The 71239-nt window shown below is 39.1% G+C and overlaps 1 pseudogene; it reads left to right on the top strand.

The window, feature by feature from the left end:
- Positions 1 to 11089: 11089 nt before the first annotated feature.
- On the top strand, positions 11090 to 57284 carry LOC142760360 (angiopoietin-related protein 7-like; annotated as a pseudogene).
- The last annotated feature ends 13955 nt before the right edge of the window (positions 57285 to 71239 follow it).

Here is a 71239-nt window from a genome sequence, read left to right as displayed (position 1 = left end):
GGTAGGTGGGTGGGTGGGTGAAAACCCGTTCCCATCAGGACGCAGACGGGTCAAAGAATGCTGCAGAAGGAGTGTGCATTAAGTAGTGATAGCCCCTCCCACTAGTCTTGAGGGGAGTGGCGGACTAAGTGCTCAAAGGTGTGCGATAAATGAGTGTCAGTGTAGTGCTAGGGTGTGAATGGATGGTAAAAAATAAATATGTATGTATGAAAGTGTGTAATAACTGTAATAAAAATAAATAAATAAATAAATAAATAAATGTGATGAATAGGGGTCAGTGCTGTGAATAGTACATGGGGTGTCAGTACTATGTGTAATACGTGGAGGGATAATGTGCTGGTCGTCAGGCATGGCGTATCTTGCCGAATAACAGCCTATTTGTAACGCCGCTAGTGTTAGCTAAAGCGGGCTGCTCTGCATTCCAAACCAAACGCCAGCACATCATGCCCTCCCAGCATATAAGACCCGGCTGCGTCCTGAAAAAAAGTGTAGTATACGTAGTAAGAAATATCCATGAAACATGTTTTTGATGATATCTATGTCCCATTTTTTCTGTTTGTGTTTTTAAATTAGGAACGAAAAGTTCTGGTTAGGGACTCGCAAGGCACTGGGGACCCTTGACGTTGGGTTGCGAGCTTTGCGTATTTTGGCCAAAATAACAACTAATACCCCATGTTTCATGGATATTTCTTACTACGTATACTACACATTTTTTCAGGACGCAGCCGGGTCTTATATGCTGGGAGGGCATGATGTGCTGGCGTTTGGTTTGGAATGCAGAGCAGCCCGCTTTAGCTAACACTAGCGGCGTTACAAATAGGCTGTTATTCGGCAAGTTACGCCATGCCTGACGACCAGCACATTATCCCTCCACGTATTACACATAGTACTGACACCCCATGTACTATTCACAGCACTGACCCCTATTCATCACTATTTATTTATTTATTTTTATTACATTATTACACAGTTCTGACACTTTCATACATACATATTTATTTTTTACCATCCATTCACACCCTAGCACTACACTGACACTCATTTATCGCCACACCTTTGAGCACTTAGTCCGCCACTCCCCTCAAGACTAGTGGGAGGGGCTATCACTACTTAATGCACACTCCTTCTGCAGCATTCTTTGACCCGTCTGCGTCCTGATGGGAACGGGTTTTCACCCACCCACCTACCTAGTAAGTATGGCCTTTTTTGTGTTTTTGTGTTTTTGACCATATTCTAAGAGCCACAACTTTTTTATTTTTCCATCAAGAAAGCCGTGTGAGGGCTTTTTTTTTTTTGCAGAAAAAACTGTATTTTTATTTGTACCATATTTGGGTGAATGCGACTTTTTACACCTTATTTGAGTAAAAATAGCAATTCTGGACGGCGTTCACCTTTCGGGATAAATAACATAATATTTTTATCGTTTAGGCCGTTACGGACGCGGCGATACCGATTATGCATAGTTTATTTTATTTTTTCCTAATAATAAAAGGACCCTATCGGGGGAAAAAGGGTGATTTAAAATTTTATTACTTGGAACTTTTACTTTTTTAAATGTTATAAATTTTTATTTTTGCTTTTTTTTTTTTTAGGCCCACTAGGGACTTGAAGATCCAACTGTTGGATCGTTGTTATAATACCCTGCAATACTTATGTATTCTCTGACAGGCAGCGTTTTTGGTCCTGCCTCTCGCTTTCCGTAGATGGCAGACCCGGAGGCCTTTGTTAGGCCTCCGGTTGCCATAGCAACCAGCGGAACCCAGCAATCGCGTAGCAGGGTGCCGATGTTGTTGTAACAACTTAAATGCGGTGGTCGCTATTGACCGCCGAATTTAAGCGGTTAATTGGCGGGGATCACGGCTGTGATCCCACCCGATGTCTTCCCTCAGTACTGAGAGATACCGAGCTGCGAGGAATGCCTGTGCGCTCTGTTAGGAGCACACGTAGATTAACGGGCTGCAGGCAAAAGGACCATCGCTGCAGCCTGTTAATCTACGTGGGGTGGTTGGGAAGGGGTTAAACGGTTATGTGGGGACTGAAAATTATTATCAGTGTAGTCCCTGCTGTATGTGAGTACCCTCGCTGATATACATTCCAGTCCCCCGCCGTGCGGATTCTGAGATTTTCATAGATTTACACATAGAGCGCTGCCGGGGGATGGGAAGTCTAGTTGCACAGCCTTCTTTGGGAATGATACGACTCTTCGTCATGTGACCGATCCCGCTGTATTCTATGTACAAGCAGGAGCAGTAATACAGCGATTAACATAGAATACAGCGGGATCGGTCACATGACGAAGAGACGTATCATCATCAAACAAGACTGCGCAACTAGACTTCTGGTCCCCCGCCAGCGCTATAAAAATCGATGAAAATTTTAGAATCAGTGCGACGGGGGACCGGAATGTATGTTAGCGAGTGTATCACTTACTGCAGGGACTACACTGATAATAATTTTCGGTCCCCACACAACCCCTTTAACACATCACTAAAATTGATTTATTCAATTTTAGCTCAATTTTCAAGAATTTGTTGAAAAATTAGAACGGTCCATAATTACCAGGGTAAGTATATTACAATATTATTTAAGTTTAAGCCATGTTATAATATACTCAAATATTATGGAAACACCCCTTAACCCCTTAATGACCAGCCTATTGTAGACCTTAATGACCAAGCTATTTTTTTACATTCTTCCATCATCTCATTCAAAGAGCTATAACGTTTTTATTTTTGCGTTGACATAGCGGTAAAAGATCTTGTTTTTTTGTGGGAGAAGTTGCATTTTTTAATAGCATCATTTTGGGGTACATAGAATTTATTGATTAACTTTAACCCCTTACTGACCGCCGATAAGCCTTTTCACGGCGGTCATTAATGGGCTTTATTCTACAGCGCCGCCATCCCACGGCGCTGTATTAGAATTAAGTAAACAGAGCAGGGAGCCGTCAAATCTCCCCGCTCTCGGCTGCCAGAGGTAGCTGAGGGCTGGGGGCGTCCCTGCTCTGCTGGGTGAGATCGATATTAGTATCGATCTCACCCGTTTAACCCCTCAGATGCGGCGCTCAATAGCGAGCACCGCATCTGAGTGGTTTTGGAGAGAGGGAGATCCCTCTCATCCCACCGGCACCCGGCGATAAGATCGCCGAGTGTCTGTGTCTCTGATGGCAGCCGGGGGCCTAATAAAGGCCCCTAGGTCTGTCCGTAGTAAATGCCTGCTAGCAGATGCCTGTCCGTTTTAAACGGACAGGCATAATACATTGCAATACAAAAGTATTGCAGTGTATTATAATAGCGATCGGAGGATCACATAGTGAAGTCCCCTAGTGGGACTAGTATAAAAGTTAAAAAACGTTTAATAAAGTTAATAAAAAAAAGTGAAAAAAAAAAAAAGGAAAAACCCACTTTTTCCCCTTACAAAATGCTTTACTATTAAAAAACCCCACAATAAAGCAAAAAAGTGACACATATTTGGTATTGCCGCGTCCATAACGATCCCGACTATAAAGCTATTACATTACTTAACCCGCACGGTGAAATAATGTAATAACTTTATAGTTGGGGTTGTTATGGACGCGGCGATACCAAATACGTGTAACTTTTTTCATAATAAAGCATTTTGTAAGGGGAAAAAGTGGGTTTTTATTTTTTTTTAACTTGGGATTTTTATTTATTATAAACTCACTTCAACTTTTTCAAACTTTTTTTAATCCCACTAGGGGGCTTTACTGTGCGATTATTTGATCGCTTTTATAATACACTGCAATACTTTTATATTGCAGTGGATTACTGCCTGTCCGGCACCATGGCCTAGCAGGCATTAACTAGAGGCAGACCTGGGGGCCTTTATTAGGCCCCCTGCTGCCATAGAAACCACCGGCATCCAGCGATCAGATCACAGGTGTGCCGGTGGGGTGAGAGCCCCCTCCCTTTAAAACCACTCAAATGCGGCGCTCGCTATTGAGCGCCGTATCTGAGGGGTTAAACGGGCAGGATCGATACTGATATCGATCTCGCCGATTCGAGCAGAAATTTAACTGCTCCTGGCGGTGTTTATTTATTCCGATGCAGCGCCGTAAAAAGGCTACTGCATCAGAATTATGTCCATTAGTGGCCGCCGTAAAACCACATATGGGCGGTCCCTAACGGGTTAAATACTCAAATGAGGAAATATTTTGAGAGTGGGGGATATAAGCGGCCGCCTGATACCACTGGCACTGCTTATCATTAGGTTTTCTGTGGATCCTGGGAAAACCAAATCTAATGGCGATGGTCATCTGGGTGGATTAGCTGCGGATTTTCCGCAACTAAATCAGGTAAGAAAACGTTTATAAATTGATCTGCAGTGCTTTTTTTTTTTTATCTGCAGCAATTTATGCTGTACTTTTGTACTTTTGTTGTAGTTTTCCCCATTGAGTTCGATGGGGAAATTAAAGCTGAAGCAAATAGAAAATTCTTTGATTTTTGGGCGGTAAAACTGCGATTCTGCCGCAAAAATCACAAATCTGAAAAAACCCAAAAGTTTTTCTTGTTTTAATTAAATGAAAAAGTCCAAACGTACCCCCTGGTGTTGTCACAGCGACGGCTCCTTGTTGCCCCGGCTGTCCTCCGTGCAGCCCGGCCTCCGGGGATAACATTGCATCCCATGTGACTGCTGCAGCCAATGACAGGCTGTGGCAGTCACATGGGCTGCAGCATTATCACAGAAGGCCGAGCTGCATGAAGAACAGCCGGGGCAACAAGGAGCCGTCGCTGTGACAACACCAGGGGGTATGTTTTGGCTTTTTTTTCTTGCTCTTCTCTCCACAGTGGTGATTACGGACGAAAATCCGCATTACAATTTGGCGTGGTCTTTCAGACAGAATTTCCAGTGGGTTCTAGATTGGATACACTGTGTACTTTTATGTAGCGTATCCGACCTCTGTGAATATATTTTAAAGAGGTTCTTTGGACAATTCTTGTTAGAAGGTTCTCTTGACAATAAGCTAATGACAAAGTGTCCTCCTGCTGGGATCCCCAGCGATCATCTCTAATTGGCAGTAAGTGTTCAGTTTCTCTGCAGCGCCGCCACAGGGGAAATGAAGTATTACACTGTGTCTATTCATATCAATGTGGTGTCTGTGTATTACAGGACAGGACACGTCCTCCAGAGAGAGACGTTCTATGTAACCGTTCTCCACTCTGACCACCAAGAGATGAGGATCCTGAACAGAGGACCCCAACTATTAACTCAGAATCCCTAATAGGGTGTATGGAAATAGATTTATTTTTTTTAACCCCTTAATGACCGCCGATACGTCTTTTTACGGCGGTCATTAGTGGGCTTTATTCTAGAGCGCCGCTATTCTACGTCGCTGCTGTAGAATAAAGTAAACAGAGCAGGGAGCCGTGAAATCTCCCTGCTCTCAGCTGCCAGAGGCAGCTGAGGGCTGGGGGCGTCCCTGCTCTGCCGGGTGAGATCGATATTAGTATCGATCTCACCCGTTTAACCCTTCAGATGCGGTGCGCAATAGCGAGCACCGCATCTGAATGGTTTTGGAGAGAGGGAGGGAGCTCCCTCTCATCTCACTGACACCCGGCGATAAAATCGCCGAGTGTCTGTGTCTTCTATGGCAGCCGGGGGTCTAATAAAGACCCCCAGGTCTGCCTGGAGCGAATGCCTGCTAGATCATGCCGCAGGCATGACCTAGCAGATGCCTGTCCGTTTTAAACGGACAGGCAGTAATACACTGCAATACAAAAGTATTGCAGTGTATTATAATAGCGATCGGAGGATAGTGAAGTCCCCTAGTGGGACTAGTAAAAAAGTTAAAAAGTTTAATAAAGTTAATAAAAAAAAAAAAAGTAAAAAAAAAAAATGAAAAACTCAGCTTTTCCCCTTACAAAATGCTTTACTATTAAAAAAAACTACAATAAAGCAAAAAAGTTACACATATTTGGTATCGCCGCGTCCGTAACGACCCCGACTATAAAGCTGTTATATTATATAACCCGCACTGTGAACGCCGTAAAAAATAAAATAAAAAACAATGGAAAAATTGCTGTTTTCTGTTAATCCTGACTTAAAAAAAATGTGATAAAAAGTGATCAAAAAGTTGCATCTACTCTCAAATGGTACCAATAAAAACTGCAAGTTGTCCCGCAAAAAACAAGACCTTATACAGCTATGCCGACGCAAAAATAAAAAAGTTACAGCTCTTCGAATGTGACAATGGAAAAATGTAAAAAATGGCTTGGACATTAGGGCCCAGAATGCAAGCAGGGGGAAGGGGTTAAACTAGGCAACCCCTTTGAGTATTAGTAAACATGTAATATGTCTCATATAATCATTATGTAAAGGATCTGCCAGGCACAGCTTCTGTGTCTACGCCCATAGGTAATCAGTCTGCACCTGCTTCTATGTCTGTGAGACTGACTCCATCTTCCACCACTCAGGATGGCAGGCTTAGGAGTGGGAGAGCCTATCACAGCCTGGCCAGACGGAGCTAGCTCCCGCCCTCTGTCTATTTATACCTGCCTTTCCTGTTCCTCCTTGCTTGTGATTCTTCTCTGCTGGTTTCCTGGCCCTGCTGCAGCTTCTGAACTATTTGACCCTGCTTCATACTGACCCTGGCTTACTGACTACTCTCCTGCTCAGCGTTTGGTACCTCGTACACTCCTGGTTTGACTCGGCTCGTTCACCACTCTTGTTGCTCACGGTGTTGCCGTGGGCAACTGCCCCATTTCCCTTAGCTTGTGTACCCTTGTCTGTTTGTCTGTCGTGCACTTACTGAGCGTAGGGACCGTCGATCAGTTGTACCCCGTCGCCTAGGGCGGGTCGTTGCAAGTAGGCAGGGACTGAGTGGCGGGTAGATTAGGGCTCACTTGTCTGTTTCCCTACCCCCACCATTACACATTACATAAAAAAGTGATCCCCTGACTTTCAAGCTTATCAGTGGCGTTTATGTGTTATTTAGGGAGGCAGAAAAGGAAAACCTTGACCTTGATGGTTAATCTTAACAACTAATCTGTTCCTACACTTTAATCTTGGTAGTATGTTCAGAATAGAGTCTAGACACAATGAAATCTGGACCTACACAATGAAAAAGATTTAAATATATGAAATCAATGCAGCCAGACTTGTGAATAGCATCGTACGAGTTGTCATCAAATTGTCTATTCGGCCATAAGTCCTGAAATTTAGGTGATCTTCTATAGGCAATGTTTCCGTGCATGGAGGACACCCCACCTTTGCCTTAGCTTGTCCCACGCATGATTAACAATGCGGCTTATTTTGCCATTTAGGATGCATTTTTTTTTTTGTATGACCTTATTCCGAGAGCCATAACTTTTGTATTTTTCATCTACATAACTTTATGTGGGCTTGTTTTTTGCCGTATGTGTGGTATTTTCCAATGGCACCATTTTTAAGTCTATTAAAAATGGCAGGCCTTTGTTAGGCTCTTGGTGCAATGGCAGCCCATTGGCGCCTCAGATCACGTTATGGGGCACCGATTGACAGAAGAAGGGGTCTCCCTCTGTCAGCCCAACACCTTAGATGTTGAGATTGCAATAGTCCACGACATCTAAAATGTTAAACGGCCATGTTCTGAGGCCGTTCAAGCAGAAGCCTGGCTGTCATTCATTGCCGGGCTCCCATGGTGAGCACATGGGCACGTCATGTGTGCCTGTACGACCACCCTGACGTACATGTATTTATTTTTGTGGGAAGAGGTGAAAAGGGATTTGCTAACATGGACATGTAGACCATATCTGTAGTATATACTATAATTGTCTGACAGGTGGAAGTCCATCATCCCCTGACCACCTTCTACCCGTTGAGGTGGGGCCGGCATCTAGACAGAAATTGGAGAGATGGCATTGAGCATTGTGTTGCACTCTCCGTTCAGGTCTATAGGGTTTATAGAGTCAGCTGAGCAAGCTTCTATGGATTATTCTATGGATTTGCCATAAATGTCTAAGGTAGAAAACCCCTTTAAGACTGTTCCCCTACACAATCTTAATATATATCAACGTACCTCATTGTACCGCCACAGTCGTCATGTAGCCCAGACGGTGGACCTTCTCAAGTCTCTAGTTGTATTAGGTATTGACGATCAAGAAGGACAATGTCTACGTACAGACCTGAAATCAATTGAGGATATTTACAGAAAACGTCTACAAGTTTGATATTACCTTCTTCCCATTTCTCATGTTTATTTTCCGGTATTGTAGAGTCGAAAATTGACTTAATTCTAGGACTTTTATTGACCCTTTGTATGGCTAAAGTGGCCTTCTCGAGTGGATGACCAGGCAGATCTATCTGGCCGAACAAATATGGGTTCTTGTCAATTGTGCTCTCCCATTGTTACGTTTATGAAGATCAGCCTTGGATAAAGAGCACTTAAAGATAATTGATTTGAGAAAAAAGCCCCTTTGGGAAGGGCAAAAGTTTATTCCTTTTGAAATTCAATGAGTTTTCCTTTTGAAAGCCAATTGACATTAATGTGTATCAGGCCTTTGTGCTGTAGATTGACCCGATTGACGGCCTCTGGTGAATATTTCTATTGTAAAAATGAACTAAAAAGCCCTTTCTAAAGTCACCTAGGTTACGAGAGTCCTCCATCCTCCTTAACGTGCCCTAATTTAGTGGAAAATCAAGAATTGCCGGCTTCAATGGTGTCACATCAGGGACTTCAATGCGATTCATTACCATTCTCAATACTGGTTTAATTTGGACCCTTTTTAGAGACCCGTTATTTTATATTCTCATTTAGCTCTTGTAATTGTTGGAGATTCTGAGAATATAATTTTTCTCTACAATCGTCCTGGAACATTTTCAAAAATACATCCACTACATACCTGGCCTGAAGATGTAGGAACATCTTGTGTTGGAGGTAATCTCAATATCATACCATGCTTTGTCAAGTCATCTGGAAATTTAGCAAAAGGGGCACAAATTTTAGCGTAACTCTAATCAAAAACTAAAAATTCAGCTTTTGGTCAGAATCATGGAGGTCTACCTGTCCCGAAACTTTCATTTACCTGAATGGTGCCGTAAGGATAAATTTACATGCAACAGAAAGTTGAAATTTTTGTGATTGTCCCACAGAAAACCATTGGTTGATACAGAAACAATCTCATTCACAGAAATATCTGCAAGAAAATCTGCCGAGTGTGAACATACCCTTAGGCCAGGAACACACACGCAGTGTTGGTGCAGTTTTTGGCTCCGTTTTGTTAGCCAAACAATGGACACAAACGAAAAAGTATTTTCTTCCTTTTGGATCCACTTCTGGCTTTGGCTCAAGAAACATTGTCAAAAACTGCATCAAAACTGTGCGTGTGTGATCCTAGCCTTACAGAGACCCCCTACTAGGCCGCAGCTGAAGCATAACCATAGAGTAACCCTATGTTACAAATATACCCAAACAGTATCATGTGATGATGGGGCTTGGATAAATATAAGCTGTATAGATTCCTCACTTTTCTGTCAGTCGGGCTTCACAATGAATCGTCTCTAACCACCAATTTGACATGTTCCTCCTGGGAGGGGCTTAGTTGTGTGGCCCCGCCCAATCATATCTCTGTAAGGAGAGGTAATTTACATGTGGCTGACTCAATTATTGGTAACTAGGATTTAAAGGGCACTATAGCAAAGACAGAGATGGGCCCCCACCACCTAGCACATCACTTTCGGTAGATCTAATCTCCTGCATGTCTTTTTTTATCTAAAGAAGGATCGGATCTCGGAACTAGGGAGTGAGGCACATTCCCTAAGAAAAAATTATGGAAAGTTCTAAGATCCAATCATCCTTTTGACCAAAAATGGTGGAAGAACAGATCTCTTAATTGTGATCTGTAAGGGTCCTCCAGCAAAATCTAATATCTATGGGCCGGCTGTACCCGGCTCATTGTGCCCATGATCTGAACAGCATTATAAAATCTTCCACTATGGGGATGTTGGTGTTTTAAGGGCCATACCCTACAATTCATTTTCCTTATTTGTACGGAATTTGGATTATGGGCTCCCCACTGATAAAATGTTCCATTCATAGGGTTTACTTAATGGTTGGATTGAAATATTTACAAAAATAAATACACTGATTATAGTTTTTAGATGAGGGAATGGTCTCTGGTTCTCTAGGGGAGATTTCCAGGCCCCATACAGGCATTTTGTGAGGACCCACACATCTACTGTATGTCTCAATGGAACAACCCATACCCCCATCTATGACATTGGGGCTGACAATAAAAAGTTATAAGATGTAGCAGAGCAGAATTTGTCATTCAAAGGTAAATTGTTCAGGTCCGGAAAGAGATCTGTGCAGGGGAGCGGGGAGGGGGGGGGGGGGTTTAACTGACAGAGAATTGCCTAAAGTGTCCCCTTCATGTTTGAAGATCCCCTGATAATAAATTGAGTACAGATTTTCCAGCTGCTGGAACACCCAGGGATCAACTGTGATCCGTCGAGAAACCTGGAAGCAAGTGTTCAGTCTCCCTGCAGTGCCACCACAGGAGAAATGAAGTATTACACAGTTGCTTAATAAAATCAAAGGGTGTCTATGTATTGTACAGATGTGTCTGGGCCTCCAGAGCGAGAGATGCTCTTTGTAGCCACTTTACTCTCTATTATATAATGTTATTGAACGTAAGACCCCCCACTGAATTTCCAAATAGGGGGTTTGAAAGTGGGTTGCCTACACTTTAAAGGGGGTTTAAAATAATGATATATATATATTTTTAATTATTATTTTTTTTAATTATTATTTTTTTGGCCCCAAAGTAAAAAACTTTTTGTATACTTACCTTAATAATACCTCTCTGGTCCCGGATACCCCTTGTGGCCCCCAGGGATTGCTGAAGTTTCTTCTATATGTCTGCCCATAACATTTTATTTTGTCCATATTTTATTCTTCCAACGCTGTAAACATGAGGTGACTCTTCGGGATTTCATATTTATGCTGTGGAGAAGAGTGGACGGGCGATATCAGAGCTGTATATCTGAATCAAAGCGAAAAGTTCTAATTTTTTTCCCTTATCTGGAATATTGCTCCTTCCTAATCCTAAAACGTTCTCCATGACGTTGATAACTCGCGTCTTTTTCTAAAATGGCCATTCATCTGCTCATGTCCGGCTTTATATGGCCACTAATACAAAGCGTGGTAGCTTTATATGAAAATCACTCCCATCAGGCACCCCAATATTCAGGTCATGGTGACGAGAAAGGTTGTGGGGACTACATGAATCAGGTTCTGGCAAATGGAAAGTGTAAGATTACCGCTACGCTACCGCAACAGGATGGACACCGCTGTCCGGACATTTTTCGTTGTACTGATGAGGTGTCCTACTGGCTCCATGAGAATGAGGAGAGAAAACAGGACATTCTGGAGATGAGGGCGCTCATAGCAGAACTTCAGGAAGAGATCAGGAATCATGGACATCGTCTCAGAATTCTAGAACATCAGGTAAAGATTTCCATTAGCTGCATACTCACTATTTTGTGTATAAACAGTGACACCTGCAGGCCATAGCTAAGCATTACATGACTGTATAGAAAAATGTTTGTAGTATTATTCATAATTACTGGGAATATGGAAGCACTGATATCTCCAAACAGCACTATACTTAGGGTTGCTACCTTTTCCACCAAAAATTACAGGAGTGCCCCCGATAGGGCCAGCTGGGTAGTGTTATTATCTGTGGTGTTCTATGGTACTAAGGGGTACAAGTGTCCTCAACGTTTAAATTACTTAAATAGCTCCAAACTTCGCATGATCATTAATCCCATAATATATCATTATAGGGGTCAGAGCTCTGGTTTACTGATACACAGTTCCAAATGCTTTCCTCCACACAGCCAAAGTTACATGGTCAGGACTGGCCTTAAGGATGTGCGACCTGTGTGGTCATAGGGAGCATGAGCCATCTGTCACGGCTGTAGAGACCGCTCCGCCGTAGTGGAGTAGCAGCTGGTTAAACAATAGTCAATAACAGTCACTCAGACAAGAGTACCTGGGAGGATGTTCAGGCAGATGCTCGGAGTAGCAGACACGTGGCACAGGTGATGCTTGGCGAGTCAGATGACACAGGACGTGGCACATGATAACAGATGTGGCAGATGATACCAGATGTGGCTGATCAGATGAGATGTGGCAGATGAGGCACACACGACTCCAACAATAGGCTTAGGAACAGGAACAAAATACAGCAATGGGATACGGGAAGCAGGAAACGGGAACACTGGGAGCAGGATACGATTAAGGGACCATTTGCATAGACGAACACAGGAAGACTGACAACGCTCAGGCAAGGAGAGGAAGTTCAGAGCCCTTTTTAAAGTCCAGGTTGTCACTGGGTTGGATGGGAAACTTTAGACAGGTGCGTGCGCTGGTCCTTTAAGGTCAGGAGTGAGCGCGCGCACCCTATGGTACACAGGCGAGTGCTGAAGCTGGGTGTTTCTGCATCTCTGAGGGGTGAGACGCTGACATGAAGATACAGTCCGGCGGTCGCGGCTACCGGCAAGAGGGACGTGCTGGTGGTCAGCGACCGCGGGCATAACACCATCTCTTTGCTGAAGAGGGCGCCGCACAGAGCCTGATATATATGGTTTGTGAACACCACCAATCTTAATATGAACTATGTAGCAGTATAATTTAGACATTGTATAGCCTTGTTATTACTGTATATTACTTTATATATGGAGCTGTTAATATACTACTTTATATATAGAGCTGTTATATTACTTTATATATAGAGCTGTTATTATATTACTTTATATATAGAGCTGTTATTATATTACTTTATATATAGAGCTGTTATTATATTACTTTATATATAGAGCTGTTATTATATTACTTTATATATAGAGCTGTTATTATATTACTTTATATATAGAGCTGTTATTATATAACTTTATATATAGAGCTGTTATTATATAACTTTATATATAGAGCTGTTATTATATTACTTTATATATAGAGCTGTTATTATACTACTTTATATATAGAGCTGTTATTATATCACTTTATATATAGAGCTGTTATTATATTACTTTATATATAGAGCTGTTATTATATTACTTTATATATATAGAGCTATTATTATATTACTTTATATATAGAGCTGTTATTATATTACTTTATATATAGAGCTGTTATTATATTACTTTATATATGGAGCTGTTATTATATTACTTTATATATAGAGCTGTTATTATATAACTTTATATATAGAGCTGTTATTATATAACTTTATATATAGAGCTGTTATTATATTACTTTATATATAGAGCTGTTATTATATTACTTTATATATAGAGCTGTTATTATATTACTTTATATATAGAGCTGTTATTATATTACTTTATATATAGAGCTGTTATTATATTACTTTATATATAGAGCTGTTATTATATTACTTTATATATGGAGCTGTTATTATATTACTTTATATATAGAGCTGTTATTATATTACTTTATATATATAGAGCTGTTATTATATTACTTTATATATATGGAGCTGTTATTATATTACTTTATATATGGAGCTGTTATTATATTACTTTATGTATAGAGCTGTTATTATATTACTTTATATATAGAGCTGTTATTATATTACTTTATATATGGAGCTGTTATTATATTACTTTATATATAGAGCTGTTATTATATAACTTTATATATAGAGCTGTTATTATATCACTTTATATATAGAGCTGTTATTATATTACTTTATATATAGAGCTGTTATTATATTACTTTATATATAGAGCTGTTATTATATCACTTTATATATGGAGCTGTTATTATATTACTTTATATATAGAGCTGTTATTATATTACTTTATATATAGAGCTGTTATTATATTACTTTATATATAGAGCTGTTATTATATCACTTTATATATAGAGCTGTTATTATATTACTTTATATATAGAGCTATTATTATATTACTTTATATAGAGAGCTGTTATTATATTACTTTATATATAGAGCTGTTATTATATTACTTTATATATAGAGCTGTTATTATATCACTTTATATATAGAGCTGTTATTATATCACTTTATATATAGAGCTGTTAATATACTACTTTATATATGGAGCTGTTATTATATTACTTTATATAGAGAGCTGTTATTATATTACTTTATATATAGAGCTGTTATTATATTACTTTATATATGGAGCTGTTATTATATTACTTTATATATAGAGCTGTTATTATATTACTTTATATATGGAGCTGTTATTATATTACTTTATATATAGAGCTGTTATTATATTACTTTATATACAGAGCTGTTATTATATTACTTTATATATGGAGCTGTTATTATATCACTTTATATATGGAGCTGTTATTATATGACTTTATATATAGAGCTGTTATTATATTAATTTATATATAGAGCTGTTATTATATTACTTTATATATAGAGCTGTTATTATATTACTTTATATATAGAGCTGTTATTATATTACTTTATATATAGAGCTGTTATTATATTACTTTATATATAGAGCTGTTATTATATTACTTTATATATAGAGCTGTTATTATATTACTTTATATAGAGAGCTGTTATTATATTACTTTATATACAGAGCTGTTATTATATTACTTTATATATAGAGCTGTTATTATATTACTTTATATATGGAGCTGTTATTATATTACTTTATATATAGAGCTGTTATTATCTCACTTTATATATAGAGCTGTTATTATACTACTTTATATATAGAGCTGTTATTATATTACTTTATATATAGAGATGTTATATTACTTTATATATAGAGCTGTTATTATATTACTTTATATATGGAGCTGTTATTATATTACTTTATATATAGAGCTGTTATTATATCACTTTATATATAGAGCAGTTATTATATTACTTTATATATAGAGCAGTTATTATATTACTTTATATATAGAGCTGTTATTATATTACTTTATATATGGAGCTGTTATTATATGACTTTATATATGGAGCTGTTATTATATTACTTTATATATAGAGCTGTTATAATATTACTTTATATATAGAGCTGTTATTATATTACTTTATATATAGAGCTGTTATTATCTCACTTTATATATAGAGCTGTTATTATACTACTTTATATATAGAGCTGTTATTATATTACTTTATATATAGAGCTGTTATATTACTTTATATATAGTGCTGTTATTATATTACTTTATATATAGAGCTGTTATTATATTACTTTATATATATAGAGCTGTTATTATATTACTTTATATATAGAGATGTTATATTACTTTATATATAGAGCTGTTATTATATTACTTTATATATGGAGCTGTTATTATATTACTTTATATATAGAGCAGTTATTATATTACTTTATATATAGAGCTGTTATTATATTACTTTATATATGGAGCTGTTATTATCTCACTTTATATATAGAGCTGTTATTATACTACTTTATATATAGAGCTGTTATTATATTACTTTATATATAGAGCTGTTATATTACTTTATATATAGTGCTGTTATTATATTACTTTATATATGGAGCTGTTATTATATTACTTTATATATATAGAGCTGTTATTATATAACTTTATATATAGAGCTGTTATTATATTACTTTATATATGGAGCAGTTATTATATTACTTTATATATAGAGCTGTTATTATACTACTTTATATATAGAGCTGTTATTATATCACTTTATATATAGAGCTGTTATTATCTTACTTTATATATAGAGCTGTTATTATATTACTTTATATATATAGAGCTGTTATTATATTACTTTATATATAGAGCTATTATTATATTACTTTATATATAGAGCTGTTATTATATTACTTTATATATAGAGCTGTTATTATATTACTTTATATATAGAGCTGTTATTATATTACTTTATATACAGAGCTGTTATTATATTACTTTATATATAGAGCTGTTATTATATTACTTTATATATGGAGCTGTTATTATATTACTTTATATATAGAGCTGTTATTATATTACTTTATATATAGAGCTGTTATTATATTACTTTATATATAGAGCTGTTATTATATTACTTTATATATGGAGCTGTTATTATACTACTTTATATATGGAGCTGTTATTATATTACTTTATATATAGAGCTGGTATTATATTACTTTATATATGGAGCTGTTATTATACTACTTTATATATAGAGCTGTTATTATATTACTTTATATATGGAGCTGTTATTATATTACTTTATATATAGAGCTATTATTATATTACTTTATATATGGAGCTGTTATTATATTACTTTATATATGGAGCTGTTATTATATTACTTTATATATAGAGCTGTTATTATATTACTTTATGTATGGAGCTGTTAATATACTACTTTATATATAGAGCTGTTATTATATTACTTTATATATAGAGCTGTTATTATATTAATTTATATATAGAGCTGTTATTATATTACTTTATATATAGAGCTGTTATTATATTACTTTATATATAGAGCTGTTATTATATTACTTTATATATAGAGCTGTTATTATATTACTTTATATATGGAGCTGTTATTATATTACTTTATATATAGAGCTGTTATTATATTACTTTATATATAGAGCTGTTATTATATTACTTTATATATAGAGCTGTTATTATATTACTTTATATATAGAGCTGTTATTATATTACTTTATATATAGAGCTGTTATTATATCACTTTATATATAGAGCTGTTATTATATCACTTTATATATGGAGCTGTTATTATATGACTTTATATATGGAGCTGTTATTATATTACTTTATATATAGAGCTGTTATTATATGACTTCATATATGGAGCTGTTATTATATGACTTTATATATGGAGCTGTTATTATATTACTTTATATATAGAGCTGTTATTATATCACTTTATATATGGAGCTGTTATTATACTACATTATATATAGAGCTGTTATTATATTACTTTATATATAGAGCTGTTATTATATTACTTTATATATGGAGCTGTTATTATATTACTTTATATATGGAGCTGTTATTATATTACTTTATATATGGAGCTATTATATTACTTTATATATGGAGCTGTTATTATATTACTTTATATAGAGAGCTGTTATTATATTACTTTATATATAGAGCTGTTATTATATTACTTTATATATGGAGCTGTTATTATATGACTTTATATATGGAGCTGTTATTATATTACTTTATATATAGAGCTGTTATTATATCACTTTATATATGGAGCTGTTATTATATTACTTTATATAGAGCTGTTATTATATCACTTTATATATGGAGCTGTTATTATATTACTTTATATAGAGCTGTTATTATATCACTTTATATATGGAGCTGTTATTATATTACTTTATATAGAGCTGTTATTATATCACTTTATATATGGAGCTGTTATTATATTACTTTATATATGGAGCTGTTATTATATTACTTTATATATGGAGCTGTTATTATACTACATTATATATAGAGCTGTTATTATATTACTTTATATATAGAGCTGTTATTATATTTCTTTATATATGGAGCTGTTATTATATTACTTTATATATAGAGCTGTTATTATATTACTTTATATAGAGAGCTGTTATTATATTACTTTATATATGGAGCTGTTATTATATTACTTTATATAGAGAGCTGTTATTATATTACTTTATATAGAGCTGTTATTATATTACTTTATATATGGAGCTGTTATTATATTACTTTATATATGGAGCTGTTATATTACTTTATATATAGAGCTGTTATTATATTACTTTATATATAGAGCTGTTATTATATTGCTTTATATATGGAGCTGTTATTATATTACTTTATATATGGAGCTATTATATTACTTTATATATAGAGCTGTTATTATATTACTTTATATATGGAGCTGTTATTATATTACTTTATATATGGAGCTGTTACTATATTACTTTATATATGGAGCTATTATATTACTTTATATATGGAGCTGTTATTATATTACTTTATATAGAGAGCTGTTATTATATTACTTTATATAGAGCTGTTATTATATTACTTTATATATGGAGCTGTTATTATATTACTTTATATATGGAGCTGTTATTATATTACTTTATATATAGAGCTGTTATTATATTACTTTATATATGGAGCTGTTATTATATCACTTTATATATAGAGCTGTTATTATATTACTTTATATATAGAGCTGTTATTATATTACTTTATATATGGAGCTGTTATTATATTACTTTATATATAGAGCTGTTATTATATTACTTTATATATAGAGCTGTTATTATATTACTTTATATATGGAGCTGTTATTATATTACTTTATATATGGAGCTGTTATTATATTACTTTATATATAGAGCTGTTATTATACTACTTTATATATAGAGCTGTTATTATATTACTTTATATATGGAGCTGTTATTATATTACTTTATATATAGAGCTGTTATTATATTACTTTATATATGGAGCTGTTATTATATTACTTTATATATAGAGCTGTTATTATATTACTTTATATATAGAGCTGTTATTATATTACTTTATATATAGAGCTGTTATTATATTACTTTATATAGAGAGCTGTTATTATATTACTTTATATATGGAGCTGTTATTATATCACTTTATATATAGAGCTGTTATTATATTACTTTATATATAGAGCTGTTATTATATTACTTTATATATAGAGCTGTTATTATATTACTTTATATATGGAGCTGTTATTTTATTACTTTATATAGAGCTGTTATTATATTACTTTATATATAGAGCTGTTATTATATTACTTTATATATAGAGCTGTTATTATATTACTTTATATATAGAGCTGTTATTATATTACTTTATATAGAGAGCTGTTATTATATTACTTTATATATAGAGCTGTTATTATATTACTTTATATATAGAGCTGTTATTATATTACTTTATATATAGAGCTGTTATTATATTACTTTATATATAGAGCTGTTATTATATTACTTTATATATAGAGCTGTTATTATATTACTTTATATATAGAGCTGTTATTATATTACTTTATATAGAGAGCTGTTATTATATTACTTTATATATAGAGCTGTTATTATATTACTTTATATATAGAGCTGTTATTATATTACTTTATATAGAGAGCTGTTATTATATTACTTTATATATAGAGCTGTTATTATATTACTTTATATATAGAGCTGTTATTATATTACTTTATATATAGAGCTGTTATTATATCACTTTATATATAGAGCTGTTATTATCTTACTTTATATATAGAGCTGTTATTATATTACTTTATATATGGAGCTGTTAATATACTACTTTATATATGGAGCTGTTATTATATTACTTTATATATGGAGCTGTTATTATATTACTTTATATAGAGAGCTGTTATTATATTACTTTATATAGAGAGCTGTTATTATATTACTTTATATATGGAGCTGTTATTATATTACTTTATATATGGAGCTGTTATTATATTACTTTATATAGAGAGCTGTTATTATATTACTTTATATATAGAGCTGTTATTATATTACTTTATATATGGAGCTGTTATATTACTTTATATATAGAGCTGTTATTATATTACTTTATATATGGAGCTGTTATATTACTTTATATATAGAGCTGTTATTATATTACTTTATATATAGAGCTGTTATTATATTACTTTATATATAGAGCTGTTATTATATTACTTTATATATGGAGCTGTTATATTACTTTATATATAGAGCTGTTATTATATTACTTTATATATGGAGCTGTTATTATATTACTTTATATATAGAGCTGGTATTATATTACTTTATATATAGAGCTGTTATTATATTACTTTATATATGGAGCTGTTATTATATTACTTTATATATAGAGCTGTTATTATATTACTTTATATATGGAGCTGTTATTATATTACTTTATATATAGAGCTGTTATTATATTACTTTATATATAGAGCTGTTAGGGCATGACCACACGTGGCGGATTTCCTCCGCAACTGTCCGCATCAATGCCGCACAGAATCTGCGTTGCAGATTCTGCTGCGGATCTGCACAAAATGTGCAGTAAATTGATGCGGACTAGCTGCTGCGGACTGCGGGAAAAGTGCTTCCCTTCTCCCTATCAGTGCAGGATAGAGAGAAGGGACAGCACTTTCCCTAGTGAAAGTAAACGAATTTCATACTTACCGGCCGTTGTCTTGGTGACGCGTCCCTCTTTCGGCATCCAGCCCGACCTCCCAGGATGACGCGCCAGTCCATGTGACCGCTGCAGCCTGTGCTTGGCCTGTGATTGGCTGCAGCCGTCACTTAGACTGAAACGTCATCCTGGGAGGCCGGACTGGAGACAGAAGCAGGGAGTTCTCGGTAAGTATGAACTTATATTTTTTTACAGGTTGCTGTATATTGGGATCGGTAGTCACTGTCCCGGGTGCAGAAACAGTTACTGCCGATCGCTTAACTCTTTCAGCACCCTGGACAGTGACTATTTACTGACGTCTCCTAGCAACGCTCCCGTAATTACGGGAGCCCCATTGACTTCCTCAGTCTGGCTGTAGACCTAGAAATACATAGGTCCAGCCAGAATGAAGAAATGTCAAGTTAAAAAAGCAAGACGCATCCGCAGCACACATAACATGTGCATGACAGCTGCGGACTTCATTGCGGAAATTAGAATCTCCATTGAAGTCAATGGAGAAACTCCGCCATGAGTCCGCCACTGCTCCGCAACAGACAGAGCATGCTGCGGACACCAAATTCCGCTCCGCAGCCTATGCTCCGCAGCGGAATTTTAGGCATCGTCTAAACGAACACTGCTAAATTAAAGTGAAAGTCAATGGACAAACGGCTCCGCTGCGGATTAACGCTGCGGAGTGTCCGCAGCGGAATTTAAGTGAAATTCCGCCACGTGTGAACCCAGCCTTATTATACTACTTTATATATAGAGCTGTTATTATATTACTTTATATATAGAGCTGTTATTATACTACTTTATATATAGAGCTGTTATTATATTACTTTATATATAGAGCTGTTATTATATTACTTTATATATAGAGCTGTTATTATATTACTTTATATATAGAGCTGTTATTATACTACTTTATATATGGAGCTGTTATTATATTACTTTATATATAGAGCTGTTATTATATTACTTTATATATAGAGCTGTTATTATATTACTTTATATATAGAGCTGTTATTATACTACTTTATATATGGAGCTGTTATTATATTACTTTATATATAGAGCTGTTATTATATTACTTTATATATAGAGCTGTTATTATATTACTTTATATATAGAGCTGTTATTATATTACTTTATATATAGAGCTGTTATTATACTACTTTATATATAGAGCTGTTATTATATTACTTTATATATGGAGCTGTTATTATATTACTTTATATATAGAGCTGTTATTATATTACTTTATATATAGAGCTGTTATTATATTACTTTATATATAGAGCTGTTATTATATTACTTTATATATATAGTGCTGTTATTATATTACTTTATATATGGAGCTGTTATTATATTACTTTATATATAGAGCTGTTATTATATTACTTTATATATAGAGCTGTTATTATATTAATTTATATATGGAGCTGTTATTATATTACTTTATATATAGAGCTGTTATTATACTACTTTATATATGGAGCTGTTATTATATTACTTTATATATAGAGCTGTTATTATATTACTTTATATATGGAGCTGTTATTTTATTACTTTATATATAGAGCTGTTATTATATTACTTTATATATGGAGCTGTTATTATATTACTTTATATATAGAGCTGTTATTATATTACTTTATATATAGAGCTGTTATTATATTACTTTATATATAGAGCTGTTATTATATTACTTTATATATGGAGCTGTTATTATATTACTTTATATATAGAGCTGTTATTATATTACTTTATATATAGAGCTGTTATTATATTACTTTATATATAGAGCTGTTATTATATTACTTTATATATGGAGCTGTTATTATATTACTTTATATATAGAGCTGTTATTATATTACTTTATATATAGAGCTAATAATAATAATAATAATAATAATAATAATCTTTATTTATATAGCGCCAACATATTACGCAGCACTTTACAATTTAGAGGGAACATGAAACAAACAATATCAGACATTACATAGTGACAAAGTTCATTTACAATTCAAACCTGGGTAGTGAGGACCCTGCTCGCAAGAGCTTACAATCTATGAGGACATAAGGGAGACACAAAGTGTAACAGTGTTTGTTCTGTACAATAGTCCGGCCATTTTTATACACTTGCGGTGGTAACATAAAGCTGCATGAGCCGGTCACCAGCCACTATCCGTGTATGACGGACATGAAGAGAAGGAGTGTGAGGGAATCTTATTCTGATGACTAATCTAAATGGAGGGCCATGGAAAGGAGTCAGATTAGGGAATGTTATAGGCCTGTCTAAATAGATGTGTTTTCAGGGCACGTTTAAAACTGTGGATATTGGGAATTAATCTGATTGTCTGGGGTAGCACATTCCAGAGGACGGGTGCAGCACGAGAGAAATCTTGGAGACGGGAGTGGGAGGTTCGGATTATGGAGGATTTTAATCTAAGGTCGTTGGCAGAACGTAGAGTCCGAGTAGGGTGGTAGACAGAGATGAGGGAGGAGATGTAAGGAGGTGCAGCACTGTGGAGAGCTTTGTGGGTGAGAGTAATAAGTTTGAATTTTATTCGGAAGGGGATGGGCAACCAGTGCAGTGACTGGCACAGATTAGAGGCGTTGGTGTAGCGGTTGGTCATAAAGATGAGCCTGGCTGCTGCATTGAGGATAGATTGGAGAGGGGAGAGTTTAGTGAGGGGAAGACCGACTAGTAATGAGTTACAGTAGTCAAGACGAGAGTGAATCAGAGCAACAATGAGAGTTTTGGCAGTTTCCTCCGTAAGAAAAGAGCGGATTCTGGAGATGTTTTTGAGGTGAAAATGACAGGAGCGTGAAAGTGATTGTATGTGAGGAGTAAAGGAAAGATCTGAGTCAGAAATAACCCCGAGACAGCGGGCGTGCTGCTTAGGAGTTATGATAGTGCCACACACAGAGATGGAGACATCAGGTTTAGGGAGGTTAGTAGATGGTGGGAACACAAGGAGCTCAGTTTTAGAAAGATTCAGTTTCAGATAGAGAGAGGACATGATGTTAGAGACAGCGGACAGACAATAACTGGTGTTCTGTATTAGAGCAGGGGTGATGTCACGGGAAGAGGTATATAATTGGGTGTCATCAGCGTAGAGATGGTACTGGAAGCCAAATCTGCTGATGGTTTGTCCAATAGGAGCTGTGTAGAGAGAAAAGAGGAGCGGACCTAGGACTGATCCCTGAGGAACCCCGATATCAAGGGGAAGAGGAGAAGAGGTGGAACCAGCAAATGACACACTGAACGAGCGGTCAGAGAGATAGGAGGAAAACCAAGAGAGAGCCGCGTCCTTGAGGCCAATAGAGTGGAGCATGTTAAGTAGGAGTTTGTGGTCTACAGTGTCAAAGGCTGCAGAGAGATCCAAAAGAATCAGGAGAGAGGATTTACCGTCCGATTTAGCCGCCAAGAGATCATTTGAGACTTTAGTAAGGGCAGTTTCTGTGGAGTGTAGAGTGCGGAAACCAGATTGTAAGGGGTCAAGAATGGAGTTAGCAGAGAGATAGCGGATAAGGCGAGAGTAGACCAAGCGTTCCAGGAGTTTAGAGATGAAGGGCAGATTAGAGACTGGTCGGTAGTTGGCAGCGCTGGATGGGTCAAGTGTTGGTTTTTTCAATAATGGGTTTATAATGGCATGTTTAAAAGCGGAGGGAAAGATACCAGAGGAAAGAGAGAGGTTAAATATTTTAGTGAGGTGACTAGTGACAGCTGGGGAGAGGGACTGGAGGAGGTGTGAGGGGACAGGATCACTAGGGCAGGTAGTAGGACGAGAAGAAGAGAGGAGCCTCGAGACTTCTTCTTCAGTTAATGGGTCAAATGCTGAGAGTGAAGAAGAGGGAGTGCGGGGGGGAAGGGGATCGATGTTACTAGGGGACTGGGAGAGAATATCATGCCGGATGTTGTCAATTTTAACTTTAAAATAATTGGCCAGGTCTTCAGCACTGAGATCTGTGATTGGCGTCTGAACTTTAGGACTAAGGAGGGAGTGAAAAGTATCAAAGAGGCGTTTTGGATTATTAGATAGTGTGGAGATGAGAGAAGTGAAGTAGACTTGTTTGGCGCGGTGAAGGGCAGAGTTGTAAGTTTTGAGCATAAATTTGTAATGGAGGAAATCTGCATCCAAATGCGATTTTCTCCACAGTCGTTCGGCACATCTCAAGCACCGGTGAAGAAAGCGGGATTGAGGCGTGTGCCAGGGTTGTCGTCGTCTTTGTCGGGTGGTTCGGAGTGTAGTGGGGGCTGCTTCATCCAATGCATTTTTGAGAGTGTTGTTATAAAGTTTGGCAGCCAGATTGGGACAGGAGAGGGAAGAGATAGGGGACAATGAGGACTGTAGACTGTCTATGAGTTTCACAGTGTTAATGGCATGTAGATTTCTGTATGTCTGATACGTAGGGATGACCTGAGGAGGCAGAGAATATTTGATAGTAAAGGAGAGAAGATTGTGGTCAGAAAGCGGGAGAGGAGAGTTAATAAAGTCAGAAACTGAGCAGAGCCGGAAGAAGACCAGGTCAAGTGAATGCCCGTCTTCATGTGTAGGAGAGTTAGTAAGTTGTGACAGACCGAGGGACGAGGTTAAAGATAGAAACTGGGAGGCAGATGAGGAGATTGGGTTATCAATGGGGATGTTGAAGTCACCCATGATGAGAGTGGGTGTTTCAGAGGATAGAAATTGTGGAAGCCAGGCAGCAAAATGATCCAGGAATTGGCGGGGTGAGCCCGGTGGGCGGTAGACAACTGCCACTCGGAGGGGAAAAGGGTGAAAGAGTCTGAGGGTGTGGACTTCAAAAGAGGGAAATGTGAGTGAGGGGACCGGGGGAATGACCTGGAAAGTGCAGTGTGGGGAAAGAAGTATACCTACTCCTCCACCCTGCCTGTTCTCAGTTCTGGGGGCATGAGAGAACTGGAGACCACCATAAGCTAGAGCAGCAGGGGAAGCAGTGTCAGACAGGTGTAGCCATGTTTCTGTAAGAGCCAGAAGGTTGAGAGAGTTAGAAAGGAATAAGTCATGAATAAAGGTGAGTTTGTTGCACACGGACCGAGAGTTCCAGAGAGCACAGTTAAAAGAGACAGGAGAAGACATACAAGGAATGGCAAGAAGATTTGCAGGGTTTCTATGTGTGGCAGGTAAGTGGTTGAGCTTGGCAGAAGAAAAGGGAGGCCCAGGGTTGGGAGAGATGTCCCCTGCAGCTAGTAGCAGGAGAATGGAGAGAGACAGCAGATGGTTCTGTGATTTATGTGAGTGTTTTTTATGTTGGGCAGTGGGATGAGATGGGTTAAGTTGACTGAGGAAAGTGAATAGTGAATCGGAGCTGTACATGGGCGAGGCAAGGAGAGAGGGACTGATGTAGACTGTTTTTGGGCAAGTCTTAAATGGGCGATAGGATTGAAAACCAAGAGCAGCTATAATGATGAGAGCGGTGGCAAACATGTTTGTTTACAGATAGTTAGAAATCTAATATTGAGAGCGTGGGCTAGTTTGTCTGGTTTGGTAATGCAGCTTACCAGTCACTGACCCTGTGCAACTGCCATGTATAACTGCCAGGACACTTTGACAGTATGACACTTAGCCAGAGATGACTTCTGCCGTCGTGCCCCCCTGCACGAGTGCCTTCCCCATATGCTACATCTAAATTTATAGGGGAGTAGATGCTCAGATCTAGGCCTAATTAAGCTCGTTCAGCTATTAATCAAATCAACTAGACACATGAGGTGAAAAAGCTATGCAGAGATAAACAAACAAACTAGCAGGTCTGGATGATCATAAAACTTAACGACGATCAAACACTTTGACAAAACTTTGAGATAACATTAGACTATATAGCAAGACAGGAAAGCAGAGTACCATCAAATAAAAGTTTCAGCTTTTTGAAATGCAGCTACAGCAGGGATGAGGTTCATGCAGGAATGAAATGGATTATATACCTGTATGAAGAGAAGAGAGATGGATGTTAGATCTGTGCCATGTATAACTGCCAGGACACTTTGACAGTATGACACTTAGCCAGAGATTTTATATAGAGCTGTTATTATATTACTTTATATATAGAGCTGTTATTATATTACTTTATATATAGAGCTGTTATTATATTACTTTATATATAGAGCTGTTATTATACTACTTTATATATAGAGCTGTTATTATATTACTTTATATATAGAGCTGTTATTATATTACTTTATATATGGAGCTGTTATTATATTACTTTATATATAGAGCTGTTATTATATTACTTTATATATGGAGCTGTTATTATATTACTTTATATATAGAGCTGTTATTATATTACTTTATATATGGAGCTGTTATTATATTACTTTATATATAGAGCTGTTATTATATTACTTTATATATGGAGCTGTTATTATATTACTTTATATATAGAGCTGTTATTATATTACTTTATATATAGAGCTGTTATTATATTACTTTATATATAGAGCTGTTATTATATTACTTTATATATAGAGCTGTTATTATACTACTTTATATATAGAGCTGTTATTATATTACTTTATATATAGAGCTGTTATTATATTACTTTATATATGGAGCTGTTATTATATTACTTTATATATAGAGCTGTTATTATATTACTTTATATATGGAGCTGTTATTATATTACTTTATATATAGAGCTGTTATTATATTACTTTATATATGGAGCTGTTATTATATTACTTTATATATAGAGCTGTTATTATATTACTTTATATATGGAGCTGTTATTATATTACTTTATATATAGAGCTGTTATTATATTACTTTATATATAGAGCTGTTATTATATTACTTTATATATGGAGCTGTTATTATATTACTTTATATATAGAGCTGGTATTATATTACTTTATATATAGAGCTGTTATTATATTACTTTATATATAGAGCTGTTATTATATTACTTTATATATGGAGCTGTTATTATATTACTTTATATAGAGCTGTTATTATATTACTTTATATATGGAGCTGTTATTATATTACTTTATATATAGAGCTGTTATTATATTACTTTATATATGGAGCTGTTATTATATTACTTTATATATAGAGCTGGTATTATATTACTTTATATATGGAGCTGTTATTATATTACTTTATATATAGAGCTGTTATTATATTACTTTATATATGGAGCTGTTATTATATTACTTTATATATAGAGCTGTTATTATATTACTTTATATATAGAGCTGTTATTATATTACTTTATATAAAGAGCTGTTATTATATAACTTTATACATGGATCTGTTATTATATTACTTTATATATGGAGCTGTTATTATACTACTTTATATATAGAGCTGTTATTATATTACTTTATATATAGAGCTGTTATTATACTACTTTATATATAGAGCTGTTATTATATTACTTTATATATAGAGCTGTTATTATATTACTTTATATATGGAGCTGTTATTATATTACTTTATATATAGAGCTATTATTATATTACTTTATATATAGAGCTGGTATTATACTACTTTATATATGGAGCTGTTATTTTATTACTTTATATATAGAGCTGTTATATTACTTTATATATAGAGCTGGTATTATATTACTTTATATATAGAGCTGTTATTATATTACTTTATATATAGAGCTGTTATTATATTACTTTATATATATAGAGCTGTTATTATATTACTTTATATATAGAGCTGTTATTATATTACTTTATATATATAGAGCTGTTATTATACTACTTTATATATGGAGCTGTTATTTTATTACTTTATATATAGAGCTGTTATTATATTACTTTATATATAGAGCTGGTATTATACTACTTTATATATAGAGCTGTTATTATATAACTTTATATATAGAGCTGTTATTATCTTACTTTATATATAGAGCTGTTATTATATTACTTTATATATAGAGCTGTTATTATATTACTTTATATATAGAGCTGTTATTATATTACTTTATATATAGAGCTGTTATTATACTACTTTATATATAGAGCTGTTATTATCTTACTTTATATATAGAGCTGTTATTATATTACTTTATATATAGAGCTGTTATTATATTACTTTATATATAGAGCTGTTATTATATTACTTTATATATAGAGCTGTTATTATACTACTTTATATATAGAGCTGTTATTATATTACTTTATATATAGAGCTGTTATTATATTACTTTATATATGGAGCTGTTATTATATTACTTTATATATAGAGCTGTTATTATATTACTTTATATATGGAGCTGTTATTATATTACTTTATATATAGAGCTGTTATTATATTACTTTATATATGGAGCTGTTATTATATTACTTTATATATAGAGCTGTTATTATATTACTTTATATATGGAGCTGTTATTATATTACTTTATATATAGAGCTGTTATTATATTACTTTATATATAGAGCTGTTATTATATTACTTTATATATGGAGCTGTTATTATATTACTTTATATATAGAGCTGGTATTATATTACTTTATATATGGAGCTGTTATTATATTACTTTATATATAGAGCTGTTATTATATTACTTTATATATGGAGCTGTTATTATATTACTTTATATATAGAGCTGTTATTATATTACTTTATATAAAGAGCTGTTATTATATAACTTTATACATGGATCTGTTATTATATTACTTTATATATGGAGCTGTTATTATACTACTTTATATATAGAGCTGTTATTATATTACTTTATATATAGAGCTGTTATTATACTACTTTATATATAGAGCTGTTATTATATTACTTTATATATAGAGCTGTTATTATATTACTTTATATATGGAGCTGTTATTATATTACTTTATATATAGAGCTATTATTATATTACTTTATATATAGAGCTGGTATTATACTACTTTATATATGGAGCTGTTATTTTATTACTTTATATATAGAGCTGTTATTATATTACTTTATATATAGAGCTGGTATTATATTACTTTATATATAGAGCTGTTATTATATTACTTTATATATAGAGCTGTTATTATATTACTTTATATATATAGAGCTGTTATTATATTACTTTATATATAGAGCTGTTATTATATTACTTTATATATGGAGCTGTTATTATATTACTTTATATATAGAGCTGTTATTATATTACTTTATATATAGAGCTTTTATTATATTACTTTATATATAGAGCTGTTATTATATTACTTTATATATAGAGCTGTTATTATATTACTTTATATATAGAGCTGTTATTATACTGCTTTATATATGGAGCTGTTATTATATTACTTTATATATAGAGCTATTATTATATTACTTTATATATAGAGTTGGTATTATATTACTTTATATATAGAGCTGTTATTATATTACTTTATATATATAGAGCTATTATTATATTACTTTATATATAGAGCTGTTATTATATTACTTTATATATAGAGCTGGTATTATATTACTTTATATATGGAGCTGTTATTATATTACTTTATATATGGAGCTGTTATTATATTACTTTATATAGAGAGCTGTTATTATATTACTTTATATATGGAGCTGTTATTATATTACTTTATATATAGAGCTGTTATTATATTACTTTATATATAGAGCTGTTATTATATTACTTTATATATGGAGCTGTTATTATATTACTTTATATATAGAGCTGTTATTATATTACTTTATATATAGAGCTGTTATTATATTACTTTATATATGGAGCTGTTATTATATTACTTTATATATAGAGCTGTTATTATATTACTTTATATATAGAGCTGTTATTATATTACTTTATATATGGAGCTGTTATATTACTTTATATATAGAGCTGTTATTATATTACTTTATATATGGAGCTGTTATTATATTACTTTATATATAGAGCTGTTATTATATTACTTTATATATAGAGCTGTTATTATATTACTTTATATATGGAGCTGTTATATTACTTTATATATAGAGCTGTTATTATATTACTTTATATATAGAGCTGTTATTATATTACTTTATATATAGAGCTGTTATTATATTACTTTATATATAGAGCTGTTATTATATTACTTTATATATGGAGCTGTTATTATATTACTTTATATACAGAGCTGTTATTATATTACTTTATATATAGAGCTGTTATTATATTACTTTATATATAGAGCTGTTATTATATTACTTTATATATGGAGCTGTTATTATATTACTTTATATATAGAGCTGTTATTATATTACTTTATATATACAGCTGTTATTATATTACTTTATATATGGAGCTGTTATTATATTACTTTATATATAGAGCTGTTATTATATTACTTTATATATAGAGCTGTTATTATATTACTTTATATATGGAGCTGTTATTATATTACTTTATATATAGAGCTGTTATTATATTACTTTATATATAGAGCTGTTATTATATTACTTTATATATGGAGCTGTTATTATATTACTTTATATATAGAGCTGTTATTATATTACTTTATATATAGAGCTGTTATTATATTACTTTATATATAGAGCTGTTATTATATTACTTTATATATGGAGCTGTTATTATATTACTTTATATATAGAGCTGTTATTATATTACTTTATATATGGAGCTGTTATTATACTACTTTATATATAGAGCTGTTATTATATTACTTTATATATAGAGCTGTTATTATACTACTTTATATATGGAGCTGTTATTATATTACTTTATATATAGAGCTGTTATTATATTACTTTATATATAGAGCTGTTATTATATTACTTTATATATGGAGCTGTTATTATACTACTTTATATACAGAGCTGTTATTATATTACTTTATATATAGAGCTGTTATTATATTACTTTATATATAGAGCTGTTATTATATTACTTTATATATAGAGCTGTTATTATACTACTTTATATATAGAGCTGTTATTATACTACTTTATATATAGAGCTGGTATTATATTACTTTATATATGGAGCTGTTATTATATTACTTTATATATAGAGCTGTTATTATACTACTTTATATATAGAGCTGGTATTATATTACTTTATATATAGAGCTGTTATTATACTACTTTATATATAGAGCTGTTATTATACTACTTTATATATGGAGCTGTTATTATACTACTTTATATATAGAGCTGTTATTATACTACTTTATATATAGAGCTGTTATTATATTACTTTATATATATGGAGCTGTTATTATATTACTTTATATATAGAGCTGTTATTATATTACTTTATATATAGAGCTGCTATTATCTCACTTTATATATATAGAGCTGTTATTATACTACTTTAGGCACGTAACCTGTCCCTGATGGTGGATGGAGCCACGTTGAATTTGTAATTATACAAATTTATATATGGAGCTATTATTATATTACTTTATATATGGGTCTATTATTATACTACTTTTTATATAGCATTGTTATACTACTTTATATATAGAGCTGTTATTTGAGCACTGTATGTTGGTATTTGTTGAGCCCATCCATCAACTGATATATTACTATCTCACTGATAACCAAGGTTTTCGTTCCGTTAAATTGTAAAAATGACTGCCTGATTTGAACGATTAAAATAAATTTATTATGATATTCTTAAAAATGGGCCCTTAGAGCCAAATTAACAGGCTCAATCATTAGGTCAGCTATTATATATATATGCTGAATCCCAACGATTGACTGGTAATAGCGCCGTACCACGCTACACCTTGCGCTATGTTGCGCTCGTCCGGCTCTTAAAGCCACGTACAATACTCTGGTCAGCAATAGGGTCAAAACCTCCAAGGTTTGGTCGCAAGCCCCCTATTACGAGATCACTGACCAGTATACTTCTCAAAGTTAGATTGTTAGTTGTAATATTCTATCGTTAATCCTACGCGTTTCAGAACCACCGTTACTGGTGGAACCTCTTCAGGGATTATTAGTGTTAAACGATAATTTTTGATTTAAATGCCGGAGCGCACGGTTGTGTGCATTAATGAACCTCCCGGCCCGTGCACGATCAAGATACAATGGTCGCACACGAGCCGGCGAGGTGCCGGTCTTTTAAGCGGCTAGGGCCCGCCCCCCATATTGACATGCCCCCGGCGTACCACCAATCCACATCCGACACGTCACTCAGGACCTGTCAGGATTGTGGCACGCCTTCAATTTTCGGCAGCCAATAGGGTATATGTAAGACGACTAGCGTCCCTAGTAACGCTGGAGATCCAAAAGCGGATCCAATGCTTCAATGGGGAGTATTAAACTGTGAGTGGATGCAATGTCCTAAGTAGAGGACAATGCGCCGAACAACCGGCCCAAAAACCCCCATTACTACCAGATTGCAGAGTGAACACAGTGCATGGCATAAGCTCGTCTGGCCGACACCACAGTTGCGTCTCGTTGCTATGACGACCACAGGACGCACACATATCACTGGGTAGGTTACAAGCATGCAACACTACTCCTCAAACGAAATCGAGATGTTTAAACCTCCACAGACATCTACACGGGTTACTAGGGTGTACTTAATACTATATCAAGATGGTACATAGCCATAGTACGAGGTAAAGACAGCTACCCATACTCACAAACCATGTATCCTTACAGTGTTCTATCTCTCCCTGGATTATAGATGACCCCTTCTCGTGTCTACTAAAGGGGACATACTAAACCAGCTTGTATTTCAAGGGTACATGGTTGTGGATGACAAAACGATGTCATAGAAAACACGCATACGAAATTTGTTCGTTCATACCCAGGGGAGCAGTGGTGCGCAGTCGAAAAATCCACTGTGCTTCCTTTTGAAGGATAATTTTATTAATATTCCCTCCTCTCATAGTGGGTCTCACGTATTCAACACCTTGGAATCTCAGAGAGGAACTATCCCCATTATGAAATTCCCAAACGTGACGCGATATCGGGGTATCCTCCTTCCTTCTGCAGTCCCCTATATGATCCCGTATCCTCCTCCTGAACTCTCTGATAGTTTTGCCAACATACTGTTTTCCACATATACAGGTAATCATATAGACAATGCCCTTAGTCCGACAGTTGATATACGTTCTGTTCTCAAAAATCCTTCCCGTACTCATACTCTTGAAAGTCGTGCCACATTGAATAGAGGCACACGCCTTACATGATCCACATCTATACGTCCCTTTGAGGTTACCATTGAGCCACGTAGTAGAGGGGTCCTGTCTACCCATATGGCTATGTACCACATAATCCTTGATATTCCTACCCCTCCTGAACGTAATCAAGGGAGAATGTCCCACCAAATCTCCAATATCTGGATCAGCCTCAAGGATCCCCCAATAACATTGGAGGATTTCCCTGATCTCCGAACTAGCTGAGTCAAATGTGCCAATGACTCTGATGATATTGTCATCACTTTGCTTTGGTCTGGGATTCAATAAATCATCACGGTTACATCCTAGGGCGTTCTGATAAGCCCCTCTTAGAATGTGTCTCGGGTATCCTCTATTAATAAATCTGTTTTCCAGTTCACATGCCGATATTTTGAAATCAGATACAGTGGAACAGTTTCGTCGTGCCCTCAAGTATTGACCCTTTGGTATTCCCCGTTTTAAATTCATAGGGTGACAGCTCTCCCACCTAAGTAAGCTATTTGTGGCCGTTTCTTTACGAAACATGTTGGTATGAATATTTCCACCCGCGGATTTCGATATCACTATATCCAAAAAAGTAATTTTATTCACACTAATTTCTGATGTGAAAAACAAACCTTTATCATTAACATTCAGTATGGCCACAAATTTCTCAAACTCCACCTGGGTCCCTTTCCATAATATTAAAATGTCATCGATGAATCTTATCCATAGTATGATATGCGATACCCATTGTTCCATTTTTTCACAAAAAACACATAACTCCTCCCACCAACCCAGGTATAAGTTCGCATACGTGGGTGCACAAGGGCTCCCCATCGCGACTCCCCTGAGTTGGTGGTAATATTTCTGGTCAAATAGAAAGAAATTGTGCTCAAGGATATATTTAAGGAGCGAGATAACAAATTCATTATGAGCTGCAAATTGGGTTCCTTTCCCCCTAAGGAAATGTTGAATGGCAAGACAACCCTGATCATGTGGGATAGAGCTATACAGTGCCTCAACATCTAAGGAGGCCAGTAAAACGTCCTGTTCACATCTAATACCATCCAACTTCCTTAGAGCATCCATCGTATCCCTGATATATGATGGGAGTGACACCACAAATGGTCTCAAAATCCTGTCAATATACAGGCTAGCATTTTGTGACAGACTGTTGATGCCCGAGACGATCGGTCTACCCTTTAATGGCTCCAGTCCTTTATGGATTTTTGGCAAACTATAAAAGGTAGCAATTTGGGGAAAATCAATCAGCATGAAGCTCATCTCCTTCTCACTAATAAGGTCCAAAGTTTTTGCAGGACCTAAAATCCCCTTCAATTGGTTTTTGAAAATCATCGTCGGATCTGTTTCTAGCACCCTATAACACTGTTTGTCTTGCAGTATTTTATAACACATCGCCTTGTACTTGATCCGGTCCATGACCACAGTATTCCCACCCTTATCAGATGGTTTGATAATAATACTGTCATCATTTTCCAGCGATCTAAGTCCTGCCATTTCCTCTCTGGTTGTATTAAATCGGCCACATTTAGATTTGTCTAGTGACCGAAGTTGATCCTCCACCACCTTAATGAACACATCGATCGGGGTATTATCGTTGAGAGGCGCGAATTTACTAGAAGGAACCCTTAGATCCGTGAATGGACCTTTTCCTTCCTCCCTTTGGCCTTCCTCCCATAACCCCTCCAACAGTCTGAGATCAGGAAGATCATCCTCCACTAAACCTAGCTCAAGACACTTGCGTCTATCATGTGTCCTAAAAAATTTTTGGGCCGGTTGTTCGGCGCATTGTCCTCTACTTAGGACATTGCATCCACTCACAGTTTAATACTCCCCATTGAAGCATTGGATCCGCTTTTGGATCTCCAGCGTTACTAGGGACGCTAGTCGTCTTACATATACCCTATTGGCTGCCGAAAATTGAAGGCGTGCCACAATCCTGACAGGTCCTGAGTGACGTGTCGGATGTGGATTGGTGGTACGCCGGGGGCATGTCAATATGGGGGGCGGGCCCTAGCCGCTTAAAAGACCGGCACCTCGCCGGCTCGTGTGCGACCATTGTATCTTGATCGTGCACGGGCCGGGAGGTTCATTAATGCACACAACCGTGCGCTCCGGCATTTAAATCAAAAATTATCGTTTAACACTAATAATCCCTGAAGAGGTTCCACCAGTAACGGTGGTTCTGAAACGCGTAGGATTAACGATAGAATATTACAACTAACAATCTAACTTTGAGAAGTATACTGGTCAGTGATCTCGTAATAGGGGGCTTGCGACCAAACCTTGGAGGTTTTGACCCTATTGCTGACCAGAGTATTGTACGTGGCTTTAAGAGCCGGACGAGCGCAACATAGCGCAAGGTGTAGCGTGGTACGGCGCTATTACCAGTCAATCGTTGGGATTCAGCATATATATATAATAGCTGACCTAATGATTGAGCCTGTTAATTTGGCTCTAAGGGCCCATTTTTAAGAATATCATAATAAATTTATTTTAATCGTTCAAATCAGGCAGTCATTTTTACCATCCATCAACTGCAGCATTTGTGTACTCTCACGACTTATGTCATCTCTTCGTATTGCACTTTATTGAATGTGCTATCTCCTCCATCGGATACGATCTTTTCTCCCTGTGTCGCTCTCTCATTGGTGGCTGGGATCCGGCCCCCGTCCTCGTCGCTGGTGACGTGCCTGCTGTCTGATCTACGTGACCGGGTCTTCCTGACGCGGTCATGTGCTTCGGACTCCAGCTCGTCGCTGCTGGCGCCGACGTGGGCGCGGCTTCTCTAGCCTCCTTGAAACAGCGACCTGTAACCATACAGGGCACCCAGCCTTATCATCTAGCATATACATCAGGTGCATTAAACCTAGCCTATTGGTCTGCTCCCACATAAAGGGTCTATGACTTCAACCTAACACCACCCCCAGATGAAGGCATTAGCGCCGAAACGAGCGTTGGGGTGGATCCCAGCTGTGATTGTCCGGTCTTTACACTATGGGTATGTCAAACCTCCATACTATGGCTTACTTACTGATTTAACATACCTTTCTCCTGTTTTACTCTTGTCTGTGCATGTTTATTCTTTCTGCATGCAGAATATATTTATGGTGTTTGGCATATATTGCACCCTACTAAGACACTAGCCATTGATTGCAACTTTTTGTGAACTAGGAATAATGTATTCTTTGACCTTTACTGCATGTAATTATATCTGATTTGGTTACCTAAATCAAATACTTTAGATATCCTCATTGGTTGCACTGGCTTCATCAGGGCATTCACACATACTGTATGCATTATTAGCGTTTATTTGGACAATTTCTTGCTGAGCATCCTTGTTTTTACTGTTGGCCTATGGATTCTTTTTACTATTGTATGACTTATATGTGTTAATAAAGAATTTTTGTACTTTTCCATTACCTTTTGTTTTCTCAGCATCTTTTTCTTCTTTTGGCCTCATTTGTTGAGCCCTGTAGGGTGATTGTAAAGGATCTGCCAGGCACAGCTTCTGTTTCAACGCCCATAGGTAATCAGTCTGCACCTGCTTCTATGTCTGTGAGACTGACTCCATCTTCCACCACTCAGGATGGCAGGCTTATGAGTGGGAGAGCCTATCACAGCCTGGCCAGACGGAGCTAGCTCCCGCCCTCTGTCTATTTATACCTGCCTTTCCTGTTCCTCCTTGCTTGTGATTCTTCTCTGCTGGTTTCCTGGCCCTGCTGCAGCTTCTTGAACTACTTGTCCCTGCTTCATACTGACCCCGGCTTACTGACTACTCTCCTGCTCTGCGTTTGGTACTTCGTACACTCCTGGTTTGACTCGGCTTGTTCACTTCTCTCCTGCTCTGCGTTTGGTACCTCGTACACTCCTGGTTTGACTTGGCTCGTTCACCACTCTTGTTGCTCATGGTGTTGCCGTGGGAAACTGCCCCATTTCCCTTAGCTTCTGTGTACCCTTGTCTGTTTGTCTGTCATGCACTTATTGAGCGTAGGGACCGTCGCCCAGTTGTACCCCGTCGCCTAGGGCGGGTCGTTGCAAGTAGGCAGGGACTGAGTGGCGGGTAGATTAGGGCTCACTTGTCTGTTTCCCTACCCCCACCATTACATAATCACAAGCCCATTTAACTAGTCTACCCCGGTCCCTCACACTACTATGGACCCCCTTGAGACCCTGGCTCAGCAAATGCAGGGTCTCTCCCTACAGGTCCAGGCCCTGGCTCAGAGGGTCAACCAGCCTGACGCTACCATGGTAGTGCCCCTCACCTCACCTCTTGAACCCCACCTCAAGTTGACTGACCGGTTCTCAGGGGACCGTAAGACTTTTCTCTCCTTTCGGGAGAGTTGTAGGCTCTGTTTTCGCTTAAAGCCCCACTCCTCAGGTTCTGAGAGCCAGCGGGTGGGTATAATTATGTCCCGGCTCCAGGAAGGGCCCCAAGAATGGGCCTTCTCCTTGGCTCCTGACGCCCCTGAACTTTCCTCCGTTGATCTTTTCTTTTCTGCTCTCGGACTCATTTATGACGAGACTGACAGGATTGCCTTTGCCGAGAGTCAGCTGGTGACCTTACGTCAGGGTAAGAGACCTGTTGAGGAGTATTGTTCTGACTTTAGGAAGTGGTGCGTAGCTTCTCGGTGGAATGACCCTGCCTTAAGGTGCCAGTTTAGGTCTGTCGAACGCCCTGAAAGACCTGCTAGTTAGCTATCCCTCTTTTGACTCCCTAGACCAGGTTATGGCTTTAGCGGTACGACTTGACCGATGTCTCAGGGAACGACGACTTGAACGTTTTTGTGTTTTCCCCTCTGACTCCCCCATGATGCCTCCCGAGGTCCCGTTGCTTCACTCTTGCACGGAAGACTCAGAGGTACCTATGCAACTCGGGGCCTCCGTGTCCCCCCGACAACGTAGAGAGTTCCGCAGGAAGAATGGTCTCTGCTTCTATTGTGGGGATGACAAGCATCAAGTGAACACCTGTCCTAGGCGTAAGAATAAGCAGCCGGAAAACTTCCGCGCCTAAGTGATCATCGGGGAGGTCACTTGGGCGCACAGGTATTTCCCGTAAATATGAAACTTAATAAAATCTTGCTTCCCTTTCATGTCTCTTTTGGTGGTAGGTCTGCTACCGGCAGTGCCTTCGTGGATTCAGGGTCTTCTGCTAATATCATGTCTGTGGAATTTGCTATGTCTCTAGCTATGCCTTTGATTGATTTGCCTAAACCTGTCCCGGTAGTGGGTATCGACTCCACTCCACTTGCTAATGGTTATTTTACACAGCATACCCCTGTTTTTGAACTCCTTGTTGGCTCCATGCATTTGGAGCAGTGCTCTGTACTGGTGATGCAGGGATTATCGTCCGATTTGGTTTTAGGCCTTCCCTGGTTGCAGTTGCATAATCCCACGTTTGACTGGAATACTGGGGAGCTTACCAAATGGGGTAATGAATGCTTGACGTCAAGTAAGCCCAGCGTAATGTAGGCGCAGCCGTAATGAAGGAAGCGCATGACTAGGTGTTTGGGAGTTCTAGGCTATTATGTTCTAGGTTATTATGTTTTAGGCTATATTTATAGGGATTGGAGGGTTATGTGAAAGGGGCATGGGGCAAAATGTATCTATATGTGGTGGGTGGAGAATAAAGTATATAAGTCCATGCGGGGAAGAGGCAGCCCTCTTTCCCGCTGGACAACAGGAGAAAGTTTTGTCCTGTTATTACATTTAAAAAAAAATATATATATATATATTCATAATTTTCACTTACCTGATGGACGCGGCGATGGAGACCACGATTGCCAGGATCCGGGATGCAGCGATGCAGCACGGCGTGGGATGGCTGGATGCGCTGTTTGCCGGGGCTCTTCCTCCAGTTCCAGCGGCTGGAGAGGAGAGTGAGGGCCGCAGCAGCAGGCGTTCCAGGCCTCAGGAGAGGCCTTCATCAGCAGAAACACCTCGGTCTGGTCGGCGCCGAGGGAGCCCCTCCAGGGACCCTCCTCCTCCTGCTGGTCCGGAGCTGCACCCTGGCGACGGGCCGCGGAGGTCTGGGAGGAATCCCATCAGGCGGGCAAGACCGGAGGTGACAGGAGGGGGGGGGGCCGCGGCGGCCATCTTCCTCCCTCCTGTCTGCAACAACAAGACCGGAAGTGCACGCTGGACCGGAAGTGCACGCTGGACCGGAAGTGCACGCTGGACCGGAAGTGCACGCTGGACCGGAAGTGCACGCTGGACCGGAAGTGCACGCTGGACCGGAAGTGACGGCTTTCTCCGGTGCCGATGTTCCTGGTGCCGAAGGAGCTCTTCAGAAGGACGTCCGGACATCAGACCCGATCCGGAGGAAGAGGCGGGCGGCCTCCAGATGGGGAGCGAGACCGCCTCCTGCTGGAGCAGGGAGGCGTGTGGCGGCGGCAGCGACCGGAAGGACCCGGGCAGCTTCGGTGAGCGACGCCGGGCCCAATCCGGACAAGGGGGGGCAGCGGTCTGCGAGACAAGTGACGAGCAGAAGATTTTTTTTTTTGTCAGTCTGAATATGTCGCGCCACCAGCGGGTGGCAGGATCGTGGCTGGATATGTCGCGCCACCAGCGGGTGGCAGGACCGTGGATGGGCCGCGTTCCGCTGGGCCTGGAGCTTCATCAACCAGAAGTGTGCGGAGCTACGGGGAGCGTGGGGTGCAGGAGCACCACTCCCCAGGATCGTCACGACCGACGCCAGGATCATCTGGAGTGGTGGACGCGTCCGCTGGGAGGTCACCTCAGGGACGTACGGGTGAGTTTACCACGGATGTGGTGCCGGGGATGTGTGGGGGGGATGTGGGGGGGATGTTGTCAATGTCACAGATGCAATTGTTGTTTAGAGGGATGCAGGAGTATTTTATGAGAACTGTGCCAGGCGTAGAGCAGTCGCCAGCGAGGGTATGGGGCGCTGCTAGTGAGGCGTCTGCTAGTGCGGCAGGGAGTGCAGTTGCTAACGAGGCGATTTCTGGTGCGGCTGCGGCAGGGATTGCGGGTGTTAGTGACGTGGCGCCGGTTGTGGGTGCCGTAGTGGCGGTGGAAAAAGCGGTTGATGCGGCGGCGAGTGCGGCTAAGAAAGTGGTGGAGGATGTGCGTTTGGCGGATGCGGCAAAAGGCGAGGTTTATGTGTGCTTTGAGGGCCCGCTGGGGGCGCATTTGAAGGTGGAAATTAGGGAAAAGATCTGGAAAGATGAATATGTTGAGATTTTTTCTTTGCTGCCGTTAGAGAAGTTTAATTTGGACCGGTGGAAACCGGATGAAAGTAAGAAGGAGGAGGAGGAGCGGCGGCGGTATCGCTTTATTCCTCGGACTTTTGCGAATTGGCTGCAGGCTTTCACTATTTTGGCTAATGTGGTGGGTGAGAAGGCGCCGGAGAACTGTTCGGCGTTATTTTGTTATATGGATTCGGTAGGGGAGGCGTATCATGTATACGGCGGTAATGCTTGGTTGCGGTATGACGAACAGTTTCGTCAACGGAAGTCGGTGCGCCCGTCATTGCGATGGGACCACAAAGATATCAGTTTGTGGATGCGGCTGATGTCTGCGCCAAAACAGGGGCAGCAGCCCTTTCGGGATGCGGCCGGCGGTCAGGGGTCAGCAGCGGGTCGGTCAGGATCCTCGGGAAAGGGGTGTTGCTGGCAGTACAACGAGGGGCATTGCAAGTTTGGCCCAGACTGCAGGTACAAGCACGAGTGCTCCGGTTGCGGAGGCGCCCATGGTTTGTCCAGATGCTTCAAGAAGCATAGGGGCAGGCAGGGAGATGCTGAGCAGAAGAGGGGCGACGCCGGTGAGGGTGGAAAGGATGCTCCCGTTTTTAAGGGGGTATCCAAATAAGAAAGTGGCAGAGTTGTTGTGGTTAGGTTTTTCAGTAGGTTTTCGGATTCCTTGTACGTCGGCTGGACGTGATGGGGTGGTCCGTAATTTGTCGTCTGCTTTGGCGCGGCCTGATCTGTTTATGGATAAGTTGCTGAAGGAGGTGGCGTTGGGCCGCATGGCGGGTCCGTTTTCCTCCCCGCCTGTTCAGAATTTGCGGGTTTCCCCGTTAGGTTTGGTTCCTAAAAAGGAGGCGAATAAATTCCGCCTTATTCATCACTTGTCTTATCCGGAAGGCGAGTCGGTGAATGACGGCATTGATCCGGCATTGTGCGCGGTCAGTTACACTTCCTTTGATGCGGCGGTTGTTTGGGTTCGGAAATACGGGAAGGGCTCTCTGTTAGCAAAAACTGACATTGAGGCCGCTTTTCGTTTATTGCCGGTGCATCCGGATAGTTTTTGTTTGCTGGGATGTTATTGGCAGGAGGAATATTTGGTAGATTGTTGCCTCCCGATGGGCTGCTCCATTTCATGCGCTTATTTTGAGATGTTTAGCACGTTTTTGGAGTGGGTTGTCCGTCGGGAGGCGCAGGTGCAATCTGCCCTGCATTATCTGGATGATTTCCTGTTTATCGGGCCGCCAGGTACCTATGTGTGTGCAGGATTGCTACACACTATGGAGAGAGTGGCAAAGGATTTTGGGGTACCTCTGGCGCCTGAAAAAACCGAGGGACCCACGACGGTCATTAAGTTTTTGGGAATCATGATTGATTCAGATAATATGGAGTGTCGCTTGCCTGATGATAAGTTGCTGGAGATGAGAGGGTTGGTGGCGAGTGCGCTGCGCAGGAAGAAGATACAATTGCGGGACTTGCAATCCTTGTTGGGGCATTTGAATTTTGCTTGTAGGATTATGCCCATGGGGCGGGTGTTTTGCAGGCGATTGGCAGGTGCTACCGCAGGGGTGCATTCCCCTCATCATTTCATTAGGCTGTCGGCGGAGTTGAAAGCCGATTTGTTGGTGTGGGGGGAGTTTTTGCAGAGCTACAATGGGCGGTCGGTGCTCATGTATCAGCCGGTGTCTAGTGTGGACTTGGAGCTGTATACGGATGCATCAGGTGCATGTGGATTTGGGGCTTATTTCCAGGGGCAGTGGTGTGCGGGTTGGTGTGCGGGTTGGTGTGCGGGGGTGTGCGGGTTGGTGTGCGGGTTGGTGCGCGGGTTGGTGTGCAGGAGGTTGGCCTGATACATGGCATGAATGTGGTTTTTAAATTGGCTCTGCTGGAATTGTTCCCGATTGTGGTGGCGGCGGAGTTGTGGGGGGATTGTCTGCGGGACCGGAGAGTGCGTTTCGTATGTGACAATCTGGGTGTGGTTCAGGCTGTTAATGCGCAGACAGCTAATTCTCCGCCAGTCGTGCGACTATTGCGACATTTAGTTTTGAGAGGTTTGATGTTGAATGCGCATTTTGTGGCAGTGCATATTCCTGGGGTGCTGAATTCTGTGGCTGATTCCCTTTCTCGTCAACAGTGGGACAGGTTTCGTCTGCTGGCGCCGGGGGCGGAGTCTCATGGCCTGCCTTGTCCAGAGCATCTGTGGAAGGTGGTGTGACAATGGCGATGTCGCTCGTGTAAAGGTCGGTTAGTGCGGTTACGTGGCAGAGGTACAGTGCGGTATGGCAGGTATGGGAGGCGTTGTTGGATAATGCGCAGGCGGGTATTGCAGATCGGCAGGCGTGTTTGTTGTATTTTATAGGAAATGCGTACAGTGAGGGGGCGTCTGCAGCAACGGTCGCTCGGAGTTTGTCGGCCTTGGCTTTTTGGTTCAAGAAGAAAGGTGAGGAGGACGTGACTAAGTCCTTTCTGGTGCGGCAGGCAATGAAGGGTTTCAGGAGGGGTTCCGCAGTTAGGGATCTCAGGAAGCCGGTGTCATTTGAGCTGTTGGTAGCGATTTGATGAGGGATGTTTGTGTTTCGGCGTTTGAAGCGCGGCTATTTACACTGGCCTTTTCTTTGGCTTTCTTTGGGGCGTTCCGGATATCGGAGTTGGTGTCGGCCAGTAAGAGTGTGGCAGGGGGCTTATTGTACGCTGATGTGGATTTGGATGGCTCCTGCCTTTCTTGTTTGCTTCGTAGATCTAAGACAGATCAGGAGGGAAGAGGTTTTGTGGTGCGTTTGTATGAGTTACCAGGGTCGCGGGTGTGCCCAGTTCACTGTTTTCGGGAGTTTGTCGCAGTGAGGCCTGAGGGGCCGGAGTCTTTGCTGGTTCATTCAGATGGGTTGTCTCTGTCAAAATTCCAGTTTTCACAGGTGTTCAAAAAATGCATCCTGTTGTCCGGCAGAGGTGGAGCAGGTTTTAGCTCTCATTCCTTTAGAATTGGCGCAGCTACGGAAGCAGCTCGGTGGGGTTTATCCCCAGCGATGGTTAAGAAGATCGGTAGGTGGGAGTCAGACCGATATAGGTTGTATGTGCGGCCTCACTTGCTTTGAGGCGGTGGTGATGAGATGTGCTGGAGGTGGATATGGAGTAGTTACGTTGCTGTTTTGTGTTGTTTTAGGTGCAGGTCCCTGCTTGATCTGGATTATTGGGCACTCCTACGTGCACTGGGGAGGTGTGCGTGCAGATGTTCGTCCGGCCGGACGGCAGTTGGGCCTGGATCACGCAGAGGTGCAGGTCAGATGGTTGGGTCTGCGGGGCATGCTGTGGTGTAGGCTGTTACCGGAGGTACAATTTTATGCAGGTTTGGACAGGGCGCCGGATATTTTGGTGGTGCACCTTGGCGGCAATGATTTGGGCATTCGGTCGTCCAGGGATTTAGTGAGGGATGTGAAGATCGACCTTTTGCGGTTGTGGTCGTCTTTCCCAGGAGTGGTGATTGTATGGTCGAATATTGTGGCTCGCAAGGTGTGGCGGCAGGCACGTTCCGTCCATAGCCTGAATAAAGCGCGAGCAAAGGTGAACAAGGTAGTTGGCAGGTTTGTGGCACACAATGGCGGTGTTGTGGTGCGGCATAAGGAGTTGGAGGGCAGAGAGGTAGGTTTCCTCAGGGCGGATGGTGTTCACTTAAACGAGGTGGGTCTTGATATGTGTACCCTGGACATCAAGGAGGGCATGGAGAAAGCCCTGCAGTTGTGGAGGGACAATCATGTGTAAGGGGTCACACATGATTGTCGTGGCGGTAGGAGGAGGGGTCTTTGGAGGCACGTAATGGTAAGAAGGAGAAGCAACAATGGAGATTGTTGGAAGAGAACTCGGGGCGTTTAACCCGGGATAGTATTGGAGGGGCTGGGGAGTGGTTACCCAGCTCATATATATTCCTGATGGGCAGGGTCCCCAGGAAGGGAGAGAGAGGTCTTGGACATGGTTGGTGCCCTCGGGTCAGGTGCAGAACGGCTGTAGGGTAAGAGGTCCAGACCTAATAAGGAAACGATGGAGTTTGGTATTTAACGATTGAAGTGCCTTCAAGGATCCTTTATCTGGAGTTGGGAAATAGAGCAGGATGTTATCATGGAGTTATGATGTGTTTATGGTTATGCTCTTTTATCAGAAAAAAGGTGTGTTTAATAAATGGCTGCTGTGGCCTTTACACCAAAATTCATGTGTGGTCTCTTATTGGGGTTTGGGGGGTGTAAGGCCGTAGATAGCGAAAGCATCAAACATACCTTAAGTCATGTTTTTCTGTTAATTCTATTTCTCCCCCTGAGGAGGTGAACACGCTACCTGAGTTTGTTCAGGACTTCGCTGATGTTTTCTCTAAGGAGGCCTCCGAAGTGTTACCTCCTCATAGAGAATACGATTGCGTTATCGATTTGGTACCAGGAGCTAAGCTCCCTATGGGTAGGATATTTAATCTCTCTTGTCCCAAACGTGAAGCCATGAGAGAGTATATCCAGGAATGCCTGGCCAAGGGTTACATTCGCCCCTCTACTTCTCCGGTAGGTGCTGGCTTCTTCTTCGTAGGGAAGAAGGATGGTGGTCTTAGGCCATGCATTGACTACCGTAACTTGAATAAGGTCACTGTAAGGAACCAGTATCCCCTTCCTCTGATTCCTGATCTCTTTAATCAGGTTCAGGGGGCCCAATGGTCCTCTAAGTTTGATCTACGGGGGGCGTATAACCTTATCCGCATCAAAGAGGGGGATGAGTGGAAGACTGCGTTTAACATGCCCGAAGGTCATTTCGAATACCTCGTCATGCCCTTTGGGTTGTGTAATGCTCCCGCGGTCTTCCAGAATTTCATAAATGAGATTTTAAGAGATTACCTGGGGGTATTTCTTGTAGTGTACCTTGATGACATACTTGTGTTTTCCAAGGACTGGTCCTCCCACATTGAGCATGTCAGGAAGGTGCTCCAGGTCCTTCGGGAAAACAAACTGTTTGCGAAGACCGAAAAATGTGTGTTTGGGGTGCAGGAGATACCATTTTTGGGTCAAATCTTCACTCCTTATGAATTCCGCATGAACCCCGCCAAGGTCCAGGCTGTGGCGGAATGGGTCCAACCTGCCTCCCTGACGGCGTTACAGTGCTACTTGGGGTTCGCTAATTATTACAGGAGATTTATTGCTAACTTCTCGGTCATCGCTAAGCCTCTTACGGACCTCACTCGCAAAGGTGCTGATCTCCTCCACTGGCCTCCTGAGGCTGTCCAGGCTTTTGAGGTCCTTAAGAAGTGCTTTATCTCGGCCCTGGTGCTGGTTCAGCCCAACCAAATGGAGCCATTTATCATGGAGGTTGACGCATCCGAGGTGGGAGTGTGGGCTGTCTTGTCCCAGGGTACCAGGTCCCTCACCCATCTCCGCCCCTGTGCCTACTTCTCCAGGAAGTTATCGCCTACTGAGAGTAACTATGATATTGGCAACCGCAAACTCTTAGCCATTAAATGGGCATTTGAAGAGTGGCGCCACTTCCTGGAGGGGGCTAGGCACCAGGTTACGGTCCTTACCGACCACAAGAATCTGGTTTTCCTAGAATCTGCCCGGAGGCTAAACCCGAGACAAGCTCGATGGGCGTTATTTTTTACCAGATTGAACTTTGTGGTTACCTATAGGGCTGGGTCTAAAAATATTAAGGCTGATGCTCTGTCGCGTAGCTTCATGGCCAGCCCCCCTTCGGAGGAAGATCCTGCTTGTATTTTGCCTCCAGGTATAATCATTTCCGCTTTTGATTCTGATTTAGTCTCTGAAATTGCGGCTGATCAAGGTTCAGCCCCCGGGAACCTTCCTGAGGACAAGCTGTTTGTTCCCCTGCAATTCCGGCTAAGGGTACTTAAGGAAAATCATGACTCTGCACTATCTGGTCATCCAGGCATCCTGGGTACCAAACACCTCATTGCCAGAAACTATTGGTGGCCTGGGTTGCCTAAAGACGTTAAGGCCTACGTCGCCGCTTGTGAGGTTTGTGCTAGGTCCAAGACTCCCAGGTCCCGACCAGCGGGCTTACTACGTTCTTTGCCCATTCCCCAGAGACCTTGGACCCATATCTCCATGGATTTTATCACCGATTTGCCTCCATCTCAAGGCAAGTCTGTGGTGTGGGTTGTAGTAGACCGCTTCAGTAAGATGTGCCACTTTGTGCCCCTCAAGAAACTACCCAATGCTAAGACGTTTGCTACCTTGTTTGTCAAACACATCCTGCGTCTCCATGGGCTCCCTGTCAATATTGTTTCTGACAGAGGAGTACAATTTGTTTCTTTGTTTTGGAGAGCCTTCTGTAAAAAGTTGGAGATTGATCTGTCCTTCTCCTCTGCCTTCCATCCTAAAACTAATGGCCAAACTGAGAGGACTAATCAGTCTCTAGAACAATATTTAAGGTGTTTTATCTCTGACTGTCAATATGATTGGGTCTCATTCATTCCCCTCGCCGAATTTTCCCTTAATAACCGGGTCAGTAACTCGTCAGGGGTCTCCCCGTTTTTCTGTAATTTTGGGTTTAATCCACGGTTCTCTTCCGTTTCACCTGGTAGTTCCAACAATCCCGAGGTAGAAGTCGTTCATCGGGAACTGTGCACAGTCTGGGCCCAGGTTCAGAAGAACCTAGAGGCGTCCCAGAGCATACAAAAAACTCAGGCTGATAGAAGACGTTCTGCTAACCCCTTGTTTATGGTCGGGGATCTGGTGTGGCTATCGTCTAAGAACTTGCGCCTTAAGGTCCCGTCCAAGAAGTTTGCTCCCCGGTTTATAGGGCCGTACAAGGTCATTGAAGTCCTCAATCCTGTCTCCTTCCGACTGGAGTTGCCCCCATCTTTTCGAGTACACAACGTGTTTCATGCCTCCCTCCTTAAACGCTGCTCCCCATCCTTGGCTCCCTCGAGGAAACCTCCTGTCCCCATTCTCACCCCTGAGGGGGTGGAATTCGAGGTGGCCAAGATTGTGGACAGCAAGATGGTCCAAGGCTCCCTCCAGTACCTGGTCCATTGGAGAGGATACGGGCCTGAGGAGAGGACTTGGGTACCCGCCCGGGATGTTCACGCTGGGGTATTGGTCAGGAGGTTCCACCTTCGTTTCCCCAATAAACCAGGTCCACCTAGAAAGGGTCCGGTGGCCCCTCATAAAAGGGGGGGTACTGTAAAGGATCTGCCAGGCACAGCTTCTGTGTCAACGCCTATAGGTAATCAGTCTGCACCTGCTTCTATGTCTGTGAGACTGACTCCATCTTCCACCACTCAGGATGGCAGGCTTAGGAGTGGGAGAGCCTATCACAGCCTGGCCAAACGGAACTAGCTCCCGCCCTCTGTCTATTTATACCTGCCTTTCCTTTTCCTCCTTGCTTGTGATTCTTCTCGTTTGGTTTTCTGGCCCTGCTGCAGCTTCTGAACTATTTATTTGACCCTGCTTCATATTGACCCTGGCTTACTGACTACTCTCCTGCTCTGCGTTTGGTACCTCGTACACTCCTGGTTTGACTCGGCTCGTTCACCTCTCTTGTTGCTCACGGTGTTGCCGTGGGCAACTGCCCCATTTCCCTTAGCTTCTGTGTACCCTTGTCTGTTTGTCTGTCGTGCACTTACTGAGTGTAGGGACCGTCGCCCAGTTGTTCCCCGTCGCCTAGGGCGGGTCATTGCAAGTAGGCAGGGATTGAGTGGCGGGTAGATTAGGGCTCACTTGTCTGTTTCCCTACCCCCACCATTACAGTGATATTTACTTAGATATTATGAGGCGCGGCTATTTAGGTACTATACAGTATATTATATATGCCGTGTATGGGGTGGCAGCACTGCATAGAATTGTTATATGGACAACTGTATGAAAGAGGGTTTTTTTTACCAACGTATGGCAGTATTATTTATTTACCATACTATATGGCTCTTATAATTGGGCACAGTCTAGTTATTTCTACATTGTATGACAAAACCCCATTTGTAGGGCGTCAACGGTAGGTACCACACATGGCATCATCCAGCATAAGGCCAGCCCTGTACATGATAAAATGCTGCCTGCCTCCAGCCACTACTAGGCAGAGCCAATACACAGCCCAAACGCCTTTTTCCCGTTTTGCATGTAATATCACTTTAAATGGTAACTAAACTTTCAAAAAATGTTTGACGTGTCACAGTGACTTGTCAGAAGTTTTTACCTATGGGGGTCTGAGCACTGAAACCCCCACCGATCGCTTAAACCAGCAGAAGCGCCCAGGGGAGCGTTGTGCTGCTTTGTTTCAGATCAGCTTTTCTCGGAAAGCGGAGCGAGTGGCGTACGGGCTTGTAGACTTTCTATTGAGCCCATACACCACTTGTTTGGCTTTCCGAGAGGACGCAGTGGCTCAGCGCTCACCCCCACCGATCAAAACTTGTGACATGTCAAAGGTTTTTTTAAAGTTTCGTTACCCTTTAAACCAAGGGTGCACAGATAAATGGACCCGATAGAAAAAACTTAGTAGGGTTCTCCTAAGTCCACGCTAATTCACCCACCATCCTGGCACAAGAATCCTTAGCTCTTGACCTCAGTTCTTGTCACGGCTTCTAGGAGATATATGTCTCATGTCTCATGTCTCATGTCTCATGTCTCATGTCTGTCTGTCTGGCCACTGGTAGTGAACAGTCTTTGCATGTACATTATTTTTTAATAATTAGAAATAAATAAAAAGTTAACATATTGGATGTAATAGCAGAATACAGCCACAGTATATCAGCGGCCGCGTGACTGTGTCTCTGCCCAGTTGTGAGATTTGCAGCATTTTTATTCATCATCAGATATGAAGATAACAAAGTCCTGTGACTACGACTGCTCCAACCTGTACTACAATGGAGTCCGCCGCTCCGGCGTCTATACCATACTGCCATCTAGTGGAGGAAGCCCGGTAGAGGTTTTCTGTGACGTGGAGACTCAAGGTAAAGAGATGAATGCTGCTTATATGTAACAGAGTAGTCCCATTTAAGTGTTTTATATACTAGTGACAGGCCCAATATTTTATTTGACTGCGGTATCATCGGGATTCGTGATTAAATGCAAACTTTTAATATGTAGTGGGTACATTATAATTTTTGTCGGATGGCCGGTGACTAAAGTGCAGCCACTAAAAATAATTCTAAGACATAAATATAGATTTAGTGTTCTAAAAACCAATTTCTGGGAGAATTTTTTTTTGACTGATCATATTCTTCTTTTACGTTTGTATGAATTATAGCTTGACAGCCAAATAATTCCAATAACATAAAACATTCAGAGCTCCCGGCTATACTAGGATGTTAATGAGTCAGCCCTACTGCCCATTCATAGCTAATAGGATCCATTAACAGCATTTAACCTACATGTTGACCGTTTCCAGGTAGAAATTGATATTTTTTTTGTACTAAACTAAGCACAAAATGATCTGAAAAATATGTCAAAACGGGAGAAAAAGATAATGAAGGTTTACATTACAACAATGCTGGATTGGATATTTGCTGACTATAAAGTTGTCTAGTTTGGAAAAAAACATTTTCAAATATTATTTGGGGGTATTCTGAGTTAGTGAAGTTGAACCCCTCGTTCAGATCTTTTATCCAGAGCAAGAACAGGCTTCAAAGAGCATCTCTCAGTCTGGAGGACACAACATTACACAGGTGTCCTATTGATTTCATAGTGAACTGTGTAATACTTCATTTCTCCTGTGGGGGCACTGGAGGAGAATTGAACACTTTCTTGCCAAGTTCCCCATAGATCACTGCTGATCGCTGGGGTTCCAGGACATTTTTTAAGCAACTTATCATCGGGGGGCCCTTCTAAGAGGTAGAGCTTGTCCGAAGTTGACTACCCCCCATGCTACCAGTCCATACAAGCAGCTCTGCAGTGAAGCCGCTCCCATGAACAGACAATGGCGTCCTTATTTTCTTTCTCTTATTCTGTAAGGAGGAGGGTGGACAATGATTCAAAGGCGCAGAGATGGATCCGCCGGTTTCAACCGCACCTGGAAAGAATACAAAGAAGAATTTGGTGATCCGAACCGTGAATTCTGGCTAGGAAATGAGAACATCCACCAAGTCACCAGTCAGGGGGGACACTCACTGCTGATAAACATGGAGGACTGGGATGGGGAGCACAAGTACGCCCCCTACAGGGAGTTCAGGTAAGTAACAATACAGAGACAGAAATTAAATCAATTTCATTGTACAGTAGGGGGCACTATTGTTCTTTTACTGGAGGTTAGAGCATCTGATTTAGGCCCCATGCACACGACCATAGATTTTATCCGTAATTACGGACACATTCATTTCTATGGCTGGTATATTTACGGGAAGGTGTCTGCACCGAAGAAAGTTTCCGTAAAAAATAGGACCTATTTTTTTATTTTATAGACCGTGCTCCCGTACTTTATAATGGGAGCACGGCCCGCAAATGCGGGTGACTGTCCCCGGCCGTCCCCGGTCAGCCGCGCCCGTAATCATTAGTGATTACTCAGGAATTCAACAATCATCATCTTTTCTTTATCATTTATATTTTTGAAAGCATGACCCACAGATCCAGGTCACTGAGATAAATCCAAGAGGGCTGTACAGATGTAGCCATCTTTATCTTGACTTTTAACGCATTAAATACACAGTGGTAAGATCCCTTATCATGACTTTTTCAATGGCTTTTGTTGTGTGATATCACAAGGCAGCATGTTATGGGTCAAGATAAAGATGGCTACATGCGTAGATAGTTGATGGATAGATAGATAGATAGATAGATAGATAGATAGATAGATGATAGATAGATAGATAGATAGATAGATAGATAGATAGATAGATAGATAGATGATAGATAGATAGATAGATAGATAGATAGATAGATAGATAGATAGATAGATAGATATGAGATAGATAGATATGAGATAGATAGATATGAGATAGATAGATAGATAGATAGATAGATAGATAGATAGATAGATAGATAGATAGATAGATAGATAGATATGAGATAGATAGATAGATAGATAGATAGATAGATAGATATGAGATAGATAGATATGAGATAGATAGATAGATATGAGATAGATAGATAGATAGATAGATAGATAGATAGATAGATAGATATGAGATAGATAGATATGAGATAGATAGATATGAGATAGATAGATATGAGATAGATAGATATGAGATAGATAGATATGAGATAGATAGATAGATAGATATGAGATAGATATGAGATAGATAGATAGATAGATAGATAGATAGATAGATAGATAGATAGATAGATATGAGAGAGATAGATAGATAGATATGAGATAGATATGAGATAGATAGATAGATATGAGATAGATAGATAGATATATATGAGATAGATAGATAGATAGATAGATATGAGATAGATAGATATGAGATAGATAGATAGATAGATAGATCGATATGAGATAGATAGATAGATAGATAGATAGATAGATAGATAGATAGATAGATAGATATGAGATAGATAGATAGATAGATAGATATGTCTGACATGTATCTCTGCGCAACGTACATCGCACCGCCAGAGTCCCCGTACTCCAACCCAGACAGCTTTGAGATTATACAAAGGGAAGCCGCCCATTTCCAGACCCTGGGCAGCGTTCTCATCTACGGAGACCTCAATGCAAGAACGGGAAGAGATAAAGACTACCTGACCAATGATGGAAATATCTTCATCTTTGGAGCAGAGGCCGACTGTCATAACTCCCTACAGAAAGAGAGAAACAGCTATGACAGCACCGTCAACAAAAGCGGGAAAAAACTACTGAATCTATGTCGAAGCTTAGGACTCCACATACTGAATGGCCGCACCAAGGGAGACTCTTTAGGAAGGTATACACTAAACTCCCATGTAGGCAGCAGTGTAGTAGACTATGCCATCACGGACATGGACCCCGCAAACATTGGCGCACTCATAGTCACTCCACAAACGCACCTGTCAGATCACAACCAATTACTTCTATACATCAAATCCACAACCAAACCATCTGCACAAAAACCACATCAAACCGGCCTCTTCAACCTGCCCCCATCTTATAAATGGTCCAAAACGTCAACTATAAAATATAAAGAGACAATGAACAGACCAGAAGTGCAGGAGATGCTTCACAACCTCTACAACAAGGTGTATGAGACAAGCCCAGGAGGGGTCAATCAGGCCGTAAATGACCTCAATAATATATTCTATACCATGGCAGAGAAGTCTGACCTGAAAAGATGTGACTACAAGAGGCCACAAGAAATATATCCTAACGGTTGGTTTGACCGTGAGTGCAAAGAAGTACGGAAGACCCTAAGAAATGCCTCAAATAAGAAGCACCGAGACCCAAACAACACCGGTCTGAAGGAGGCCTACAGCAACATACAGAGGCAATACAAGACCATCCTCCGAAAGAAAAAACAAAGGCACATCTCCACCAAACTTACCCAACTCCAAGACGCCCTCCATGACAACTCGTTCTGGGAATTATGGAAACACATGGGCAAAAATTGCAAGAAAAACAACCTTCATATTCAAAATGGCAACATCTGGCTCCAATATTTCAGGGACCTCTACAAAGATATCCCGAAAGAAGAACAAAGCCAAGAACAAAAACAAATAATATCAAAATTGAAGGCGATGGAGGAAACACTTAAAGATTCTCAAAACCCCCTGGATACACCAATAACACTGCAAGAAGTAACAGAGAGAACCTCAGACATAAGGTGTAAAAAATCCAGCGGCCTAGACAGAATCTCACCAGAAATGATAAAACACAGCCCGCCAGAAATACAGGCCGCAATAGTCAAACTATTTAATATAGTGCTGAGTGCCGGCTACTTCCCGCAAATCTGGAACCAAGGCCTTATAACACCAATCCACAAGAGTGGGGACAGGTACGACCCGGCCAACTACCGAGGGATATGTGTCAGCAGCAACCTGGGGAAACTGTTCAGCAGCATCCTGAATAAGAGAATCCTCAGCTTCCTCTCCCAGCACAATGTCCTCCACCAAAGCCAAGCTGGGTTCATGCCAAACCACCGCACCACTGACCACATCTACACCCTGCGCAGCCTCATCAAGAGCCACGTCCACAATACAAAGCATGGGAAGATTTACGCCTGTTTTGTGGACTTTAAGAAGGCCTTTGACTCAGTGTGGCACCCGGGCCTATTCCTGAAACTGCTGGAGAGCGGAATAGGAGGTAAAACCTATGACGTCATCAGAAGCTCCTACACAGAGAACAGATGCAGCGTGAAGGTGAACGGGAGAAGAACGGCTGATTTCCAGCAGAGCCGAGGAGTCAGACAAGGCTGCAGCCTCAGTCCAACGCTCTTCAACATCTACATCAATGAACTGGCCACAGCTCTGGAATCCTCCTCAGCACCAGGTCTCGCCCTCCATGACACCCAGGTGAAATTCCTGCTGTATGCAGATGACCTTCTGTTACTATCACCAACCGAGAAAGGTCTCCAAGACAACCTGCAAATCCTAGAAAAATTCAGCTCCACGTGGGCACTACCCATCAATGCCAAGAAAACCAACATCATGGTGTTCCAGAAGAGAAACTCAAAATCCCCCAGGCACCCGACCTTCACACTAAATAACGCCACAATCACAGCGACCGACAGGTACACTTACCTGGGCCTAGAAATCAACCAATCAGGAAGCTTTAAACAAGCCATAGAGATTCTGAAAGACAAGGCGTGCAAAACCTTCTATGCCATCAGACGAAAACTCTATCATCTCAAACCACCAGTGACGGTCTGGCTGAAAATCTTTGACTCCATCATCTCCCCAATCCTCCTGTATGCCAGTGAAGTCTGGGGTCCGGACACATACCCAGACTGGTCAAGGTGGGATTCCAGCCCAACAGAAATCTTCCACCTAGAATTCTGCAAACACCTTCTCCAAGTCCATCGGAGCACCTCAAATAGTGCCTGTCGGGCAGAACTGGGCAGATTCCCACTACACCTCACAATCCAGAAGAGGGCGCTATCATTCTGGGCCCATCTACACAGCAGCAGGCAAAGTTCCTATCACCATAAAGCCCTGTTACACCAAGGGGTCCCAGGTAAACCAGGCCCCCCAGAACATCTCACCCTGACCCGGCCTGAAGAAAATGTCACCCAGCGCGGCCTCACAAAAGCCGAAATCAAGAAGACAATAAACAAAGGCCAAGAGGAATATATCAGTGACTGGAGGAACGACATAAAGACATCCCAGAAACTGACAATATACCGGAGTCTACAGCGGGAATATAAACTGGCGCCATATCTGGAGAAACTGCCAAACCCCAGAGACAGACAGATCCTGAGCCGCTACAGACTGAGCGCCCACAACCTGCTCATCGAATCCGGGCGCCACAGACAGAACTACAAGCCCAGGGAGAGCCGACTGTGCCAACAGTGCGACCAGGAGGCCGTGGAGGATGAGGCCCACTTCCTGCTACACTGCTCCAAATACTCAGCAGTAAGGGACACTCACTTCAGGAGACTCTCTGATCTCTTACCGGACTTCAGCTCCATGGAAGAAGAAGAGAAACTCTACATCCTGCTGGGTGAAGAGGAAACCACAGTGGGCACAGCGGCACAATATGTCACTGCATGCCATAAACTGAGAGAGACATGATATGCCATGGACTTGTATAACCCCGACCCTAGATATGTCCCTATCCCCAAGCCCTCAGTCCCTATCCCTCATTCCCTTACTTCTTACTTGCTTTGGCAATGCTAATATGTATTTGGTCCTGCCAATAAAGCTTCTTTGAATTGAATTGAATTGAATTGATAGATAGATAGATAGATAGATAGATAGATATGAGATAGATAGATAGATAGATAGATAGATAGATAGATATGAGATAGATAGATAGATAGATAGATAGATAGATAGATAGATAGATAGATATGAGATAGATAGATAGATACATAGATAGATAGATAGATAGATATATAGATAGATATGAGATAGATAGATAGATAGATAGATATGAGATAGATAGATAGATAGATAGATAGATAGATAGATAGATAGATATATAGATAGATATGAGATAGATAGATAGATAGATAGATAGATACGAGATAGATATGAGAGAGATAGATAGATAGATAGATAGATAGGTAGGTAGATAGAGATATTTTCAGTTTTGGAAATATTATAAAGTATATTTTATTTGAATTTATATTATGTCTTTACTTCCTTTCTTGCAGCATAGAAAATGAATCCAACTTCTACCGGCTCGATGTGTCCGGGCCCAGGGGGCGGCCGAGGGCTCTTTTTCTTGGTACTACAATAAACGACGTTTCAGCACTCCAGGGTCTGGGAGTCTGTGTCGGACATCTCTCATGCGGGCTGCTGGTACTATCAGTGCTTCTACTCCAACCTCAATGGAGTTCACTATCCCGTAAGTGACCACTCATGATGCAACCACTGGGTTAACAAAAGATAGGACTGCCAAATTACTTCTCCAAGGACTGCCAGGTTAACCAGTGCTAGGACTGCCCTCTCCACAGACCCCACATAAGCCATACTGAGGTGCACACAGGCACTCCGTAGACAACTGAAAGGAGAGAGAAGAAGTGTTTGGGGTGTTTTTTTGGGAGGACAATACCAGGCACACCATGGGAAGACACTATTGATTTTGTTATGGGACCCTCGTTGCTCATTGCATGGGTGGATCTCCGGTCCTGGTTAGAAAACCAACATGTACAATTATAGTGGGGGAAAGGTACGGTGAACCATTCAGAGCTAGCTACAAAGAGTGTCTCTTGTTCTGGAGGACCCAACATGTCCAGGCATTGCATGGACAGCTCATTGACTTCTTTGAGGACTCTGTAATGATTCACTTACCTTGTGGTGGCGCTGCAGGAAAAATCAACACTCGCTTCCCGGTTCTCCCACAGAAGATGTTTCCCTAAAATGGCAAATTTACCTGGAAATATTGGTTGTCCTCTTGTGCGAAGCCGCTTAATCTTCTATTCGGTCCTTTCTGAGATATTCAGGTCTCTGAGGAAACCGTTTCTGGTTAAACCCTTAAAATTGGCCACCATGACGATGCCCACAGGGGCTGTGGCCCAGTTGAAGTATACTTATGTAAAACTCTGAACCAACTAATGATCCTGCTTGAATTTTGGCCCCAAAAAGTTTCTACCTTCACATGACTTTTGTGTTTGTCAAACGGCATTTCTTGGGTTCCTCAAGATTAAAAAATAAAATAAAAAATTGTGATGCGGAAGGGGACATGGTGCAGATCTAGATGTTGTCCCATGTGGGAAGAGTCATCACTGCCGCTAACTGAAGACTCACTACTCTGTCTCCAGTGCAGGATCCTTAGTGTAGTGTAGATCCTTGGGAGTAGAGATGGGATGGGCCCTCAAACTAAAACTCTGAACAGCCCCTAGGCCTTCAAACAATGACGTCAACTATCAGAAGGGCCATCCTGAAAGTGACCTCCACGAGGCTGACATATGAGGAGATGTTACGTGTAGTCGTCAATTTGTACAGCTTCTTTAGCCTTGGACTGTGTTCACACGTGGAGTTTTTGCCACGGTTCTATTGCAGTTTTTGGTGCATTTTTTTGGTCAAATTTTTTTGAAATTTTTGTTTTTTATAAGGGGGGAAGATATGTCAAAGGGCGCGATACAATAGGACCAGACGGCATTGTGTGGTACAGCTGGAAGAACACAGACTATTACTCACTAAAGAAAGTCGCCATGATGATACGGCCCGAAACACTCCACCTTCACACGTCCCCGTAATTTTCTGCATATTGTGGGTCAAACAATCATTGTGTTTTCGATTTGTAATTTGATTATTTTTTTAAATATGCCAAAAAGAAACTTGTGATGTGTGTTTCAGGAGAGGGCCTTCTGGGGTTTTTTAAGTTTCGTGCTCCCGAGGATCTGTTCTTTCAGAATTCAGTCCCTGAGTGCTGGTCCTAGGTGCAGTAGATGCGGCTCGTCCTCACTCTTTTAACATGATGTGTAAAAAATTTCCATTGAGATGTATTTGATTAATAGAGAAAAGTTTAATCCAGTAGGCGACATTAACATAAAGTGCTGCCCCTAGTGGCTACGTGAAGAACTTTTATCTTGGGCCGCCTCACCTTCAGGGCCGCGTAGTAATTGCGACACCTTAGTCTATAGCAAGGACACCCCTAGTATTATAGGAATTCATATTCAGCGCCCCAACACAATATCTCTTTGTTGGATAGACATTTCCTCTAGAACTTAAATCTCTTCGCTCTTTTTTTCTTAAAATGTTCTGCACAATAAATGTCCAAAACTGAACCGAACCATCTGTCTGGATAATACCTTCATAAGGCTATGTTCACACGGAGTATTTTGGGGGAGGAATATCTGCCTCAAAATTCCGTTTGGAACTTTGAGGAAGATTTTCCTCTCCCTGCACGCCGATTTTCGCGCCGTTTTTCGCCCACGGCCATTGAGTGCCGCGGGCATAAAACAGCGCGAAATACGCTTTCTCTGCCTCCCATTGAAGTCAATGGGAGGTCAGAGGCGGAAGCGCCCGAAGATAGGGCATGTCGCTTAGGGCAAGACGCCGACGCCTCCCATTGATATCAATGGGAGGCGTTCTCGGGCCGTTTTTGCCGAGTTTTGCGACGCGGTTTCCGCGTCAAAAAACTCGGCAAAATACCCCGTGTGAACATCCCCTAAAAGCAACTTCGTTAAACTGAGTATGAAGCTGATTTTACATTCTTGTACATAGGGGGCAGTATTATAATAGTTATATACTTGTATCTAGGGGGCAGTATTATAGTAGTTATATTCTTGTATATAGGGGGCAGTATTATAGTAGTTATATTCCTGTATATAGGGAGCAGTATTATAGTAGTTATATTCTTGTATATAGGGGCAGTATTATAGTAGTTATATTCTTGTATATAGGGAGCAGTATTATAGTAGTTATATTCTTGTATATAGGGGGCAGTATTATAGTAGTTATATTTCTGTATATAGGGAGCAGTATTATAGTACTTATATTCTTGTATATAGGGGCAGTATTATAGTAGTTATATTCTTGTATATAGGAGGCAGTATTATAATAGTTATATTCTTGTATATAGGGGGCAGTATTATAGTAGTTATATTCTTGTATATCGGGGGCAGTATTATAGTAGTTATATTCTTGTATATAGGAGCAGTATTATAGTAGTTATATTCTTGTATATCGGAGGCAGTATTATAGTAGTTATATTCTTGTATATAGGGGGCAGTATTATAGTAGTTATATTCTTGTATATCGGAGGCAGTATTATATTAGTTATATTCTTGTATATAGGGGGCAGTATTATAGTAGTTATATTCTTGTATATAGAGGCAGTATTATAGTAGTTATATTCTTGTATATAGGGGGCAGTATTATAGTAGATATATTCTTGTATATAGGAGGCAGTATTATAGTAGTTATATTCTTGTATATAGGAGGCAGTATTATAGTAGTTATATTCTTGTATATAGGGGGCAGTATTCTAGTAGTTATATTCCTGTATATAGGAGGCAGTATTATAGTAGTTATATTCTTGTATATAGGAGGCAGTATTATAGTAGTTATATTCTTGTATATAGGAGGCAGTATTATAGTAGTTATATTCTTGTATATAGGGGGCAGTATTATAGTAGTTATATTCCTGTATATAGGAGGCAGTATTATAGTAGTTATATTCTTGTACATAGTGGGCAGTATTATAGTAGTTATATTCTTGTATATAGGGGGCAGTATTATAGTAGTTATATTCTTGTATATAGGGAGCAGTATTATAGTAGTTATATTCTTGTATATAGGGAGCAGTATTATAGTAGTTATATTCTTGTATATAGGGAGCAGTATTATAGCAGTTATATTCTTGTATATAGGGGCAGTATTATAGTAGTTATATTCTTGTATATAGGGAGCAGTATTATAATAGTTATATTCTTGTATATAGGAGGCAGTGTTATAGTAGTTATATTCTTGTATATAGGGAGCAGTATTATAGTAGTTATATTCTTGTATATAGGAGCAGTATTATAGTAGTTATATTCTTGTATATAGGGGGCAGTATTATAATAGTTATATACTTGTATCTAGGGGGCAGTATTAGGCTGGGTTCACACGTGGCGGAATTTCACTTGAATTCCGCTGCGGACACTCCGCAGCGTTAATCCGCATCGAAGCCGTTTCTCCATTGACTTCCACTTAAATTTAGAAGTGTTCGTTTAGACGTTGAGTAAAATTCCGCTGCGGAGCATAGGCTGCGGAGCGGAATTTGGTGTCCGCAGCATGCTCTGTCTGTTGCGGAGCAGTGGCGGACTGGTTGCGGACTCATGGCGGAATTTCTCCATTGACTTCAATGGAGATTCTAAGTTCCGCTATGAAGTCCGCAGCTGTCATGCACATGTTATGTGTGCTGCGGATGCGTCTTGCTTTTTTGCCATGAAATTTCTTCATTCTGGCTGGACCCATGTATTTCTAGGTCTACAGCCAGACTGAGGAAGTCAATGGGGCTCCCGGAATTACGAGAGCGTTGCTAGGAGACGTCAGTAAATAGTCACTGTCCAGGGTGCTGAAAGAGTTAAGCGATCGGCAGGAACTGTTTCTGCACCCTGGACAGTGACTACCGATCCCAATATACAGCAACCTGTAAAAAAATAGAAGTTCATACTTACCGAGAACTCCCTGCTTCTGTCTCCAGTCCAGCTTCCCAGGATGACGTTTCAGTCTAAGTGACGGCTGCAGCCAATCACAGGCTGCAGCGGTCACATGGACTGCCGCGACATCCAGGGAGGTAGGGCTGGATGCCGAAAGAGGGACGCGTCACCAAGACAACGGCCGGTAAGTATGAAATTCGTTTACTTTCACTAGGGAAAGTGCTGTCCCTTCTCTCTATCCTGCACTGATAGAGAGAAGGGAAGCACTTTTTCCGCATTCCGCAGCAGCTAGTCCGCATCAATTTACTGCACATTTTGGGCAGATCCGCAGCCGTAATCCGCAACCCGGATTAGGTGCGGCATTGATGCGGACAGTTGCGGAGGAAATCCGCCACGTGGGGGCATGCCCTTATAGTAGTTATATTCTTGAATATAGGAGCAGTATTATAGTAGTTATATTCTTGTATATAGGGGCAGTATTATAGTAGTTATATTCTTGTATATAGGGGCAGTATTATAGTAGTTATAGTCTTGTATATAGTAGCAGTATTATAGTAGTTATATTCTTGTATATAGGAGCAGTATTATAGTAGTTATATTCTTGTATATAGGAGCAGTATTATAGTAGTTATATTCTTGTATATAGGGGCAGTATTATAGTAGTTATATTCTTGTATATTGGGGGCAGTATTATAGTAGTTATATTCTTGTATATAGCGGCAGTATTATAGTAGTTATAGTCTTGTATATAGGAGCAGTATTATAGTAGTTATATTCTTGTATATAGGAGGCAGTATTATAGTAGTTATATTCTTGTATATAGGGGACAGTATTATAGTAGTTATATTCTTGTATATAGGAGCAGTATTATAGTAGTTATATTCTTGTATGTATGGGGCAGTATTATAGTAGTTATATACTTGTATATAGGAGCAGTATTATAGTAGTTATATTCTTGTATATAGGAGCAGTATTATAGTAGTTATATTTTTGTATATAGGGGCAGTATTATAGTAGTTATATTCTTGTATATAGAGGCAGTATTATAGTAGTTATATTCTTGTATATAGGAGGCAGTATTATAGTAGTTATATTCTTGTATATAGGGGCAGTATTATAGTAATTATATTCTTGTATATAGGGGCAGTATTATAGTAGTTATATTCTTGTATATAGGGGCAGTATTACAGTAGTTATATTCTTGTATATAGGGGCAGTATTATAGTAGTTATATTCTTGTATAAAGGGGGCAGTATTATAGTAGTTATATTCTTGTATATAGGAGCAGTATTATAGTAGTTATATTCTTGTATATAGGGGCAGTATTATAGTAGTTATATGCTTGTATATAGGGGCAGTATTATAGTAGTTATATTCTTGTATATAGGGGCAGTATTACAGTAGTTATATTCTTGTATATAGGGGCAGTATTATAGTAGTTATATTCTTGTATATAGGGGGCAGTATTATAGTAGTTATATTCTTGTATATAGGAGGCAGTATTATAGTAGTTATAGTCTTGTATATAGGGGCAGTATTATAGTAGTTATATTCTTGTATATAGGAGCAGTATTATAGTTATATTCTTGTATATAGGAGCAGTATTATAGTTATATTCTTGTATATAGGGGGCAGTATTATAGTAGTTATATTCTTGTATATAGGGGCATTATTATAATAGTTATATTCTTGTATATAGGGGCAGTATTATAGTAGTTATATTCTTGTATATAGGAGCAGTATTATAGTTATATTGTTGTATATAGGGGGCAGTATTATAGTAGTTATATTCTTGTATATAGGGGCAGTATTATAATAGTTATATTCTTGTATATAGGGGTAGTATTATAGTAGTTATATTCTTGTATATCGGAGCAGTATTATAGTAGTTATATTCTTGTATATAGGGGGCAGTATTATAGTAGTTATATTCTTGTATATAGGGGGCAGTATTATAGTAGTTATATTCTTGTATATAGGGGCAGTATTATAGTAGTTATATTCTTGTATATAGGAGCAGTATTATAGTACTTATATTCTTGTATCTAGGAGCAGTATTATAGTAGTTATATTCTTGTATATAGGAGCAGTATTATAGTAGTTATATTCTTGTATATAGGGGCAGTATTATAGTAGTTATATTCTTGTATATAGGGAGCAGTATTATAGTAGTTATATTCTTGTATATAGGGGCAGTATTATAGTAGTTATATTCTTGTATATAGGGGGCAGTATTATAGTAGTTATATTCTTGTATATAGGGGGCAGTATTATAGTAGTTATATTCTTGTATATAGGGGCAGTATTATAGTAGTTATATTCTTGTATATAGGAGGCAATATTATAGTAGTTATATTCTTGTATATAGGGGCAGTATTATAGTAGTTATATTCTTGTATATAGGGGCAGTATTATAGTAGTTATATTCTTGTATATAGGAGCAGTATTATAGTAGTTATATTCTTGTATATAGGGGGCAGTATTATAGTAATTATATTCTTGTATATAGGGGCAGTATTATAGTAGTTTTATTCTTGTATATAGGAGCAGTATTATAGTAGTTATATTCTTGTATATAGGGATCAGTATTATAGTAGTTATATTCCTGTATATAGGAGAGGTATTATAGTAGTTATATTCTTGTATATAGGGGGCAGTATTATAGTAGTTATATTCTTGTATATAGTGGCAGTATTATAGTAGTTATATTCTTGTATGTAGGAGGCAGCATTATAGTAGTTATATACTTGTATATAGGGGGCAGTATTATAGTAGTTATATTCTTGTATATAGGGATCAGTATTATAGTAGTTATATTCCTGTATATAGGAGCAGTATTATAGTAGTTATATTCTTGTATATAGTGGCAGTATTATAGTAGTTATATTCTTGTATATAGGAGGCAGCATTAAAGTAGTTATATTCTTGTATATAGGGGCAGTATTATAGTAGTTATAATCTTGTATATAGGGGGCAGTATTATAGTAGTTATATTCTTGTATATAGGGGGCAGTATTATAGTAGTTATATTCTTGGATATAGGAGTAGTATTATAGTAGTTATATTCTTGTATATAGGAGCAGTATTATGGCATGCCCACACGTGGCGGATTTCCTCCGCAACTGTCCGCATCAATGCCGCACAGAATCTACGTTGCAGATTCTGCGGCGGATCTGCCCAAAATGTGCAGTAAATTGATGCGGACTAGCTGCTGCGGACTGCGGTAAAAGTGCTTCCCTTCTCTCTATCAGTGCAGGACAGATAGAAGGGACAGCACTTTCCCTAGTGAAAGTAAACGAATTTCATTCTTACCGGCCGTTGTCTTGGTGACGCGTCCCTCTTTCGGCATCCAGCCCGACCTCCCTGGATGACGCGGCAGTCCATGTGACCGCTGCAGCCTGTAATTGGCTGCCGCCGTCACTTAGACTGAAACGTCATCCTGGGAAGCCGGACTGGAGACAGAAGCAGGGAGTTCTCGGTAAGTATGAACTTCTATTTTTTTACAGGTTGCTGTATATTGGGATCGGTAGTCACTGTCCAGGGTGCAGAAACAGTTACTGCCGATCGCTTAACTCTTTCAGCACCCTGGACAGTGACTATTTACTGACGTCTCCTAGCAACGCTCCCGTAATTACGGGAGCCCCATTGACTTCCTCAGTCTGGCTGTAGACCTAGAAATACATAGGTCCAGCCAGAATGAAGAAATGTCATGTCAAAAAAGCAAGACGCATCCGCAGCACACATAACATGTGCATGACAGCTGCGGACTTCATTGCGGAACTTAGAATCTCCATTGAAGTCAATTGTGAAATTCTGCCATGAGTCCGCAACCAGTCCGCCACAACTCCGCAACATCCAGTGCATGCTGCGGACACCAAATTCCGCTCCGCAGCCTATGCTCCGCAGCGGAATTTTCCGCTTCGTCTAAACGAACCCTACTAAATAGAAGTGGAAGTCAATGGAGAAACGGCTCCGCTGCGGATTAACGCTGCGGATTAAAGCTGCGGAGTGTCCGCAGCGGAATTCAAGAGCAATTCCGCCACGTGTGGCTTTGCCCTTATAGTAGTTATATTCTTGTATATAGGAGCAGTATTATAGTAGTTATATTCTTGTATATAGGAGCAGTATTATAGTAGTTATATTCTTGTATATAGGAGCAGTATTATAGTAGTTATATTCTTGTATATAGGAGCAGTATTATAGTAGTTATATTCTTGTATATAGGAGGCAGTATTATAGTAGTTTTATTCTTGTATATAGGGGGCAGTATTATAGTAGTTATATTCTTGTATATAGGGGGCAGTATTATAGTAGTTTTATTCTTGTATATAGGGGCAGTATTATAGTAGTTATATTCTTGTATATAGGGAGCAGTATTATAGTAGTTATATTCTTGTATATAGGGGGCAGTATTATAGTAGATATATTCTTGTATATAGGAGCAGTATTATAGTAGTTATATTCCTGTATATAGGAGCAGTATTATAGTAGTTATATTCTTGTATATAGGGGGCAGTATTATAGTAGTTATATTCTTGTATATAGGGGGCAGTATTATAGTAGTTATATTCTTGTATATAGGGGGCAGTATTATAGTAGTTATATTCTTGTATATAGGAGCAGTATTATAGTAGTTATATTCTTGTATATAGGGGCAGTATTATAGTAATTATATTCTTGTATATAGGGGGCAGTATTATAGTAGTTATATTCTGGTATATAGGGGCAGTATTATAGTAGTTATATTCTTGTATATAGGGGGCAGTAATAGAGTAGTTATATTCTTGTATATAGGAGCAGTATTATAGTAGTTATATTCTTGTATATAGGGGATAGTATTATAGTAGTTATATTCTTGTATATAGCAGCAGTATTATAGTAGTTATATTCTTGTATATAGGGGCAGTATTATAGTAGTTATATTCTTGTATATAGGGGCAGTATTATAGTAGTTATATTCTTGTATATAGGGGCAGTATTATAGTAGTTATATTCTTGTATATAGGGGGCAGTATTATAGTAGTTATATTCTTGTATATAGGTGCAGTATTATAGTAGTTATATTCTTGTATATATGAGCAGTATTATAGTAGTTATATTCTTGTATATAGGAGCAGTAGTATAGTAGTTATATTCTTGTATATAGGGGCAGTATTATAGTAATTATATTCTTGTATATAGGGGGCAGTATTATAGTAGTTATATTCTTGTACATAGGGGCAGTATTATAGTAGTTATATTCTTGTATATAGGAGCAGTATTATAGTAGTTATATTCTTGTATATAGGGGCAGTATTATAGTAGTTATATTCTTGTATATAGGAGCAGTATTATAGTAGTTATATTCTTGTATATAGGGGGCAGTATTATAGAAGTAATATTCTTGTATATAGGGGCAGTATTATAGTAGTTATATTCTTGTATATAGGGGGCAGTATTATAGTAGTTATATTCTTGTATATAGGAGCAGTATTATAGTAGTTATATTCTTGTATATAGGGGCAGTATTATAGTAATTATATTCTTGTATATAGGGGGCAGTATTATAGTAGTTATATTCTTGTACATAGGGGCAGTATTATAGTAGTTATATTCTGGTATATAGGGGCAGTATTATAGTAGTTATATTCTTGTATATAGGGGGCAGTAATATAGTAGTTATATTCTTGTATATAGGAGCAGTATTATAGTAGTTATATTCTTGTATATAGGGGATAGTATTATAGTAGTTATATTCTTGTATATAGCAGCAGTATTATAGTAGTTATATTCTTGTATATAGGGGCAGTATTATAGTAGTTATATTCTTGTATATAGGGGCAGTATTATAGTAGTTATATTCTTGTATATAGGGGCAGTATTATAGTAGTTATATTCTTGTATATAGGGGGCAGTATTATAGTAGTTATATTCTTGTATATAGGTGCAGTATTATAGTAGTTATATTCTTGTATATATGAGCAGTATTATAGTAGTTATATTCTTGTATATAGGAGCAGTATTATAGTAGTTATATTCTTGTATATAGGGGCAGTATTATAGCAATTATATTCTTGTATATAGGGGGCAGTATTATAGTAGTTATATTCTTGTACATAGGGGCAGTATTATAGTAGTTATATTCTTGTATATAGGAGCAGTATTATAGTAGTTATATTCTTGTATATAGGGGCAGTATTATAGTAGTTATATTCTTGTATATAGGAGCAGTATTATAGTAGTTATATTCTTGTATATAGGGGGCAGTATTATAGTAGTTATATTCTTGTATATAGGGGGCAGTATTATAGTAGTAATATTCTTGTATATAGGATCAGTATTATAGTAGTTATATTCTTGTATATAGGGGGCAGTATTATAGTAGTAATCTTGTATATAGGGGCAGTATTATAGTAGTTATATTCTTGTATATAGGAGGCAGTATTATAGTAGTTATATTCTTGTATATAGGGAGCAGTATTATAGTAGTTATATTCTTGTATATAGGAGCAGTATTATAGTAGTTATATTCTTGTATATAGGGGCAGTATTATAGTAGTTATATTCTTGTATATAGGAGCAGTATTATAGTAGTTATATTCTTGTATATAGGATCAGTATTATAGTAGTTATATTCTTGTATATAGGGGGCAGTATTATAGTAGTAATCTTGTATATAGGGGCAGTATTATAGTAGTTATATTCTTGTATATGGGAGCAGTATTATAGTAGTTATATTCTTGTATATAGGAGGCAGTATTATAGTAGTTATATTCTTGTATATAGGAGCAGTATTATAGTAGTTATATTCTTGTATATAGGAGGCAGTATTATAGTAGTTATATTCTTGTATATAGGAGCAGTATTATAGTAGTTATATTCTTGTATATAGGGAGCAGTATTATAGTAGTTATATTCTTGTATATAGGGGGCAGTATTATAGTAGTTATATTCTTGTATATAGGGGGCAGTATTATAGTAGTTATATTCTTGTATATAGGGGGCAGTATTATAGTAGTAATATTCTTGTATATAGGATCAGTATTATAGTAGTTATATTCTTGTATATAGGGGGCAGTATTATAGTAGTAATCTTGTATATAGGGGCAGTATTATAGTAGTTATATTCTTGTATATGGGAGCAGTATTATAGTAGTTATATTCTTGTATATAGGAGCAGTATTATAGTAGTTATATTCTTGTATATAGGGGGCAGTATTATAGTAGTTATATTCTTGTATATAGGAGCAGTATTATAGTAGTTATATTCTTGTATATAGGAGCAGTATTATAGTAGTTATATTCTTGTATATAGGGGGCAGTATTATAGTAGTTATATTCTTGTACATAAGGGGCAGTATTATAGTAGTTATATTCTTGTATATAGGGGCAGTATTATAGTAGTTATATTCTTGTATATAGGAGCAGTATTATAGTAGTTATATTCTTGTATATAGCGGCAGTATTATAGTAGTTATATTCTTCTATATAGGGGATAGTATTATACTAGTTATATTCTTTTATATAGGGGCTGTACTATAGTCGTTTTTTTTTATTGTCCACAGGGGACAGTGTGTAATAGAAAGCTTTATAAGAATCACTGTACGTTAATGATCGGTGGATTTAAACTATAAAATATTACTAGGCGTAGATTCACACCTTAAAAGTGAGTAATTATTGTGGGAAATTCTCCTTGAACTTTTGATTTAAATTTTTATGCAGCACAGATTTTTTTTAGTATCTTGAGTCACTCTATATAAGAAATGTGTAAATGAGATCTCTTATTATAGACCCATATGAAAGTAACACCATGTGTTTTTTCCTTTGCGAAGACATTTATTTCCTTTCGTTCCACACATTTATTCATATACCGGTGACACTTTCTATGTATTTTTATTATGCCGCACTGGAAGGGGAATGATGTAATAATGACAATAATAGGTTTGAAGGAGATGGGCCTGTCACATAAATGGAATCTCCAGTCACCGCATTATGTTACAATTATGACCCTGGTTGGACTACAATGATTACCGGGGTCATTTTTGTTAAAACTTAATTTTTTAAACCCTTTTATCATACACTCTGGTCCTACCCCATGATTTATCAATTCCAGCAGCTATGTTATAAATCTTTCCCTCTCTGGGCGGGGCTTAGTGGTCACAAGGCTGTGGGCATCTGCCTTCTGATGCCCATATAGGGAAACATAACATAAGGGGGTGGAGCCTGATTAGCTTAGAGCCGCAAGCTACAACAATGTAGAAACCATAGTGTTATATTATAAGTGTAAGATAAGCACATGCAACCACTGTGAGATATTCACATTTTGACACCAAATTTGTCACCCAGACAATTTTGTGTTTTCCATGAAAACTCACACTTATATTTATCAAATGAGTTGCAAAATGACTAGAAAATATAGTCAAGACATTGACAAGGTTAGAAATAATAATTTTCTCCTTCAGACTTTGCTTTGGTCGCTCCATTTGCAGCAATTCCAGCATTGCAGACCTTTGGCATTCTAGCTGTTAATTTGCTGAGGTAATCGGGAGAAATTTCCCCCCATGCTTCCAGAAGCCCCTCCCACAAGTTGGATTGGCTTGATGGGCACTTCTTGCGTACCATACGGTCAAGCTGCTCCCACAACAGCTCTATGGGGTTGAGATCTGGTCACTGCGCTGGCCACTCCATTACAGATAGAATACCAGCTGCCGGCTTCTTCCCTAAATAGTTCTGGCATCATTTGGAGGTGCTTTGGGTCATTGTCCTGTTGTAGGATGAAATTGGCTCCAATCAAGCGCTGTCCACAGGGTATGGCATGGCGTTGTAAAATGGAGTGATAGCCTTCCTTATTCAAAATCCCTTTTACCTTGTACAAATCTCCCACTTTACCAGCACCAGAGCAACCCCAGACCATCACATGACCTCCACCATGCTTGACAGATGGCGTCAGGCACTCTTCCAGCATCTTTTCAGCTGTTCTGCGTCTCACAAATGTTCTTCTGTGGGATCCAAACACCTCAAACTTCCATTCGTCTGTCCATAACACTTTTTTCCAATCTTCCTCTGTCCAATGTCCGTGCGCTTTTGTCCATATTAATCTTTTCCTTTTATTAGCCAGTCTCAGATATGGCTTTTTCTTTGCCACTCTGCCCTGAAGGCCAGCATCCCGGAGTCGCCTCTTCACTGTAGACGTTGACACTGGCGTTTTGCGGGTACTATTTAATGAAGCTGCCAGTTGAGGATCTGTGAGGCGTCTATTTCTCAAACTAGAGACTCTAATGTACTTGTCTTGTTGCTCAGTTGTGCAGCGGGGCCTCCCACTTCTCTTTCTACTCTGGTTAGAGCCTGTGTGTGCTGTCCTCTGAAGGGAGTAGTACACACCGTTGTAGGAAATCTTCAGTTTCTTGGCAATTTCTCGCATGGAATAGCCTTCATTTCTAAGAATAAGAATAGACTGTCGAGTTTCACATGAAAGCTCTCTTTTTATAGCCATTTTGAGAGTTTAATCGAACCCACAAATGTAATGCTCCAGATTCTCAACTAGCTCAAAGGAAGGTCAGTTTTATAGCTCCTCTAAACAGCAAAACTGTTTACAGCGGTGCTAACATAATTGCACAAGGGTTTTCAAGTGTTTTCTAATCATCCATTAGCCTTCTAACACAGTTAGCAAACACAATGTACCATTAGAACACTGGAGTGATGGTTGCTGGAAATGGGCCTCTATACACCTATGTAGATATTGCATTAAAAACCAGACGTTTGCAGCTAGAATAGTCATTTAGCACATTAACAATGTATAGAGTGTATTTCTGATTAATTTAATGTTATCTTCATTAAAAAAAACTGTGCTTTTCTTTCAAAATTAAGGAAATTTCGAAGTGACCCTAAACTTTTGAACGGTAGTATGTGTGTATGTATATATATATATATATATATATATATATATATATAGCTTATGGGTATTTTACTGATCATGGTTTTTGAAGACACAGGGTAAATTTTGCTTATCTTGGGTTTCAAACCTATAAGGGCATGCCCAGACGTGGCGGAATTCTTCCGCCACTGTCCGCATCAATGCGGCACAGAATCTGCGTTGCAGATTCTGTTGCATCTCTGCCCAAAATGTGCAGTACATTGATGCGGACTAGCCGCTGCGTATTGCGGTGAAAGTACTTCCCTTCTCTCTATCAGTGCAGGATAGAGAGAAGGGACAGCACTTTCCCTAGTGAAAGTAAAATAAATTAATACTTACCGGCCGTTGTCTTGGTGAATTGTCCCTCTTTCGGCATCCAGCCCGACCTCCCTGGATGACGCGGCAGTCCATGTGACCGCTGCAGCCTGTGATTGGCCTGTGATTGGCTGCAGCCTGTGATTGGCCTGTGATTGGCTGCAGCCTGTGATTGGCTGCAGCCTGTGATTGGCCTGTGATTGGCTGCAGCTGTCATTTAGACTGAAACGTCATCCTGGGAAGCCGGACTGGAGGAAGAAGCAGGGAGTTCTGGGTAAGTATGAACTTCTATTTTTTTTACAGGTTGCTGTATATTGGGATCGGTAGTCACTGTCCAGGGTGCAGAAACAGTTACTGACGATCGCTTAACTCTTTCAGCACCCTGGACAGTGACTATTTACTGACGTCGCCTAGCAACGCTCCCGTAATTATGGGTGCACACACGTAGTCACCTGTAATTACGGGAGCCCCATTGACTTCCTCAGTCTGGCTGTAGACCTAGAAATACATAGGTCCAGCCAGAATGAAGAAATGTCATGTTAAAAAAGCAATACGCTCCGCAGCACACATAACATCTACATAACATCTACATAACATCTGCGGACTTCATTGCGGAATTTTGACTCTCCGTTGAAGTCAATGGAGAAATTCCGCAATGAGTCCGCAACAAGTCCGCTACACGTCCGCACCAAATTCCGCTCCGCAGCCTATGCTCCGCAGCGGAATTGTCCGCAACGTGTAAACGAACCCAATCACAATGCTGTGGAAGGCAATGGAGAAACGTGTACGCTGCGGATTTCCAGAGCAATTCCGCTACGTGTGGTCATGCCCTAATACCGATAGGTACACTATACCC

The sequence above is a fragment of the Rhinoderma darwinii genome, chromosome 4 (assembly GCF_050947455.1).
Source record: "Rhinoderma darwinii isolate aRhiDar2 chromosome 4, aRhiDar2.hap1, whole genome shotgun sequence".
NCBI classification, from domain to species: domain Eukaryota; kingdom Metazoa; phylum Chordata; class Amphibia; order Anura; family Rhinodermatidae; genus Rhinoderma; species Rhinoderma darwinii.
This window is presented reverse-complemented; position numbering and strand designations above follow the sequence as displayed.